This window comes from Castanea sativa, chromosome 8 (assembly GCF_040712315.1).
Source record: "Castanea sativa cultivar Marrone di Chiusa Pesio chromosome 8, ASM4071231v1".
Classification (NCBI taxonomy): Eukaryota; Viridiplantae; Streptophyta; class Magnoliopsida; order Fagales; family Fagaceae; genus Castanea; species Castanea sativa.
This window is the reverse complement of record NC_134020.1, coordinates 13,399,798-13,471,886: the sequence shown is the minus strand read 5'-3', so window position 1 is coordinate 13,471,886 and position 72,089 is coordinate 13,399,798. Positions and strand designations below refer to the sequence as shown.

At 37.0% G+C, this 72,089-nt stretch overlaps 1 protein-coding gene and 1 pseudogene across 1 annotated transcript; both read left to right on the top strand.

The window, feature by feature from the left end:
• Positions 1-9,067: 9,067 nt before the first annotated feature.
• On the top strand, positions 9,068-9,550 carry LOC142605895 (uncharacterized). The gene has a single exon (XM_075777320.1). It carries the CDS (start codon positions 9,068-9,070, stop codon positions 9,548-9,550), a length of 483 nt encoding a protein of 160 aa, XP_075633435.1.
• Positions 9,551-31,162: 21,612 nt separating this feature from the next.
• On the top strand, positions 31,163-42,465 carry LOC142605892 (protein NRT1/ PTR FAMILY 3.1-like; annotated as a pseudogene).
• Positions 42,466-72,089: the final 29,624 nt, after the last annotated feature.

The window sequence follows — 72,089 nt, the reverse complement described above, 5'->3', positions numbered from 1 at the left end:
GAGCTTTTTCGGGAAATGAAGAAGGAAATGAAAAAATTGAGGAACGCCATTAAGGAAAAAATGAATTGAAGCTTGGACAGGATGGTTAGGACGACAGATTCCCCCTTCACGGAAGCGGTTCTTGAATGCCTAGTACCGTCAATGTTTTGCTTGCCTCAGCTTGAGCAGTTTTAACAAGCTTAAGGATCCTTTGGACCATCTCAATACTTTCAAGATGACACTAGGTCTCCAACAGCCCCCCGACGAAATACTGTGCCATTCTTTCCCTACCACTCTCAAAGAAGTTGCGAGGGAATGGTTCACCAAGCTACCCACCTCGTCCATTGATAGCTTCGAATAGTTGAGCAGTTCCTTCCTACTTCACTTCATCAAGGGACAATGCCCGAGGAGGCCAGTAGACCACCTATTCACCATCAAACAAGGAGAGAAGGAAACCTTGAGGTCGTACGTAAAACGCTTCACTTGCGAAACTTTAGAGGTAGACAAAGGTGATGACAAGGTGCAGCTGAAAACCTTTAAAGCTGGATTGAAATCCAGGGAGTTCATGGTCTCACTTGCAAAGAATCCTCTAAAAACAATGGCCGAAGATGCTTTAGCTGCGATAAAAGATGAAGGGAAAACCAGTGAAAAAGGAAGGAAATAGAACGAACGGAGAGGGTGGAAAAGGGAACACTTAGATCGTCAGACTAACGACGGGGGTAAAAGGAAAGACGAAAAAGCCCCTCGAACGGTAAAATTCACTCCTTTAGTTATGCTTGTTGACAAAATTCTGATGCAGATTAGAGATGAGCACTACCTCAAATGGCCTAGGCCATTACATTTGTCACCTGACATACGTGATAGGAAGAAGTACTGCCATTTCCACAAGGATCATGGCCATTACATAGAGGATTGTAGAGACCCAAAGAAGCAGATAGAGGAATACGAAAAGGGAAATTACAAAGGTTTGTGAAAAAGGAAGTGCCCAGTAGGACTAGGGACGATGACAAGGATAATCGCAAAGCCTCACCAAAGGACGAGGATCGCAATCCCCATCGTCCACCAAGTGTGATCGAAGAGATAAAGATGACCACAGACGGGTCATTTAGATCCCTCAAGAAGTCATATCAAAGACAGGTGAATAGCGTCCACAGGATACCCCTTTGAAACAAAGACAAACAGATAGGGATATGTTCTTCTCTAAAGAAGACGCCAAAGGAGTAAAGCAACCTCATGACGACCCATTAGTCATAATGCTCATGATAGAAGGGTTCAACACCAGGGGAATCCTTATGGACAATGGCAGCTCCGCGGACATCATCTACCTCTCCGCTTTTCAACAGTTGAGGCTAGATCCAAAAAGATTGCGCCTTTTTTAGTCCCCCCTCGTCAGTTTCAGCGGAGACAGAGTGTATCCTAAAGGTATAATGATGCTAACAGTCACAGTAGGGTCTTATCCACGACAGTTGACCCGTCAACTGCCCCTCTTTATACAATGTGATTATTGGGAGGCCCACACTCAACCGCTGGAAGGCAGCCACTTCTATGTATTGCCTAAAGGTGAATTTCTTGATGAAAACAGTGTAGGCGAAGTAAAAGGAGATCAAGTATAGGCCAGGGAATGCTACCAGGCCGTGTTAGCTACAAAAGAAAACCATACATGGATGATCGAGGAGAGGGAAGAAGATAAGGTGGAAGCCCTAGAGACAGTGGAGTTGGTCGAAGGAGAAACATCAATGATGGCTAGAATAGGGATGGCTTTGAGTCCCGAGATGAAGACGAGACTCGTCCGGTTCCTTAAAGAAAACATGGATGTCTTCGCATGGAGTCATGAGGACATGCCAAGCATATCCCCAAAGGTCATCCAGTATAGGCTAAATATGGACCTCGAGAAGAAGCAAGCCCAACAAAGACGACGAGTCTTCTCTCTAGAACAAAACCAAGCAATTATAGACAAAGCTAACAAGTTGTTATCAGCAGGCTTTATTGAAGGGGTCTACTACGCAGATTGGCTTGCCAACGTCGTCCTAGTGAAGAAGGCAAATGGAAAATGGAGAATGTGCGTGGACTTCACAGACCTAAACAAAGCTTGTCCAAAAGACAGTTTTCCTCTGCCCAGGGTAGACCAGCTAGTGGATTCTACAGCAGGGCATAGATTACTGACGTTTATGGATGCATTCTTGGGATACAATTAAATAAAGATGGCTGAAGAAGACCAGGAGAAAACTGCTTTCATCACGAGCCAAGGGCTCTATTGCTACAAGGTAATGCCCTTTAGACTGAAAGAGCAATCTACCAGAGGTTAGTGAATAAAATGTTCAGCAAGCAAATTGGGAGAAACATGGAAGTATATGTGGATGACATACTCGTTAAGAGCAAAGAGGAACTTGCTCATCTAGACGATCTCAGAGAAACATTCGACACACTCAAGCAATACCAGATGAAGTTGAACCCCAGTAAGTGTGCCTTTAGAGTAGCCTCGAGGAAGTTCTTGGGATTCATGGTGTCCCAAAGGGGGATAGAAGCAAACCCAGAGAAGGTATGAGCCATACTTGACATGACGTTGCCAAAGACTATTAAAGAAGTCTAGAAGCTTACGGGGAGGATAGTAGTACTCAATAGGTTCGTCTCTAAAGCAATGGACAAGCGCTTACCCTTCTTCAAGACATTAAAGCAAGCTTTTGCTTGGACTAACGAATGCGAGGTAGCTTTCCAAGAACTCAAGCACTACTTAAGCATCCCACCTCTTCTGAGTCCACCCAAGAAGAGGGAAGAACTGTGTTTGTACCTGGCAGTATTAGCCATAGCCGTCAGTGCAGCTCTGATTCGAGAAGAGGGTAGGAAATAGCTCCCAGTCTACTACGTCAGCCAAGCTTTCCCAGGGGCAGAATCCAGGTATCAAAGGATTGAGAAGGTTGCATTCGCGTTAATAGTAGTTTCCCAAAAATTGCGACCTTATTTTCAAGCGAACCCCATCTTAGTAATGACGGACCAACCCATTAAGAAGTCCATGAACAAGACTGAGGCTGGAGGTAGAATGATCCAGTGGGCAATCGAGCTTAGCCAGTTCGACATTGAGTACCACCCCAGGACAGCTATTAAGGCACGAGCATTGGTAGATTTCATCGCTAAATTTACAGTCCCCGACGAGGAGAGTATGGATGAAGTGGTAAGATGGACGATTCAGATTAACGATTCGTCAGTCCAAAAAAGAGGTAGAGTAGGGGTCATCATCATTACCCTCGAAGGAGAGATGCTCAAGTATGGAGTTTAGTTAGCGTTCCTGGCCACTAATAACGAAGCAGAATACAAGGGAGTACTGACGGGTTTAAGGGTCGCAAAGGCTCTAGGGATCAAAAATATACTCCTCTAGAGTGATTCCAAGCTCGTCGTATGTCTAATAAAGGGGGAGTTCAAAGCGAAAGAGGAGAGGACGCAAAAGTACCTGAAGTTGACAAAGCTTCTGGCACAGGAGTTCGATCAAGTGGAATTCACACAGATCCCTAGAAGCTAGAATATGGGGGCAGATGAGCTGGATCAATTAGAAGTCACACAGGGCCAACAGATACAGATTTGAAGATTGAAGTCCAGAAGCACCCCAGCATTGAAGAAGTCTTTACTTTCGCAATCTAGAGTACAAGCAACTAGATGACTCCGATCATATCCTTCCTTCATGATGGACACCTTCCGCAGGACGTTGAGGAGGCCAGAAAGGCCAGGAAAAAAGCAGCCAAATTCACGATCTTGAATGGCATCCTGTACAAGAGAGGCTTTTCTATGCCGTACTTGAAGTGCGTCAATGAAGAAAAGGCCAAATACATCCTGAAGGAGATCCATGAAGGGATTTGCGAAGACTATACAGGCCCTAGATCCTTGGTAAGCAAAGTTATCAGAACAGGTTACTTCTGGCCTACTTTGCAAATGGACACGAGAGAGCTCATCAAGAAATACGACAAATGCCAGAGGTTTAAGAATGTCCAACGCCTTCCAGTAGATAAGTTGACGACGATAGCCTCCCCATGGCTATTTGAACAATGGAGAATTGACATCGTCGGCCCATTGCCCCGAGGTAAGAGGCAGGTAAAATTTCTACTAGTCGCTATTGATTACTTCACAAAATGGGTTGAGGCAGAGACATTATCAACCATCATTGAAGCAAAAATCCAAAGCTTTGTATGGAAGAACAAAATTTGCAGATTCGGGATTCCACGGACGATTATATCAAACAAGGGCGGCAATTCGATAATCAAGGCTTCAAGGATTTCTGCTTAAGCCTAGGGATCAAGAACTGGTACTCATCCCCAAGACACCCACAAGTGAATGGATAGACGGAGGTGACTAATCAAACAATACTCAAGATCATCAAAGCCAGGCTGGACAACGCTAAGGGAGCTTGGTCGGAGGAATTACCCAATGTCTTATGGGCTTTCAAGACTACAGCTAGAACCCCGACAGGAGAAACCCCCTTTAGACTCACTTATGGCACTGAGGCAATAATCTCGGTCGAGGTGGGAATAACCAGCATCAGACGAGAAATGTTGCACGAAGAAGGCAATGACGATAAACTAAAGGTCAACTTGGATTACTTGGACGAGATCAGAGATGAAGCCTCCAACAGAATGACGGAGTATCAGCAGAAGATGGCCGAGTACTACAACAAGAGAGTGAAGCTCAAATGACTTAACATAGAAAACCTTGTCCTGCGCAAAGTCACCCTAGCAACCAAGGACCCAACCCAAGGGAAACTTGACCTAACCTAGGAAGGACCCTACCGGTCGTCCATTACTCTAGATAAGTCAGTTATCACCTAGAGACTTTAGACTGGCGGAGAATGCCACGACCATGGAACATTGAGCACTTGAAGAAGTACCATCAATAGATGTAACAAATAATTATGCCGGGAGCAGCTGGAATGACGGAGACTCCTTTCTCCACCAAGCACACTGCCCTCTTCCCGAGATTGGACAATGGCTCGTTCTTTTTTGACCTCATCTTTGCATACATATCCTTGTTAAACTTAGTTGTCATTCCTGCAAAAAGGAAACACTTGTTAAAGTAAAATAAAAAAGGGCAAGAGACAGAATCAATGACGAGCTAAATAATGTGCTTACTATTCTTCTCATCTCTCTTAATAGTGTGCAGGATGAAAGTGGAAGGCTCTGGACCAAGCCAGTACAAAGCCAAAGTGAGAGAGTCAACCAAGTCGTCAAAATCGTCAAAATCGTCAATTGACTTTGCATACTCAATGGCAGCCTCAACACGTTGCTTATACCTGCTCTTAAGTTTGGGCCGTCTCTTCACTGCACAAGACAATGAACAGAAGAATTAGTGACAACAAAATGTACAAAAAAAAAAGAATGAAGGACAAAAGACTGGTAGAAATAATGACACACCTAGACTCAGGGTTCTCCACTGACGGAGCAACCTAGGGAGATCACCCCACACCTTTCCAGAGGGAGTTTCCCATTCATCCCCGGAAACAAAAAAGAAGCAAGACTTATAGTATCTAAATGACGAGGGCAAGTCCTTAACGATCCTAGTCCTCTCCCAAGGCACCAGTTCATAGTACCCCGTGCTCTTTGGACTCCTTTAGATAATACAAATACACTAGCTCGTCTACCTTAATCATATCCCCTTCAGTAAAAGCCAACCATATCTCTATACAACTGACCACTATCCTCCACGAATTGGGCATAAGTTGCCCAGGAGCAATGCCGAAAGCCCTAACTTCCTGAGGGATGGAGACCGATGTATCTTCCTCCACTGCCACAAGATCATCGCTAGACGACAAACCGATCTCAAAGCTTGCTTGATCTTACCTCAGACATCTCCCCTCGTTCACTCACTAAACCCCTAAACCAGTCAATTAACTAACAAAGCAAGGGGACCATGTCACGCAAAGCAAAGCTTAAACCACTACCCTCAAAGACAAAATTTCCAACCAAAGGGAGAAAAGTACGTGAAACGTCTAAGGCTGCCCCTAATCGCGCAAAAAGGAATGAAATTGAAGGGCAAGCTATCCTAACTTCCATGCTACTAACCATGAAAAACCAAAAAACGGAGGGGGAGAAAAGATATTTCTAAAAGCCCCAAAACTAAAAAGGTATACCAAATCAGAAACCTAGCACAATCTTTCTATGCCATAGAAAAATGAAGAAAGAGAGAAAAGATAGGCATACCTTGAAGGGAACAACCACAAAATGCCAAAGCTCAAACCACAAAATGTGAAAAGCTTGAGGAAGATCACAAGAATAGGTTGGAGAAAAAGATATACAGAGCAATGATTGAGAGGTTGAAAAAGTGAAGGGGAAAGAGGAAAGGGTTAAGATTTAAAATCTAGGCACAAAAAACTAAAATTTAGCAGGAAAACCAAGAGTCACACAATTGGGGAATTAACTGCACTAGTCAGAACACGCCACGTGACCACGATGCATGTGGCACCGCCACTACGCATTAAATGTGGAACAAAACCCCAAGAGCCACGTCTAATAAAAAAACCTTTCATCTTCCAACGGTCGTCCTGACACACCACGACAACCACGGAACTTGGAGGGCAACTGATGGGACTGATGAGACCATTTTTCTTGGACGACCTCATGAAACACCTTCATCCACCTGTAACACGACATGGACGAGGGTAGGCAAGTCATTAATAAGAGGATTCAATGCCTCGGACAGTTACTAGCTAGCTGTCAGATCATTGGAGCCTCATCAAGACCTGCATTAATAAGCCCTAAGGCATTACAAGAAGAGCATTAAAATCACAATCAATGCCCCAACGGCTAGAAACCACAAAGCTATATATACACATACTCATTAGAAGCACAGAAGGTACATAAATCTCACCCAAAAAAATACTTTTACACAGATAACTTTGGTATTTAGAACTTTCTTATTTCTCTCAAGATTTCTATATACTGACTTTGGCATCAGAGGTGTTGTGACAGGCACCACACCGGTGACCACCTTAGGAGAACCTTCATTCCACGATTGTAGGAGTAGTGATGAGGGATCAGCAACATCTAGACGAACTAACTTGACTGACAATTTATACATCATCACCACCTATGATTTGTTGTGAAAATGTTGTAGACGTAGCACCTCTTATAAAAACATATGAAATCCGTGAGGAGGTACATACACGCACTCTACTTATTCTTACTCTCACAACTAAGTGCTCTTTGTTACTCAAGTTTCATTCACTGACTTTTTTCATTGGAAACTCCATGGCCGGCACCACACCAGTGACCACTCAGAGAGGACTCTATTCTTAACCCTACAGGAACGAGGACGAGCTCGTGCTGACTCATTTGGATGAACTTGATCAACTGATGATTTTGGCATCATCAGTGATATTTTCGACTGAGGTAATTAAGGTTTTAATTAATCTACTTTCTCTCAATATTAAATTATCAACCAAAAAAAATTATCCCATTTCTCATTACTGTAAGGCATAAGCTCTGATATTTCAGATTCAAAATACTATTAATTCTTAATAAGTCATTAAAAAAATCTAAAAATTCGTAAAATTAATTTGAAAGAATCAACTGATTTCCATTATTTATAAGACATATTCTCTAGTATTTAATAGCTCATTATTTTCATTTCCTTTTACTTTTGTGGTGAACACAACAGAGATTAAACTAGGAAAATACATAAATTGTAATATAATTAAGTTGCAGATCCAAAACATCAATATCCAAAAGATAAGTAATAAAGCTTGAGGTGAAACTAGCACAATAAAAGAAACATGCATGTTGGTCGCATTCCTCCCCAACCATTGCATCTGCACATCAATTGGCGTTATTATAAAGCATGTTGGAAATTAAATCTATCTAGTTTGAAGGAGGGACCTAAAATCATCCACCATGGGTGTCACTTATCAAACCTCCACAGTTCCACCTCCAATTTGTCGTGATCCATAATGGGGAACCATCAATGTTAGGTTTGTAAAGTTGTAATTTACAACTATTTTGTGTTGGCTTTATTTCCGTGCCAAGTTTGATTGTAATTTTATTCAATCTTTTGTACCCTACATTTTATGTGGGATTTATTTGTAAGGGTTGTGTGAAAGAGAGAAAGTGTGAAGACTCAAGGCATCTATTGAAGACAAAAGGAGTTTTTGCGGGTAGCTCGCGACTAGCCATCCCGCGAAATGATGCATATGCCCAGCACATGACTGGAATGCAAAGAGTCAGGACAGGATGGAGACAGCTGGTGTTCGCGAGTGTCTCGCGGGTAAGGCCTTTTCGTGAGATACCCGCAAAACAATCTGTTTTGCAATTTTGTCCTATCAGCTCCACTAGATCCTCATACACACTATATATACCATCATTATCCACATATTGAGTAAAGAACTCTTTAGAAAGAAAACCCTAGCCAAAAACCCTTGAGAGTGTGAGATTATCATACCCACAATTCTCTACACCATCCATTATGGTTTTCCTCTACTCCTACCTCTCAATTTCCAAATTCTTGAGAGGTTGATAGCCCAAACACTTACCACACCCATACTGAGTGTCCAATGAGTTTTTGGTGCTACTGGGAAGCATTGGAAGAAGCTAACCTTTGGTGGATGTAATTGGGGGCATTACGGGATCCGGAGAGCTAGACAAGACACGGTTTCGAGAAGCCTTGTTGAAGTAGGAGCTTGGAGGGCTTAGGTGCACTGAGTAGACTAGGCTTAGAGGGTCTCTTGCTATTCGTGTATCCCAACTTATTGTCTAGTGGATCGATTTACTGCTTGAAGGGCGGCGGTGAGGTTTTTCGTCGAGTTCTTTGGTTTCCTCTTTGATAACACATCGGCGTGTTATCTTGTGTTTTCATATCTCTTTTATTCTTTTAGTTTTCATTTTACTAGTGTGATTTGTTGAATATGGCTTAGAGTAGTTGTATTGTTTGTTCGCTCACATTTACTCTATTCCGCACTTAGTTTAAGTTAGAGTAAAATCAACCGAGCCTTTTTTATTAATTTGGGGTCTAAACAGCTTTTTTGTTTTTAACACAAATCTGAGCTATCAATTGGTATCAGAGTGGTTGCACTTGCTGTGGTTTCATTACCTAAGTGCGATCCAAAACCCTTTTTGTGATGGATCAGTCACAATCTCTCAATGCTCTACCATACTTTGATGGGAGCAACTATGCTTTTTGGAAGGTTCGTATGAGGGTATTCCTTTGTGCTATAGACGAGTCTGTATGGGATTCCATTGAGAATGGGTATGTTAGACCCACGACAGCCAAGTTCGAATGGGACAAGGCAGCTCTTGATTTGGAAAATGCCAATAGCAAAGCAATTAATGCTATCTTTTGTGGTATTTCTACTGATGAATTTCACAAGATATCGTATGTGAAGACCACCAAAGAAGCTTGGACGATTCTTGAGACTACCTATGAAGGTACCAAGAAAGTTAAGGACACAAAACTCCAAATTCTTGCCACTCAATTTGAAGAGCTCAAGATGAGTGATGATGAGTCATTTAATTCATTCTATGGGAAGCTCAATGAAATTGTGATTGCCAAGCTCAATCTCGGTGAAAAGATTAAGGATGCTAAGGTGGTAAGAAAGATCTAGAGGTCCTTACTGAAGAGCTACCGTGCAAAGGTCACTGCTATAGAAGAAAGCAAAGATTTGGATGAGATCAAAATTCAAGAGCTAATTGGATCTCTCCAAACATATGAGCTTGGACTGCCTTCTCACAAGCCAAGCAAATCACTTGCACTCAAAACCATCAATGAGAGGATGGACGACTCTTTCAAAGAAGATGATGTGGACAAAGAAGTATTATTCCTTGCAAAGAACTTCTGGAAATTTCTGAAGATGAAGAACAGTGGGAAGTCTTTCAGCAAAGGAAATTTCTCATCATCCAAAGGTGGTAGGAAGGAGTTCAAGAAGAAATATGGGAAGGACTCCCAACCCCCCCCCCCCAAGGAGTTGTGTGCTATGAATGCAAACGACCTTGGACACATCAAGAAAGAATGTCCCAACTACTTGAGAGGGAAGGGTAAGGTGTTTGCCACTACTCTTTGCGACTTCGAAAGCTCAAATTCAGACACAGAGGAAAAGTGTGACATTGACGGGAACTATAGGGCCTTCATGGCAATTACCTCCGTTGAATCTAAGGATGATTTAAGCAATTTGGTAAATGAACTTGGTGAGCATTCTGAGGGTGAGAAAGTTGAAGAATTGGAAGATGAAGATGTATGCCAAAATGAAGGTGAGAGCAACCTTCAAGAAGCATATGATTCTTTGCTAGAAGATTGTGGAAAATATGCCAAGGTTGTGAACAATGATGTGATAAAGATGAAGAAGATTGAAGAAGAGCATAGGTGTACTCTTATGCAACTAAAAGAGGAAAAATGTGAAGTAGAAGGACTCAAGGGAGAGCTGGTTGAAGCTTACTCTAAGATCAAGTTTCGTGAGCTTGAAATAATCCAAGCTAATGTCAAGGTTGAGTGTATCTCCACCAAGAAACTTGACAGCGTGTTGTCCTCACAAAAATCCTCACATGACAAGACCGATTTAGGTTATACCGGAGAAGGAAGCTCTAGTAGCGAACCTAAGAAGGAAGTGAAGTTCGTATCAGCCAAGAGTATTGAGAAACTTAAAGAAGTAAAACCTGAGGCTGAGACCCTTGTTGCTGAGAAGAGAACCACTAGTGTAAGACTAAAAGATAAAGGGAAGTCATTACCCAAAAATTAGAGGGGGCCTCATGTGAAGCATATGTGTCATCATTGTGGCGTTCAAGGGCACACAAAACCTAATTGTTTCAAAGCTTCATGCTCTTAAGAAGGCTGACTCCATGTGTGGCCAAGAAAGTTCAAAGGAAAGGCCAAAGGGAACACAACCTAAAGGAGAAAATGAAGGACATCTCATTGGAGACGTCATGGAAATGTGGAAGAACATCTCTCTATGCCTTACTAGCTTCACTCCGAGGTTGGAAAGCTATGTTGGTCATACCCCTCCATCCAAGGCTCTCACCCAAAACACTCGAAAAGTGTGGGTGAATAAGGGTACTCATGCATGATTATTCCCTATGCCCATGCATTAATTCTTTTGATGTTTAGGGTCATAGATTCATGCATTATGTCATGCAAAATCTTCTTGTGTCATTACTTCTAGTTCATAGCATGTTTCTTTTGCTAGCTGCATTTTTTTTGTTGATCTTACTTTTCTTGTTATGTTTTGGAGTGTGTTTAAAAATTCAAAAACTCATAAAAAATTGAAAAATCTCCAAAAAGTTTGATCGATTGTTTTGTGTATATCACATGTTAGTTTGGCCTAGTACCTTCGTACTAATGGCGTAGTGCATTTACGAGCTTAGCTTGTTTTGTATGCACATCTATCTTTGTGGGAAAATTCTTGAAATCTATGTGTGATTGTTGTAAATCGATCTTCAAGCTTATCATGAATGATTAGTTAATAGTCTTGTTGGTCATGATACATGCATAGACTTGTGCCAATATCTTTTCCCACGTTTTTATGTTTTTGCTTAAAGAGCTCAACAAATGTAAATCTCAAAATGAGAAGAGATATTGAGCTGCAAAAGCCGTCGCTCATTCTAGTATTTGACTAAGAAAAAGGGAAAGAAACTTGTATTGAAATGTATGGTGCCTCAAAAAGCCAAAGACTCATTCTCAAAGTTGAAATACCAAAAATTTTAGGCATCGATCTCAAAATGAGATGTATTTTGTTCAAAAATGATCAAATGTTATGATTTGTAAAGAAGTCAAATGAAAAGCTTCAAAGAAATGTAATCACTTTCTTATGGGAGATCTTATATGTTCATTTCTATAATTGAGATAGTCCACTTGACTTAGTACTAGTTGTGTATGACTTGATTGAATTGATCATTGAAGCTTCACTCTAAACTAAGGACCATTCCACATTTGATACTCACACACAACACAGAAGACTCTGTTCAATGAATGCTTATTTCATTTGTGTGATTGTACATGTTCAAATGTGAATTTATACCTTTTTCCTTTAAGTTTTTGTTCAAAATGCATTTTTTGTGTTGTTCTTCAAAATCTTGTTCAGAGGCATTTTCGCAAAAAGCTCACAGCTAAGCACTTCCCGCGAAAAGAGGTAAAGGCAAAAACTAGAAAACACAAATTTCAGATAGAGACTTTTGCGACTGTCTTGCGACTGTTTTGCAACTAAAAGCTTCCCGCGAAAGTTTTTGTGCTTCAGTGGTGTTTTTCACGAGTAATTTCGCGACTGTCTAACCCTTAAAAAACACGTGTTTTCAGTTTTATAAGGCTGATGTGACTGACTTTTAAAACAGACTTGAGTTGCCTCCTTTACCTTACTTGAACCACTCTCAACCCAAAACTAATCTTTTCACTCAAAACCCTCCAATTTCAAGTCCAAATCTCTGCAAAATCTCTTCAAAGGTATGTTTCTTAATATTCTTTTTCAGTTTTTCATTCTAGATTATGCAGAATTTTTTTTCGGGTTCTTGAATTGGGGTATTTTGAAAAAGGGGTTGGGAACTATGATTTTAGGCAAAAAAAATTCAAAATTTTGATTGGGCTTTGTCCCACTTGTTTCGTTTGTATCTATGTTGGCTCCTTGTGGCAATTTGATATTGTATCTAGGCATATTTTCATCTATTCATGCATTGCTCATTTGTGTAGTGTAGTGGTGCATTCCATGTGTTTGATAAAATGCTCAAGTGACATTTTTGAGTTGTTTTGGACTCCAATGAGTTCCAACTTTTGGGTTTACCCTTGATTGAACTTGTTTAACATGTTTTGATCTTTGGGTGTGTGTTTTACACATTTTGACCCACGTGTGCCTCATCTTGCCATGCCATGCATCACCTAGGCACACACCATGTACACATCATGCACACCACATGCACACTAGATGCACACACATGCTCAGTTGCTATTTTGTTAGTGTTTACATGGTTTAGCACTTAAAGCATGTAGTTTTAACACTGTTATGTTCTACTTTAAGTCTTTGTGCTTATTTTTTCTGACTAACTTGACGTTAATCAAGTTTGTGTTCTAGTCTTTGTGTTTTTTCACTTGTTTTCTCTTTGTGCTCTATGTCTGTCTTGTAGATGTCTCCCACCAAGCATGCTACTTCCAAGAAATCCTCCAAATGTCCTCGCACAGACTCTGACAACTTCAAGACCATTGACGCAGACATGGCTTATAACGACTGCTACAAATGAGCCACAATCATTATGGAAAGAGTTGTTAGAATGGAGACTCTTGAGGACACTTGCATTCCTGATGTGTTCAAGGAGAGAACATGGACGAAGCTACTGAATCCAAGTGGTAATGTGTACGCCGAAATCATCTGAGAGTTCTTTTCGAATGCTAGTGTGGATGGAGACCACATTCACTACTGGGTGTCACAAGGAATTTGTGATTACAAAAGACTCAATCCAAGAATTCCTTGAAGTTCGTCCTCCTTCTCAGCCAATTACTGTGCAATATGATGACCGATTGGAATCAATTGAGCAAATAGTACGACTTCTTGGTGGTACACTAAACAAGAGGTCAATGAACACCATCCCATTTGATACAGAGATGAGGACTTTACCATATGTCATGATCCACAACTTGTACCCGGTCACCAACTTGACAACGTTGTCCAAGCCGAGGACCATTTTTATATACGATCTCTTCACACATATAGAGATCGACATATGTGGACACATTTATCATCTTCTGACCAAGAGCATCACCAAAAGGAACTTAAGGACAATAATGCCATTCCCTACTCTCACCATGGGCCTCATTGCAAAGACAAGGCTCAAACTTCCGAGTGGTCTCACCATAATACAAAGAGACTATCCCATTCGTGGTAGCATTGTGACTAGAAGCAAAGCTCACATCACCGGATCCAAGACCGACGTCTCACAAATACCAAGGGCTCATGTTCAAGAAGAGGGTAGAGATACTGAGGATGAGATTGACAAATTTACCTCTGCTCCAGAGAGTTCTGCACAGCCATCTTCCCAAGCACAACCACATGGATCCGATCGTCATGATCGTCTTATAGCAAGAGTAGAATAGATGTATGGCATGCTTGAGTCTCATGTGCAGCACACCGCGGATCAATTTGCTTACATTCAAGGCCAAATAAATGCATTATCATCTCAGATTGAGGATATGGCTATGGCGCAAGGATCTGATTCGGAATCTGAGCAATTCTAACTCCTTTGGCCATTTCAGTCAAAAAGGGGGAGAAACTTTTGAGGGGGAGTTGCACATTTTGAGGGGGAGCATTGATGGAAATATACATGTACACAGCGAAAAAATAACGGATCTACTTCATTCATAAATGTTAACATGTACTATGTAAATTTCAGAATTTAAGAACAAGAGAGTGTACCTTGGAGTGGTGAATTTCAAAGCCGAAGATCAGAAGCACTTGGGAACACTTTCAATCTTCACTCCAATTCCACTAACGCCCAAGATGTGTGGTCTCTCAATTAGTTCCAAAGGGAGAATGTCAAAAAGTGTCTAACACTTTTTGCACCACTTCACAATAGTTCTTACAAAATTCTCTACAGAAAAATGTGTATGTTTTTCCCTTTATTTCTAACTGATTATCTAATTGGGCTAGCCTTTTGGGCCTTTCCAATTGGGCTTAAGTGTGTGGCTTGGAATGGGACCAAAAGAGACCAATAAGACACTAACTTCAATGGGCCTTGGGCTTTTCTGTCAACTCTTGACAAGTCCAAAGTTACCATTAACTATATTTAATACCACTATATAAATATAGTTGCACTCTAGGCCTTATTTATAAATTATATCCCAAGACTTTATTTTACATGCAACCCCTTCATAAAATATTCGTAGTAATACAAAGTCATGAAAGAAGACTGCCACTTTGTAGATTACTACATCTTAATTCCTTGAGCACCCAGTTTAATCCTTTAAAGTTATTCATCATATATTCATGAAATCCAATTCCATAAATATATACTTTAGTAACTCCTTACTAAAGTGGTTAGGCCTAACTCTCTGAATAACAAACCCATTAAACTTATCTCAAGGGAATATTTTGTATCTCTGTTAAGAGACTATGAATTCTATCTTGAGAATATATGTTTCATCAACACTAAATGTGGTTGCGCAACATATTGAGGTTTTGACCATTACTTTAGATCTCACTCCTGATATATCAAAGCGACCTACATCTCATAATCAAGTCCATTATTCTCTCAGGATTAAGAGTCCATGCAAATACAAGTCGTGAGTTTATCATTCAATTGACAGCTGTTAGGAGAATAATAAAACTCACAGCGGTCCAGTTCAATATGTCTTAACTCTTAAAACATATCAACATACCAACTAGAAATCTCCATTTCAATGATCAAGGCAAATCATCTTAGTTGATATGTTATAGTCTTCGCAGATGAAATGCCCAATCTCATCACCAACTACGAACTACATTTTGAGTTTACAAAGAACTTGTGATTTACATATTCTGTGACTAAATCATATAAATAACATGCAATGCATCTCATGGACTATTTGATAATGTCCCAATATTCATGTTACCATTATTTCAGATAATAATAAAACAGATTTATTAAACACAATATTAAGTCATACACAATGTCATACATAATATTATACATAGCATCATACAATAGGATTTAAGGGCACTAATCCTAACAAGCATAGCATAGCAAATGCACTTCATAGACATATTGGTTAATTTTTGGTGGTTTAGTTGTTTAGTTTCTTTTGCCATAGTCTAGAACGCTTTTATTTACATTTCTTTCTTTTAAAGCTTTAAGTACTTTGGTTTAATTCCAGTTTAATATTCAGTACTTTGTGTTTATCTCATTGCTTTTGTAGCATTTTTTTGTACTTGAGTACTACACACTTGTGCTCTTGTTGGATCTTGTATCCTTAATGCAAATACTTTGGTATTTTGCATTGGCTATGTGTTTGGACATACAATTGATTTTTGCTTTGCACTTAATTGCATTGTTTGTCCAGATGAGAATTGTTAAATAATGTGAAGACTGAGAACATGCTATTGCTTGATAAAGTTAAGAACTTGGAATTTGAATTATCTGTTGCTAGAGAAAAAACAAATAGGTCTACTAGTTCCAAACTTGATCACATGTTGAGTGTCCAGAAGTCTCCTTCAGACAAAACTGGTTTAGGTTTTGTGGAAAGCATCTCCGTGCCTAAAACACATTCCACAAACTTTGTTCCTTCTTTTGAGCCCTCCGTGAGTGAGATTGTCAAACCTGTGGAAGTTGCTCCTTCTAGGAAGATTAGGGTTTATCTCAAAGAGTCTAAACCTAAGACTCCTAACCCTCCTAAGGATAAGTTGCATGATAGACCTGCATGTGTTTGTCATTTTTGTGGAAAGTCTAGGCACATTCGTTCAAACTGTTTCAAGTTGCAAGCTGCTAAGTGAGCAAATAAGCCAAAAGTATCTGTGCCTCGAGCACAAGATCCTATGATACTTATTGGTGAATTGGTAAAGGCTTTAAACCTTTATTCCAATCCTGGAGTTACTTATCATTCTAATCAGAATAATAACTCCAATGCTAGAGTTGCATCTAAAAAGTTTTGGATGCAAAATGCTTAATCTAATTGAGTCTTTCTGACATGGTGCTTGTGCTTCAGCTCTCTACTCTTTGTGACCATTCTTCTTTTGTTGTTTTGGTTTGTTTTTGTTTTGAGGATTTCAATTGCATAACATTCATGCATTTCATGCTAGGTTGTTTTTTTTAATAATAAAAAAAAAGGAAAAGGAAAACAAATGTGTTTTGCACTATTTTGATCACATGATCTTGATATTGAAGTCACATGCCTTTGATTGTTGGACTTGAACTTAATGAGAAAGGCATAGATAACCATCTCACCACTGTTTACTAGCTAATCATGAACACCTTAGTGCATATCATATGATTTTGTACTCGAGAAAGTGTAACACATGCACAAAAAGAACATAAGGTGTAGCCTCGAATTAATGCTAAAATTGGTGTGTACATTATTGGGCTATAATAACTTCACAATCAAATAAAATTGGTATGTACATTATCTTGGCTATTTTAATAAGTTTCAAGAAAAATAAAATTGGTGTGTACATTATGAGGAAAATTCAAGAAATTGACATGATTGCAAGCTTTTATTCTAGGAGATGTGGGAGTTATATGATGTAACTCTTTAAGGGATAGTCTCTTTTAAATTTATGTGATGGATTTTGTAGAAATTGTGATTGATTACTATCTACTTATCACCTCACATGTATCTCAAGCTTTTACTAGTTGCACACACTTCACAAGTTACTCTTTGCTAAACTTGATACATGTTATTTTGTGTGATCTTGTTGTGGTCATCCGAGATTGAAAGAACCTTGATTTTGATGCAAAATGTGTTTAAAGTGTTTTTAAGGAAAATTTAATTGAAAATCTTACTTTTGGATAACGAGGGTTAAATTCAAGGGTTTTTGAAAAACTTTTCATCTCATACTCATGCATTTCATTCATAAAATACTATGCTTTGAGGAGTTTCTGCATTAAAATGCTTTGTTTTTTAAAAATTTGATTTTTCCAGATTTTCGATTGATCGAGTGTGTTTTTCGATCGATTGAAATTGCGATTAAATTTTTGGTTTGAATCTGTCTGGCTAATCGATGCTTGATTGATGCTGGATCGATTGAATGTAATTTTCGATCGATTGTACCTGTTTTTTGATCGATTGAAAATCATTCAGAGGGTTTTTAAAACATAAGCTTTTCACGTGTTTGTCACTATTCAAACTTTTTCAAAAAGTTCTTTCTCTCTCTCTTCGATCGGTCAAGGATTCAAAGCAATTTTTTTGTCGTTTTCCCTCAAATGTTTTGCAAGGTTTTTGTCTTCTAAGGCCAGTAAGACTCTTTTGCCCCTCCTTTTTCATTTATTTTCATATTTCATGCATATTTTTCATGCATTTTGAGGAAATTATGAACCTATGAATATTTGGAAATTTTGGTGATTTCAATCTTTTCTTTCTAAATTGATCAATGGGTTTTTGTTGTGGGATGATATAAATTTGATCTTTGTGAATTAATTTGATCAATTTGTTGATTTTGGAAAAATTGAATTTTCTAGGGTTTGAAACTACCCGAATTGGGGATTTTGTTCAATTAAACTTTAATTGATGAAATTGGCTTGTTTGTTTAATTGATTTGATCATTATATTCAGTTAACTATCTTGTGTAATGATCAATTGGTTAATTTGTTGAGTTTTTTGAAAATGGGTTTTCAAGATTTGGGGTTTTTGATATAACTCTATGCTCAAGCCAATTTTGTGATTTTAAAGTGCAATTGAACTTATTCTCACTGCATTAGAGCATGCATCATGTGTTGATATTGTTCATGCATCATATAGATTATTCGTTTCTATATTATTTCTATTCTAACTTGAAGTCTACCCTTGGGTTCTTCTTGTTTTTGTCTTTTGTCTCTTTTCTGTCTTTCCTTTATGATCTTTAGCATCATGTCTAGGAAGACTAGAGCAAATAGGAAATCCTCCATTTCTTCTATCCCCACCTTTGATAGTGAGAGGTTCCTTAGTGAGAAAAACCAGGAAACCTATGAGAAGCTGAACATTCAAAGGAATATCTGGGCTGAGAGGAAGGTAGTGTTAGAGGAGTTAAATGGTGAGATTCGGAGAAATTTTGAGCGTAGGGGTTGGCTTCCTTTGTTGGACATTTCACATCCCCCTCCAGCTACCTTGATTAGAGAGTTTTACTCGAACCTTTCTATCCACTCCTATGATTCCAACAATTTTGTTGGGAAATTTAGACCCCGGTTGATACAATTAACAAGTTTTAAACCCAAGTTGTTAATTAGATTTATTATGCATAAAACTTGTTAAAACAAACAAACATCAATATCATGTTAAAACTAAGTGCAGCAGAAAAATAAATAAGACAAGATATGATGACCCAAGAAATCCAATGAAACCAACTAATTTCACAGTAAAAAACCTGGAGGGAAACCTTCCCAAAAAGCAATTCACTATAGTAAAGAGAAGTTTCAGATCTAGTACAAAGCCTTTGTCCCTAGACTCTCCAATCCCGTAGATGAACTCACATCAGTAACCTTCTACCGCTTCAGAACCTCTGAACTCTTCAATATATGAATGTCACCCTTTGATGCACGGATCCCAGTACGTGACTCACTCCTTTGCACGAATCCTAGTATGTGACTTATTCACCAACTTGAGAAAGAAGAATGTTGGCTGCAAAGTTCTTCCCTTTATCAACAATGAAGATCAAGAAGCACTTGGTTACAACACCCTAAGGCGCAAAGATGCAGTAGCTTCTTTCTAGAGAGAATAAGGCTTCGGTCACCTTTTGCATATGTTCTCCTTGTATTCTCTTATGTGACGGCTTCTAAAATAAGCCTTATATATGTCTAGGGTTGTGAGAAAAGAAACTCTACACAAATACAAAAGCCTGGCCCAAAAATCAGATCTGAAAATTCTGATTTCTGTAACCTCGATAGATACCTCGATAGATAGCATTTGTCAAGCCTCATTAAACCTCGATAGATAGCTATCTGTCGAGTAGCTATCCGCAGATGTCCAGCAGGTGTCCAGGAGGTGTCCAGCTTTAGTAAACACATTTTCTTCACTTGTTTCTTGGTTCAATCTTCATGGCTTTAATACTAGACTTGAACAACATGTTCTTTGAAGTATTAAACACATCTTAGATCTACCCAAATACAAGTAAAGTGAGTTTGTCAAAGGATTAGCCAACTACATAAAATATGTCCTTAACAATCTCCCTCTTTGGCAATCTGTGACAAAACCACAACAAACAAATGAACATATGAGAGAAGTCATAAATCACTCAACTCATACTCACTTGTTGAATACAATAAAATCTACCCTAACACAAACTCTTGAAAAACTTTGCAAGAAGAGAGTTCATGGCATGGAAGACTTTGACAACCTGTATTTCTGAAACACTTAAACAAAACTCATTAAGGTATCTTAGTGTAAAACAAAAATAATAAATTGAATACAAAATAAAGAAACATGTGTATAAAGATAGAAAAGAAACAACACATGTAGAGGTAGGTGAAGAAAACATACATCATCATATATATACCACTTGAGAGGCATCATGTATGTAAGAATGGTCACAAGACCTAGGTACAAGAAGAAGAAGCTAAAAGTAGCTCCTACAACAACAAGGAGGTAAACACTCCCCCTAACAAGATGAAACACATCTCCCCCTTTCAAAGGAATGTATTTCTCCCCCTAACTTGTAGAATCTTAAAGAAAGAAACCACAAATTCTCCAATTTCTCCCAATTTTTGTCACGATTGACAATGGGTACAAGAAGCTAGAAAGCTTCACTCGAGAAACATAAAGATGATCAAAAATGATCAAGGGGGTACAAAGAATCCAAATAAATGCATGAATGTAATGAAAAAAGATGCTATGGATGATAAGATCAAAGAAACATGCAAAACATGAGAAAAAAATGCATGCAGAGGATCTCGATGGATCAAGAGGTGTTGAGAGGCTATCAAGCATACCTGAATGGATCAAGAAGGTGTCAAGGATCTATCGAGCAGACAGAAAATATCTCGATCGATCTACCAGGTGTCGAGAAGATGTCAAGATTGCGATAAGAAAAGGCTAAGAAGTTCGACAGACAACAGGTATCGAGGAGGTGTCGAGCCAGCTTTTACAAACAGTTTTTCGAGAAGGGAAAAACACAGACATGAATGCAATCATGCATGCAACTCAACCAATGATCTAATCAACATATTAGACTCTCAAAATCATCTCTCAACACAATTTTAAGCACATGGATCCTAAAACACACACACACACACACACAAAACAAGTCTAATTGATTTTATATTTTAAAAACAAGTCAAGACAGTTTAGTGAGTATACATCAACACATGTAAACCTTGTGATGACCAAATCACATTGTACCTGCACATATATCAGAAGTAGCAAAGAATATTGCGTGTTGTGTGTGTAAAACATCGCAAGATTGCATGGGTGTCTCAAAGTTATGATGACTTGAGATATGAGAAAATCACTTTAACTCACACACAATCATAACTGTTTGATGGGGACTATCACCTTTGAGGTACATCCTATAACTCTCACATCTTCTAGAAAACACGCTTGCAATCATATTTAAAGCATTTTTGTTCTTTTTGCTTTTATTTTCTTTGCATATTTTTTATTTATTTAGCAAACCATGCATGGATATACAAATGAGAGAAAAGAAATACTCAATTATGTTAAGTTTTTGACATTGCACTTTTGCTATGCTGAAGCATATAGATGTCATTGACATTGCACTTTTGCTATGCTGAAGCATACAGATATCATATCATGATTGGTGGGTAACAGTGGTGAGATGGTTATTTATGCCTTTCTCTTAGGATTTTCTAGTCCCACTTGTCAAAAAGAGTGATACGAGTGTTAAGTACAAGAGATCACTTAACCTTACTCATCACAAACAAAGAGCCATAAAGCTCACTTGCTTAGTTGTGCATAGAGATACTCATCTAAGCTACAAGAGATACAAAGTTTAGAAAACTCTGTTCCAATGGCCATTTTAAGGTTCACAAGAACCAAAGTACACAAACACACACTGTTTTTGTATTTTTCTGATTTTTCAATTTTGTTTTGAAAACAACACAAAATAAAGACTAAACATTCAAACAAAAACAGACATGAAAGAATGAAAGAAAGATGCATATGCATGAAAGCATGATAGAAAGATGCAGATGCATGAAAGCATAAAAGCATGATTTCAAAAGCAGATAAGAAATCAAGCAAAGAGAGTCCTACTTTAGATAGAAAGAATTAAAGCAGAGGATAAACAGAAAAGACAATTAAGTCTTAGGCTCCTTTCTCACCCACACAGCACGAGTCTTTGGCCGTGAAGATGAAAAGGCACGTGTCCTAGTATGACTACTAAAGGACATAGAAGAATTAAGATTCTCTTGAAATTGAGTTAAAAAGCTTAAAGCTTTTAATAACTCTCCAAACAAAGGTGTAGGTCCTTGAGAGGAAACTTGTGACCGTTTGGATACTTGCTTTTGAGGATACAACTTAAAGCAATTAGGACGAATGTGTCTAGAAACACCACAATGGTGACAAACATGAGGTCTAACAAAGGATTTAGAATTAGCCAAAATAGTTTTGGATTTCATACCTTTATTACCTTTTTCGGATTGAGGCACAATGATAGTCCTTGATCCAGAAGCCATGGAAGAGGAGGGGCCAGAGGAGACAGTATATCCTAAGCCAGTCTTATCAGAACTAGGCTTTTGAGCACTCAAAACCTCATCAAGTTTTGCACTAGACATTATCTCCATTTGAGTTCTAGCTTGACTAAGCTCAACCTCAAGATTCTTGACCTTCTCTTCTAATGAGGTGTTCTCCACAATGAGAGTCTCAACTAACTTTGTAGTCTCATCCAGCTTGACTAACAGATCAGCCTTTTCAGTTTTTACCTCATTAAGCTCTTTTCTACAAAGATGAGAAGTCTTTTAAGATTTTATGAATTTAGTGCATAGCTTATCATAGGCTTCTTAAAGGGTCATCTTCTTGGATGCTTCATCATTAGAAGAATCCTCACTGTCACTAGCACTCTCCATAATCACCTTATCAGTTGAGGCAGTAAAGACCATAACATGACTACATTTATCCACATACTCATCAGAAGAGTCATTATCGGTGTCACTCCAAGTAGCAACCAACCCTTTATCTTCTAACTTATTAGCCTTTTCCTTCATAAGGTAGTTTGGGCACTCTATCCTCATATGACCAAAACCCTTGCACTCATGGCATTGGATGAGGGGCTTCTCATTCTTACCCTTCCTAGAGGATTTAGATTTTCTAGGAGGTTTGCCCTTATCCTTTTTCCTAAACTGAAGAAGCTTGATAGTCTCATTAGTTATGAAGGATAGATCCTCATCCTCATCTTCATCTTCAAAGTCCTCAATATATTCCTCTATACCCTTAAGAGCCAAGTTTTTATTCTTTCCACCTTTTCCTATTGAGCCTAATCCCATCTCATAGGTTTGAAGGTTCCTTACAAGCTCAGTCAAAGGAATTTGATCAATGTCCTTTGCTTCTTTAACGGTAGTGATCTTGGCATGGAATCTTTCAGGTAAGGACCTAAGGATCTACTATAGACTCTCCAAGGTTGAAAGCATAATTCACAATATCCTTGAGTTTAGCATAAAACTCATCAAAGGTCTCATCCTCTTCCATCCTTATTTCTTCAAAATTGCTAGTGAGTCTTTGAAACTTCACAGTCTTCACAGCCAAGGTACCTTCATAGGTGGTCTCAAGAATGGTCCATGCTTCCTTGGCAACTTCTGTGGATGATATTTTCTTAAATTCCTCATTGGTCACCCCACAAAATAAAGCATTTAAGGCCCTACTATTGAAATTTGCCACTATGATTGTTGCATCATCCCAATCCACAGGCAATTCCTTTGGCTTAATCTAGCCAACTTCAATAGCTTGTCATACCTGTTCACTTAGAGCTTGCAAGAAAACTTTCATACGAACTTTCCAGTACGCATAATTAGTTCCATCAAATAAAAGAGGAATCAAAAGAGATTGTCCATGATCCATGACAGCGGGGGCAAGGATCACACTCAGGAAATTAATCCAATCAGAGTGTACCCGCTCTGGTACCACTTGTTGAGAAATTTAGACCCCGGTTGATACAATTAACAAGTTTTAAACCCAAGTTGTTAATTAGATTTATTATGCATAAAACTTGTTTAAACATACAAACATCAATATCATGTGAAAACTAAGTGCAGCGAAAAAATAAATAAGACAAGATATGATAACCCAAGAAAACCAATGAAACCAATCAGTTTCACGGTAAAAAATCTGGGGGGAAACCTTCCCGAAAAGCAATTCATTATAGTAAAGAGAGGTTTTAGATCTAGTACAAAACATTTGTCCCTAGACTCTATAATCCCCGTAAATGAACTCACAGCAGAAACCTTCTACCGCTTTAGAACCACTGAACTCTTCAATATATGAATGCCACCCTTTGAAGCACGGTTCCTAGTACGTGACTTACTCCTTTGTGCGAATCCTAGTACGTGACTCACTCACCAACTTGAGAAAGAAGAATGTTAGCTGCAAATTTCTTCACTTCATCAACAATGAAGATCAAGAAGCACTTGGTTATAAAACCTTAAGACGCAAAGACGCAGTAGCTTCTTTCTAAAGAGAATAAGGCTTTAGTCACCTTTTGCATATGTTCTCCTTGTATTCTCTTATGTGACGACCTCTAAAATAAGCCTTATATATGTCTAGGGTTGTGAGAAAAGAAACTCTACACAAATACAAAAGCTTGACCCGAAAATCAGATTTGAAAATTCTGATTTTCGTAACCTCGATAGATACCTCGATAGATAGCATCTGTCGAGCCTCATTAAACCTCGATAGATAGCTAGCTATCAAGCAGCTGTCCGTAGGTGTCCAGCAGGTGTTCAAGAGGTGTCCAGTATGTGTCCAGCTTTAGTAAACACCTTTTCTTCACTTGTTTCTTGGTCCAATCTTCATGGTTTTAATACTAGACTTGAACAACATGTTCTTTGAAGTATTAAATATATCCTAGATCTACTCAAATACAATTAAAGTGCGTTTTGTCAAAGGATTAGCCAACTACATAAAATATGTCCTTAACAACTCTGGTGAGGAGTTGGATACGGGGTGAAGAGTACACCATTACTCCTTCGGTAGTGGCTGATACTCTCGAGGTGCTTTTGGTCCAACATCCTGTTTATCCTTACGACAAGTCTCCACCCCTTGATGACATTATGTCATATCTCACTGGGACTTCTATCTAGTGGGGTTCTAATCCTTAGATCACTTCTCACGAGTTAACCGAGATTCATTATCTCTTTTTCCAGATTTCTTGCCATTCCATCTGGCCTATCTCTCACCTACACACTATTCCTTTGGAGAGATGTGCATTTTTGTATGTGCTTGTCACAGACGCTTCTATGAGTTTTTCTCATCTTTTCATTCGTTCTTTGATTAAGGTTCATAGGAGTAGTTCCACTACTCATGGTCTGTTCTTTCCCATTTTTATTCATCAAATTTTATTGCATCTAGGATTAGATGAGTTTCTAGCGTCTGAGCCAATTCATATTATAGCTCCTATAGGTGCCACATTTCTTAAGCAGAGGGCTACTCAGATGTGAGCTAGCTTTAAACGTCCTAGAGTAGATTTTTCCTCTAGTGCACCTCCTCCTCCTCCTTCTTCAGGTGATCTGGCTGCTGATGATTATGTCAATCCAACTACTGTTGTTGCTCCTCCACCTTCTACTTCGGATGTTTCTATCATTCATCGTGATTTGGACATTGTCATGACTGTTCAGGCGGCTCATGGTCAGTTTTTGGTGGACGTGCTTATCGAGCTTTAGGCTTTGAGAGCGGATTTGGTGAGTTTCAGGCAGTCACCTCCACCACCTCCTTTTGATGATGAGTGAGTGCCCTTTGGCAATTCGTCACAAAAAGGGGGAGTACATATGAAGAGGAGATTTTGTTGATAGGGGGAGATTTAGATTGTATCTAGGTGCTTCATCATGTATTTATATTTTTTGGCTCATGATGTGTTTTGTTTTATTTGAGTTGTCTATGATAGGGGGAGATACTATGATGTGTTTATTTATGTTTCTTGTTTAACATTGTGCTACATTGGTTATTAATTTATACTTATGAGATTATTCATGATATATGTCTTGTAGTTTATGATTATGTGAAATCATGAATTTATTTTGGTTACTTGTATTTTCCACACATGCATTTATGTTTTTGTTTAGTGTTACGGGAATATACGGGTTGATTCAATCATGCTGCTGTCTATATTTGCAACTGATAGATAGTAGTTAGGTTGAATTTGTTTTTGTTGGGCAATGTTTTGTAATGGGCTGTTTTTGTAACTTTGAACACTTTGTTTAGTTTGTGTTTTGTCACGGATTGCCAAAGGGGGAGTTTGTTAGGTTCTAAGACTTTAGGTTCAAAAAGTTTAATCTTTTTTTAGACTTGCTCAAAGTATGTTTATGTGTAAAGTTGGAATCAAGTGCACTGCAAGATTTACTGTGTAAATCTGCCTGGCTCGATTGATCAAAAATTAGACTCAATCGATCGAAGCTCATGCAGATTGTTTTTCTGCAGAATTTTCCAACTCAACCCAAGCCCGTTTGACGTGTAGGGTTTTATGTTTTGCCCTGAGTATAAAAGGAAAAACCTTAGCCACGTTTTTATGGTTGTTGCAGTTGTTGTTTATGCTGTGTATGTGAATCTCTTGTGAGATCTAGAGGTGTTTGCCTTCACATATACTTAGGGTTATCAAGAATCAAGATTATGTCAAGAGCTTGATGATCATTCAGTTGCTGCATTAAGAGCTTAAAGATACACAAGTGAGAGTGCTTGTACTTGCTGTGAATCCAAGAAAGAAGAAGTCCGTGGACTCGGAGCTGTCATGTGGTCGTGGTAGTAAGTTTCCTACTCGAGGTAGCAATAGGATGTTAGTGGTCTAAGTCGCTATTGTGTAAACTTCAATTTTTTCATAATGGATCTGTTTTACCTTGAGGATAGCTAGGTTAAATCCTCCCTAGGTTTTTTACCAGTTTGGTTTTCCTGGGTTATCATATCGTTGTGTTATTTATTTTTTCCCATTATTTCAATGATATGATTTATTTGTGTTAACGTAGATCTGCATAATTTACCTAAGTTAATCACTTGGCTAAATAACTAGGTTAATCTGGTTGTGTTTAAGGAGTCTAAAAACATACAGTATTAAGTTGGCAAACCATGATCAAAACATTGAGTCTAGTTTTAGGCTTGCTCAAAGTATGTTTATTTGTAAAATTGGAATAGAGTGATTGCAGAATTTATTGGACTAAATCTGCAAGGCGTAATCGATCGAACCACGTGCAGATTATTTTTTCCGTAGAAATTTCAATTCAACCCAAGCCCATATGACGTGTAGGGTTTTATGTTTTACTCCAAGTATGAAAAGAAAAACTCTAACTACGTTTTAGAGGTCTTTGATGTGTTGTGTGTTGAATCTCTTGTGAGATCTAGAGGCGCTTACCTTCATACACACTTAGGGTTATCAAGATCAAGATTCATGTCAAGAGCTTGGTGATCGCTTCAGTAGCTGCATAAAGAACTTTAAGAAGATTTGAAACCTTTGAGTAGAGTCTCAAAGTCACAAGTAGGAGAACTTATGGTTGCCATAGATCAAGAAAAGAAGTAGTCCGTTGACTTGGAGCTGTTATGTGGTCGTGATAGTAAGTTTGCTACTCGAGGTAGCAATAGGATGTTAGTGGTCTACGTTCTATTGTCCAAATTTCAATTCTTTCATAGTGGATCTTTTTTACCTTAAGGATAGCTAGGTTAAATCCTCCCTAAATTTTTTATCGATTTGGTTTTCCTAGGTTATTATATCGTTGTGTTCTTTATATTTCCGCATTATTCACATGATATGATTTATATGTGTTAACCTAGAAATGAATAATTTATCTAAGTAATCACTTTGCAAAATAACTAGGTTAAACATATTATGTTAAGGGGTCTAAAAACGTACAAAGTCTTTTATCACTCTAAACACAGATAGGAGTTCTTTTGGTAATCCAAGTAGAGCAGGTGGAGGAGGAGCCTTTCATGATTTTAATGGGTTTTGGTTAAAAGGTTTCTCTATTCATTTATGAACAACTACCAATAATGTAGCAGAATTAGAAGCTATTCGTTTTGGTTATGCAATGGCTAACACATGATAGTGCTTATATGCCACAACTTTATATTTTAATTAATGAATGTAGGCTCCTTATCACTTGCGAGTGAATTGTCCTTCCGATTCATATATACCAGGAGGCTAATGGAATGACTAATGGACTAGCTAAAAGGGGAAACTTGCAAATGGATAGAAATTTTGTATATGAATCTTACCCAAGTTTTGTGTATGAAAAGTATCTGAAGAATGTTTGTCAAATGGGCACTCTTAGAAAGTGTTTTGTAACAAATTATTTACTCTCCTAAACTGTCTGTTTGAATAAATAAAACTTTTTTCTTTGTACCCAAAAAAAAAAAAAAAAAAAGTGAAAGAGGCTTAACATGGATCTAAACGTTTTTAAGAATAAAAAAATGAAAGAAAGGTGAAGATAGGCACAACAAATTTAGAGCAGTTGCAAAGAAAGCATAAAAAATCACTTCTTTGTAGTGCTTTGAATGGAGAAAATGGAAATATTCCCAGCAACGAGTACAAATAATTTGAGGTTTGAGATTCTCTTTTGAATCTTTTGATTTTAGTTTTCAGTTTTGGTTTACTGAGAAAGAAAGATAGAGAGAGATTAAAAACTCACACCGAGAATGAATAGTCAAGAGATTATGTGTTCCATCACCAAAAAAAGAAAAAAAAAAAGATTGAGTTCTATAGCATAGTACACAAAGAGTTTTTTTTTTTTTTTTTTTTTTTTTTTTTTTTTTTTTTTTAAGGGTTTGGCTTAGCTTTTTTACTTTTTAAAAGAGAATATTTTTTTGTTTTTTGTTGTTGTTGTTGTTATTTTTTTTTTCAAAAAAAAAATTATATACAAGATAGAATTCTACTTTAGCCCAATTTAAGTGTATATGTGTGTGAAACTCCCTTCTAGAAACTTGAACCTCAACCCTTACCCCCCACACCCCACACCATACAAGTACTTATACTTATGAAGTGACTATTGCATCAATAATGTGCGGTGGTAATCTCCTTTTGTTTTAATAAAAGACTACCACATCACTCACTAATTAAATAAAATATGGAGATTAAAACCCACTACCAATTGTCATTGTATTTAAAAAAAAAAAATTTCTAGTTAAAAAAAGACTAGAGGTAAGTTAAACTCTTTTTTTTAAAATATTTTATTCTTTGTAAAAGTACATATATATGGACTAATATTTAGGGTTTAATTAATGCTCTAAGTATATACATATATATGGAGATCTTAGGTGACCATCTAACCGGCCTAATAGAAGGCCAACACTATTGAAACGGAAGGAAATGAAAGGAGAGGAGAACAATCTATAAAACTTTTGACATGCAAATGTAGGGGAAGATACATTCATGTATCCTTCATAGTTCCAGATATGTAATCTGATTGGAATCTACTTATTTTACTGAAATTGAATTTTTTTTATTTATTAAAAGTATTCTAGATAAAGGTAAAGTTAGTTGAAATAGTACAGTGAGACTCATAAATAGTAGTAAAAATAAACTGAATAGTAAAATAAGCTGGCAAAATTAAGCCATGCCAAACGCACATATAGTGCTTAGAACCAGTACCTTCTTCTTCTTCTTCTTCTTCTTCTTCTTCTTCTCCTTTGTCGTCGTCTTCTTCTTCTTCTCCTTCTTCTTCCTCTTCTTATTTTATTTTATATTATATTTAATTTAGACTCTACACCAGGTATCTTTCTTCTACTTCTTCTTATTTTATTTTAATTTATATTTAGTTTAGACTCTGCACCAGGTATCTTTCTTAGTTTACTCACTAAGAGCATTCCCATTGGGGCTGCTAAATGGGATATGTAGGGATGATTTAGCATTAAAGCCCAAAAATCACCCAACATTTAGACTTGTAAACCCAAAAAAATTTACAATCATGCTACAATACCATCACAAATTTGTGATGGTATTGTATCACAATTGTAAAAGTAAAAAATACTTTTTTATTCCTTATCTTCCCTCGCTCTCTCTCTTTTGATAAATCAGTCCTCAGAGTTCGCCCACTCTCTCACATCTCTCTCTCTCTCTCTCTCTCTCTCTCGTGTTCAAAGCTTAACACTAGATTATCAACAAAAAAAAAAAGAGCTTGACACCAGAGCTGGGTTGGGTCGTGGCGTGGATTGAGTGGGTCAAGATTGGTGTGGGTTTTGATCGATGGGTCGAGATCGGTGTGGGTTTTGATGAGTGGATCATGCAACGGTGGAGATCAGCGTGGTGGAGATCGGTTGGTCGAGATCTGCGTGGGTTTTGACGAGTGGGTCATACAACGGTGGAGATCGGTGGGTGGTGAGTTTGGCGTGGCGGAGATTGGCGTGGTGGAGATCGGTGAGTGGCGAGATTGGTGGATCGGGTTTTGATTTTGCTATGAATTTTGAGTTTTGATTTTGCTATTGATTTTGGCTGGGTGACAAGACTAGGTTTTGATTTTGCTCATAGAGAGTGACATTGGGTTTTTTTTTAGTTATTTTTTAATGGGTTTGTGGTTGGCTTGTGGGTTAGTATTTGCTGGGATTGTGTTGGGTTTGCGGTCACGGTGGTGGATGTCTGGAGGTGGTGTGGTTGAGAGGATGGTTGCTATGTGGTGCTGTGGTTGAGAGAGTGACATAAATTAGAAAGGAGAGAGATATAATTTGTTTATTATCTTATTGTATAATTTATATTATTTTAATGTGTGGTATTGTAAAATCAAAGTTGGGATGCTGGGAGTATTGTAAAATAGTATGATATAATTTGATAAAGTAACTTTTTGAGATGATAAAATAAGATAAGATATAATTCGGATGGGGATGCTTTAAGGTAGCTATACCAAATTTGCATTTTGAATTGTGATAGTTTTTTTTTTTTTTTTTTCGTTTGATTTTTAGCCAATAATAATAATGAAAAAAAGTTCAGTCAGTCCATATGTCCCCATCTCCGAATCACATATCATCGGTGATCTGATACACGAGTTGAGAAAAAAAAAAGAAGAAAAAGAAGTTAAAGATGACAATAACTTCTCTGTCCAACCCTGTCATGCACCATCATTTATTGTTTTAATTTTCATACAAAGTTTACTCTTACTAGTCACATGCAATCCTAAACATCTTATAATTAGTGGCCATACATGTGTAATAACAAATTTAATAACATAAGTCTTAAAAACTAATATATTACCAACTATAAAATAAATAAATAAATTATATTCTTACAACATTAGCGTTAACTTGAAATGATTTTTGAGTGAAGTTGTAGCGTGTTAAAACTTATTTCTCTCGTGCTCTATGAAAAAAAAAAAACCTCTGATATATTTTCACAATCGTGCAAATCGTACACGGACAAGTTACATCAACTAATTAATGCGTTCAAACTTTCAGTCCACAGTCCTTATAAATAATAGGCTTTAGGGTGCCATTGAAGTACTGGCAAGCTAAGAAGATGAAGGAGAAAGGGAACCATGGAAGAAGAAATGGAGGGTTGGTCACAATGCCCTTCATCTTTTGTACGCTTTCGCAATGCTCGTACAACAAACTTATTTTTCTTTTTTGCTTCTTTTGGTTTTTGAGGATACTAGTTTTGATAATGATCTCCTTTTCATTTGTGTGTAGCAAACGAGATAGCTGAGAAGTTGGCTGTGGTAGGATTTAATACTAATATGATTAACTACTTAACAACACAGCTGCATATGCCAGTAACCAAAGCAGCTAACACCCTCACCAACTTTGGAGGGACTGCAAGCTTGACACCGTTGCTTGGGGCCTTCATCTCTGATGCATATATTGGTCGGTTCTGGACCATAACAGTTGCTTCCATCATATACCAAATAGTTAAGACTCTCTCTCTCTCTCTCTCTCTCTCTAAACAAATGAGGTGTGTACATGACATACTTCAAACAGATTCCTAAAAAAATATTGAGGTTCTGCCAAGAATATCCATGTGACAATATGGAGTGATTTTTTCAATTATTATATATTATCAAGTACTATAGAAAAAAAAAAAAAAAAAAAAAAAAAAAAAAAAAAAAAAAAACAGAATCCCCCGCTTAATTGAAGAAATTTTAAGTGGCTTGCCTTAAGGATTATCCAAACAACAAATAAATTTTATGGTAATATATATGAGTGAGTTCCATAATAGTCTAGATTCTTTTTTGTTTTTTTTGATAATCTGCAATTCATTAAAAAGAAGGCGTAAAAAGAGAGGGAAATCTTCCTTACAGACTGCAAGCAAGGCAAATGGAAGATTTCTAGAACTAAAAAAAAAACGCTGATTTCCAGATTCTCTAGTGATGATGCTGAAGAAATCACTAGTAAGCTACGAGTACTCTCCAGATCGAAGCAACACTTGCGAAGAGAAAATAGAAGATCGAACAGAGAGCACCGGTGTGGTGCCGGCCAAAAACCCTCCGACGATCAAATTAGAGTTTTTTAAACAACCCTAAAGTGCCAGAGTTGAGATAACTGTGTGTACCTTGGCTTATAAGAGTTTTGGAGTATATATAATGGCATGGATCCAAAATAAGTATCTTGGTGAGGAAGTATGTTCCTTCTAGAAGAATAATTTGTGGGTTTCACATATCATCTAGAGCCCTTTTCCTTATAGGAATCTTCCTGACTAAGGCCGAGTGTGTAGCGCAAGAACTTTCCTTATATGCACGTATGTCGAGGGCAAAGCAAGTCAAGAAAGAAGGTTGGGTTATTCCTTCAGCTTTTACCTACTAAGGTCGTCAAACTACGTACGTCTCCTATACAGTCGTCAGCCAACGTATGTCTCCAGCAAGGTCGTCAGCTCACGTATGTCTCCAGCAAGGTCGTCAGCTTAGGAACTTTAGCCTTGACTCCGTCAGCTAATACTTTAGCCTAACGCCGTCACGTATGGTGCATGACTTCGAGCGTCAAAAGGAGATGTCCTAATGACTATAGCTGACAGGTTCTATATTCCTGTCATCCTTCTTGACGTATTAACCATCTGTAAAAAACATCACTATCAATTGCCCCCCACTCCATTATCCCGTCAGCTATAGGTGACGGGTTATGGAGTTGTCATTATTGGGGAAATAGTTCATGCATGGTAATTCTCACCATCTTCATTAAATGGTGGGACACATGGCTTGGACTGATTGGCTCCGTGTCTGGATGAGCGTGTCGCTTCGTCTTTTGCGCCCCCTATCTCCTATATATATTTCATTTTTTCACCTTTTTTTCACTTTTCACATCCTGTTCATTCCGAGAGAAAGAGAGCGTCACTGTTGATCTCATTGCGCCGTCAACCAGATTTCAGTCAGATTCTTAAGGTCGTCCTTTTACTCGTAAGTTCCCTTCACTTTGCCTTTTTATTTTTCTAGTAATGCTCTCTGTTTGATCTTCTATTTTCTCTTCGCAGGTGTTGCTTCGATCTGAAGAGTGCTCGCAACTTACTGGTGATTTCTTCGGCATCATCATCTAGTATGCATTAAATTTACGCAACATAGTTCATATTTAGTACTTGTAACATGTAAGTAACAAACACCTTGAGCTGAGCATTTTTATAAAAGAAAAAACATTAGGTTAACCCAAAAAACATTTTACTATTCATACCAGAATACGTATGTCAAAATTAAGTTCAATTACTTTTTGTAAAATCTTGATTTTAGTTTCATAAAAAAAATGTCTGAATTTTTCTATGCTTCAAATTAAAAAAAAAAATTATATATATAAGAAAAGACTTATTTTTGTTCCTTATATTTTGGCTCTATTTCAATTTAATTTTCAACTTTTCATAACTTTTACTTTACTCCTTTTAAATTTGCTATCATAATGATCCCTACAGTTATTTCAATTACAGAAAATGATTACATGATTGAAAATAGCTAAATTTTTAATATTGAGCATTTTTAGTAAGTGAAAGTAGGGGTGTGCATAGGTCGGGTTGAGGGAATTTTCTGACCCAATCCACCATGGTGGGTCAAAAAAAAATTCAACCCAACCCAACCCACATGGATCGAGTTGGGTTGGGTTGAACCCATGGGTTGGACAAATTACTATTATTAATTTGAGTAAAAAAAATATAAATATAAATATATTAAAAAACTCAAAGATTAGTATCAATGTAATTCCTTAAAGGCAAACAACACTAATGACTAAACAACAATAGCAATTTACTAGGGTTTGTGTGAATTAATTAGCTTTTATATATGATAGGAAGAGTAGGTTATTTTAAAAAATTTATTAATTATATAATATATTTTAAATATGTACATATGTGTATATATATATATATATATATATATATATATATATATATATATATATATATATATATATATATATATATATATATATATATATGGGTGGGTCAGATTGGGTTTGGCAAGTTTGAAATTTTATGACCCAAACCCAACCCGACTTGCTATCAAAATTTTTTTTGTAACCCAACCCAACCCACCAAGGCTTAAAACCCGACCCAACCTGGCGAGTTGGGTTGGGTTAGGTTGAGTCGATTTTGGCGAGTTGGTGGGTTGGCTACACACCCTTAAGTGAAAGAATGGTAAGGACCAAAATGACAACAAATTTTAAAATATAAAAACCAAAATGAAAGCTATAAAAATTTGAAAATTTAACCAAAATATAGGAAAAAAAAAAGTGTTTTCTTCCCCCCCCCAAACAAAAAAAAAAAATTCTTTTTTTTTCCTTCCATTTTTGTATCATCTTTATCTAAACAAGAAATTTTGTTCTTCCTAATTTGGAAAATATACGTACAGGGCATGATTAGCTTAACACTCTCAGCAGTACTGCCACAACTAAGGCCACCCCCATGTAAAGGTAATCAAGTGTGCCAAGAAGCCAATGCAGGACAGGAGGCAATACTATACATATCTCTCCTACTACAAGCCATGGGATCGGGTGGGATCCAACCCTGTGTGGTGACATTCGGTGCAGACCAATTTGATGAGTCAGATCCAAACCAAAGCACCAAGACATGGACTTACTTCAACTGGTACTATTTTGTCATGGGGGCATCCGTACTATTGGCTGTGACACTGCTTGTTTATATTCAAGATAACGTTGGATGGGGTTGGGGCCTTGGCATTCCCACCATTGCAATGTTAATTTCAATTGTTACTTTTATTATTGGGAAACCGCTTTACCGGAACTTGGATTCGGTTGGGAGTCCATTTACCCGGTTGGTTCAAGTGCTTGTAGCAGCGTACAAGAAGAGGAAGCAGCCTATGGTTTCTTATCCTAAATTATTATACCTACTATGATGGATGAATAATAAAAACAATGTTAATAATGAACTAAAATGTTAAGAATATATTTTATGTAGTTGGCTAATCCTTTGACAAAATACACTTTACTTGTATTTGGGTAGATCTAGGATGTGTTTAATACTTCAAAGAACATGTTGTTCAAGTCTAGTACTAAAGCCATGAAGATTGGACCAAGAAACAAGTGAAGAAAAGGTGTTCATTAAAGCTAGACAAATAGCTGGACACCTGCTAGACACCTGTGGACACCTGCTCGACACCTGCTATCTATCGAGGTATCTATCGAGGTTACGGAAATCAGAATTTTCAGATCTGATTTTTGGGCAAGGCTTTTGTATTTGTGTATGGTTTCTTTTCTCACAACCCTAGACGTATATAAGGCTTATTTTAGAGGCCGTCACATAAGAGAATACAAGGAGAAAATACGCAAAAGGTGATCGAAGCCTTATTCTTTCTGAAAGAAGTTACTGCGTCTTTTGCGCCTTAGAGTTTTGTAACAAAGTGCTTCTTAATCTTCATTATTGATGAAGTGAAGAACTTTGCAACCAACATTCTTCTTTCTCAAGTTGGTGAGTGAGTCACGTACTAGGATTTGTGCAAAGGAGTGAGTCACATACTGAGATTCGTGAATCAAAGGGTGGCGTTCATATATTGAAGAGTTCAGAGGTTCTAAAGCGGTAGAAGGTTTCTGCTGTGAGTTCATCTACGAAGATTGTAGAGTCTAGGGACAAAGGTTTTGTACTAGATCTGAAACTTCTCTTTACTACAGTGAATTGCTTTTCGGGAAGGTTTCCTCCTAGGTTTTTTACTGTAAAACTGGTTGGTTTCATTGGTTTTCCTGGGTCATCATATCTTGTCTTATTTATTTTTCCGCTGCACTTAATTTTGACATGATATTGATAATAAATCTAATTAACAACTTGGGTTTAAAACTTGTTAATTCTATCAACCGGGGTCTAAATTTCCCAACAAATGGTATCAGAGCAGGCACACTCTGATTAGGGTTTAATCTTTGCTGTGTGATCCATTGACCCTTGTTGTCATGGAAACTCTTGATTGTTTTGATTTGCATGATCTTGTGTTGAATGATAATGATGATATTCAAGATGCCTATTGCAAGGTTTATAATTTTTGTATGAAATCTCTTGAATGTTCTACAAAATTAAAAGCTAAATTTAAAAAGGTCAAGCTTGAAATAGATGATTTAATTGCAAAAGTGGATGAAGCCAATAATTTGAATGAGAATTTTAAAAATCAAATTTCATCTCAGGTGGACAAAATTAAGAGTTTGGGAGAGCAACTAGTTGAATTTAAAGCCGAAGTTGAAAATTTAACTAGTACCAAACTTGTTGTTGAGCCTAACTCAAAAGAAAAGATTTTTATATTCCCCCATTCAAAAGGAATAATGAAGAGTTGGAGGCTAATATTGTTAGGATAGACAAAGGTAAACAATCTGATGTTAACACTAAAATTTCTAAACCTATGTCTAAAACTCCTCCTAGGTTGAATAAAAATTCTGAATTTGTCCTCACTTGTCATCATTGTCATATTATTGGTCATATTAGGCCAAATTGTCCTAAGTTGAGGTCTCTGTCAACCTCTAAGGTTAGACCTCCTTCTAGGATGTCGAGTAGTTCTAAAACTACTCATGTTTGTCACCATTGTGGTGTATTCGGTCACACTTGGCCTAATTGTTTCAAGTTGTTTTCCCATAAACGTGTGTCCAATAGGTCTCATCCTTTGTCTAAAGGCTTTGTACCTATTCTTGGTGAGTTATTAAAAGTCTTGAGCTTTTTAACTCAATTTCAGAAGAATTCTAATTCTTCTATGTTCTTTAGTAGTCATACTAGGACATGTGCATTTTTTTCTTCACGGCCAAAAACTCGTGCTGTATGGGTGATAAAGGATCCTAAGACTTAATTGTCTTTTTTGTTTGTCCTCTGCTTTAATTCTTTCTATCTAAAGTAGGACTCTCTTTGCTTGATTTCTTATCTGCTTTTAAAATTATGCTTTCATGCAACTGCATTTTTCTATCATACTTTCACGCATATGCATCTTTCTTTCATGCTTTCATGTTGTTTGTCTGTTTTTGTTTGGTTGTTTAGTTTTTATTTTGTTTTACAAAAACAGTGTGTGTTTGTGTACATTGGTTCTTGTGAACCTTAAAATGGTCTTTGAAACAAAGTTTTCTAAACTTTGTATCTCTTGTAGCTTAGATGAGCATTCCTATGCACAACTAAGTAAGTGAGCTTTGTGGCTCTTTGTTTGTGATGAGTAAGGTTAAGTGATCTCTTGTACTTAACACTCGTATCACTTTTTTTGACGGGAAGGACTAGAAAATCCTAAGAGAAAGGCATAAATAACCATCTCACCACTATTACCCGCCAATCATGATATGACATCTGTATGCTTCGGCATAGCAAAAGTGCAATGTCAAAAGCTTAACATAATTGGGTATTTCTTTTCTCTCCTTTATATACTCATGCATGATTTGCTTAATAAAAAGAAAATATGCAAAGAAAATAAAATCAAAATGAACAAAATGCTTTAAATATGATTGCAAGCGTGTTTTCTAGGAGATGTGGGAGTTATAGGATGTACTCCAAAGGTGAGAGTCCCCATCAAACAGTTATAATTGTGTGTGAGTTAAAGTAATTTTCTCATATCACAAATCGTCATAACATAGAGACACTTATGCATTCTTGCGATGTTTTCACACACAAGACGCAATATTCTTTGCTACTTTTGATACATGTGCAGGTACAATGTGATTTGGCCATCACAAGGTTTACATGTGTTGATGTATACTCACTAAACTGTCTTGACTTATTTTCGAAATATAAAATCGGTTAAACTTGTTTAGTGTGCGTGTGTGTGTGTGTGTGTTTTGGGAGCTATATGCTTAACTCTTTGTTATTTGAGAGATGATTTTGAGAGTCGAATATGTTGATTGGATCATTGGTTGAGTTGCATGCGTGATTGCATTCATGTCTGTGTTTTTCCCTTCTCGAAAAACTGTTTTTAAAAGCTGGCTCGACACCTCCTCGATACCTAGCTGTTTGTCGAGCTTCTTAGCTTTTTCTTATCGCAATCTCGACATCTTCTCGACACTTGGTGGATCGATCGAGAAAAATTTTGTCCTCTCAATAGCTTCTCGACACTTAGTGGATTGATCGAGCTTTTGTTCTCGTGTCTTTGCTTTGTTCCTCGACACCTTCTCGATAGCTCTATCTATTGACGTTGCTTTTCTCGACACATTCCTTGACAGATGCCTCGACACCTTTCGATCCATTGAGATCCTCTGCATGCATTGTTTTAGAATTTGTGGTTTCCGTTTAAGATTCTACAAGTTAGGGGGAGAAATACATGCCCTTGTAAGGGGGAGATGTGTTTTATCTTGTTAGGGGGAGTGTTTACCTCCTTGTTGTTGTAGGAGCTTCTTTTAGCTTCTTGTTCTTGTACCTTAGGTCTTGTGACCATGTTTACATACATTGTGCTTATCTTTGATATATATGTGATGATGTATGTTTTATTCACCTACCTCTACATGTGTTGTTTCTTTTCTATCTTTATACACATGCTTCTTTATTTTGTATGCAATCTTTTATTTCTGTTTCACACTAAGATGCCTTAATGAGTTTTGTTTAAAGTGTTTCAGAAATACAGGTTGTCAAAGTCTTCTATGTCATGAATTCTCTTCTTGCAAAGTTTTTCAAGAGTTTATGTTAGGGTAGATTTTATTGTATTCAACAAGTGAATATGAGTTGAGTGATTTATGACTACTTTCATATGTTAATTTGTTTGTTGTGGTTTCGTCACGGATTGCCAAAGGGGGAGATTGTTAAGGACATATTTTATGTAGTTGGCTAATCCTTTGAAAAAATGCACTTTACTTGTATTTGGGTACATCTAGGATGCGTTTAATACTTCAAAGAACATGTTGTTCAAGTCTAATATTAAAGCCATGAAGATTGGACCAAGAAACAAGTGAAGAAAAGGTGTTTACTAAAGCTGGACAGATAGCTAGACATCTGCTAGACACCTGCAGACACCTGCTCGACACCTGCTCTACAGATAGCTATCTATCGAGGTTTAATGAGGCTCAACACCTGCTATCTATCGAGGTATCTATCGAGGTTACGAAAATCAGAATTTTCAGATATGATTTTTGGGCCAGACTTTTGTATTTGTGTAGGGTTTCTTTTCTCACAACCTTAGACATATATAAGACTTATTTTAGAGGCCGTCACATAAGAGAATACAAGGAGAACATATGCAAAAGGTGACCGAAGCCTTATTCTCTTTGAAAGAAGCTACTGTGTCTTTTACGCCTAAAGGTTTTGTAACCAAGTTCTTCTTGATCTTCATTATTGATGAAGTGAAGAACTTTGCAGCCAACATTCTTCTTTCTCAAGTTGGTGAGTGAGTCACGTACTGGGATTCGTGCAAAGGAGTGAGTCACGTACTGGGATCCATGCATCAAAGGGTGGCATTAATATATTGAAGAGTTCAGAGGTTCTGAAGCGGTAGAAGGTTTCTGCTGTGAGTTCATCTACGGGGATTGTAGTGTCTAGGGACAGAGGTTTTGTACTAGATCTAAAACTTCTCTTTACTATAGTGAATTGTTTTTCGGGAAGGTTTCCCCCCAGATTTTTTACTATGAAACTGGTTGGTTTCATTGGTTTTCCTAGGTCATCATATCTTGTCTTATTTATTTTTCCCCTACACTTAGTTTTGACATGATATTAATGTTTGTTTGTTTTAACAAGTTTGATTTATAATAAATCTAATTAATAACTTGGGTTTAAAACTTGTTAATTCTATCAACCGGGGTCTAAATTTTCTGAGATCAAATAAAAGTGATATTACTCTAATCACCATAAATTATCAATAATTGTTAATAATTTGTCACTAATGACATATTACTCTTATAAATTATAACATATATGATCTCGCCTGAGAGGGAGTTCCCAAATTAATAAGTTACATCAAACTAGTGTCAGCCCATGAGTGACTAAGTACTGTCACACAACAATTTTGTTGAGGTCATGAACTTTCTTGTTAAGTTTTTAACTTATTTTGAATCTTTGATTATTGACCAACTTTTTATAATAATTTTATTTCTTACTTTTTCAAAGTACAATTATACATTAGCTACTTTTCAAAAAAAAGCAATCACTAAACCAAATAAGTTGAGTCAATCGAATACTAATATCTAGCATGCATTTGGTTATGAATTCAGGTTTCTTGATAAGGCAGCCATTGTGATTGAAGAAGACAACCTAATGATCAAATCTGGGAAAAACCGAACTTTTGGAAGCTGAACACCGTTCATAGAGTGGAAGAATTAAAATCAGTGATCCAAATGGGTCCTATATGGGCTGCAGGCATCCTTCTAATCATAGCCTATGCACAACAAAGCACATTCTCACTCCTACAAGCCAAAACCATGAATAGGCACCTCACATATTCCCTCCAAATCTATCCTGGCTCCATGACTGTCTTCACCGTTGTCTCCATGCTCACCACAATTGCATTTTATGACCAAATTTTCATTCCCTTAGCCCGCAAATTTACCGGGCTTGACCGTGGCATCACCTTCTTGCACCGAATGGGAATCGGGTTTGTTATTTCCATATTCGCCACTCTAGTTGCCAGGGTTTGTGGAAGTGAAGCGTAAAAATGCGGCTTTAGCATATGGTCTCATTGATCAGCCTCATCCTACTATCCCTATATCAGTATTTTGGCTTGTACCACAGTATTGCCTTCATAGGATTGCTGAAGCTTTCATGTCCATAGGACAGTGGCGGAGCCACACACAAGAGTGGGGGGCCAAGGCCCCCCCAAAATTTTTAAAAATTATTTTATAGTATATATATTATTTACATTTTTAAAAATGTAGCATGTAAAAATTGAAGTTGGCCCCCCCAAATTTTGAGTCATTTCGATGGTGCTCTTAAAAGAAAGAGAAATTATATTAAAATCATTTAATTTAAGAGGTTTAACAAATTAAACTATGTAGAAACTGATAAATTTTTGTACATGTCTAATAGAAGAAATACATGACTTTTATATACTCATTAAAATTTAGAAGATGATAAATTCTCTTAGTAAATTAATTTATATGTATGTGTATATGTAGAAGTTTTTCTTAACTAATATATTATCATTACCAACTTGGCCCCCCCAAACCAAAATTTTTGGCTCTCCCCTTGCCATAGGACATCTTGAGTTTTTCTATGACTAGGCACCAGAAAGCATGAGGAGCACTGCTATGGCACTGTTCTGGTTGGCTATTTCATTTGGTAATTATCTGAGCACGCTTTTGGTTTCCTTAGTGAACAAGTATAGTGCAGGGCTAAATGGAACAAACTGGCTTCGAAATGACAGTTTGAGTAAAGGAAAGTTGGAATACTTTTACTGGCTGCTCACATTGTTGCAATTTATAAATCTTATTTACTATTTGTATTGCGCTAAAATTTATACATTTAAGCCTATTCAGATCTATGGGAAAGAAGAAGGTGGTAGCTTTGAAGAAGATGGAGTAGAGCCTGCAAATCGGGTTTAATTGCAGTTTTAGGCACAGTTGGGGTTCAATTCCCCTATTTTGTAGCTTCACTCCCTTCTAAATGACCATGCTTGTAGAGAAAATTAAACGAGGAAAACATGTACTTTAAATGATATCAATGTAAAATGAAGATTGAATTACCATACCAATTAATGCATTTTGCTAGAAACACAAAATGAATAGTATTGTATTTCAAAAAATAATAGAATATACATGAGTGCCTTTATATAGGAGGCAGATGTGTGTAGTATAAGTAAGAGTGCTATACAAGTAAACAAGGTAGGCCTAAAGCCCACAACCCAATACAGGTTAACAGCCCCTCTCAAACTCAAGGTGGGTGTGAGACCAACTTGAGGTTGTCAACCAGAGCACGATGGCCTCCCTTAGGATGTGACATGCTGAAGATATTTGCAAGTTGATCTTTAATGGAGACCGAGAATAGCTTGAGAGCACTATGGAAAAGATGATAACGGATAAAATGACAATCGATCTTAATGTGTTTAGTCCATTCATAGAAGACATCATTGTGAGTAATATGAATGACACTCTAGTTATCACAATAAAGAGGAGTAGCAAAGGATGTGGACACACCCAAGTCCTTAAGAAGCCATCGTAGCTAAATGAGCTCAGATGTGGTATTTGCAAGGGCATGATATTTTGCTTCAGTACCGGAGTGGGCCATAAGGGTTTATTTCTTGTTTCGCCAAGAAATCAAAGAACCAAGAAGAAAGCAATAACTAGTGGTGGACTTGCAATCAGTGGGATCTCTCGCCTAATCGGCATCAGAGAACGCACGGAGAACAAGAGGAGACTGAGCTAAGTAGAAAAGGCCATGAAAGAGAGTGTCTTTCAAGTATCGAAGAATGCACAGAACAACACCATAGTAAGTCAATCGTGGAGCAGACAGATACTAGCTCACCTGGTGAATAGCATAGGAAATGTCTGGACAACTGACAGTGAGATAAACTAGGTTGCCAACCAATCGTCTGTAAAGAGAGGGATTAGACAATGGCTTCCCCCCCCCAAGGGAGTCAGATGCGCATTAAGTTCAACCGGAGTGTTAATAGTCTTGCTATCAGTGAGTCCAGCTCGAGACAAAAGTTCAGAAGCATACTTGTATTGAGTAATATAAAGACCATCTGTGGAATGAGTGGTTTCAAGACCCAAGAAATAGCTGAGATGTCCAAGACCTTTCATCCCAAACTACTGACTAAGAAAATCCTTGAGTTCTTGAGTGCCACTGAGGTCATCACAAGTTATGATCATATCATCCATATATAAGAGAAGCAAAATGGTGTCGTTGTTAGTGTGATGAAGAAATAAGGCAGAATCATAAGGACTGGCAGTGTAACCCAAGCAAAAGATGGTGGAGCTGAACTTGGAAAACCAAGCTCTTGGAGCTTGTTTATGGCCATAAAGTGCATGTCAAAGGTGACAAACCTTATTTGATTCAACAAAAAGACCAGGAGAAGGTTGCATATAAACTTCTTCACTTAAATCCCCATTAAGGAATGCATTTTGACATCCATCTAAAAACTGTCCCATTTACTAGTAGCGGCAACAGCTAAGAGGGCACGAACAAATGAAATATGAGCAACTGGAGCAAATGTCTCTTCATAATCAATCCTATACTCCTGTGTAAAACCTTTTACAACAAGACGAGCATTATAGCGCCCAATGGACCCATCACAATGAGTCTTGATCTTGTAGATCCACTTACAACCAACCACAGATTTTCCAAAGGGGAGAGTCACCAAATCCCAAGTATGGTTTTTTGATAATGCATCAAGTTCCTCTTTCATTACAATCAGCCATAAAGGGTCAATGGATGCCTCACGATAGGTGTGAGGCTCGTGCAGTGTAGCAAGGGTAGTATAACAATGATACTTTAGTAAATGTGCAGGAATGGAACTTACTTGTGTTGAGTGACGAGGTGGAATGTCTTATGCAAGGTCTTTAGGTGGAGCAAGAGCAAGGGGCCCAAGCTCAAGGTTGGGTGGCTCATCTTCCACCTATTCATTAGAGGGTGATCCAAGAGAGGCATCAAAAATATTTGGTGGTTGCAAAGAGAAGTCTATAGGAGGATTAGGAGTAACTATAGAAGGAATATGTGGCTCATCTAGGAAAATTTTCAAGACAGAGGAGGTAGATAGAGAGGCACGAAAGTGAGAGAGCTTGACAAATGAGCGATGTTTCCAAAAGACAACATTGTGGGAGATGGGAAGATGATGAAAGACAAGATCATAATACCGATACCCTTTTGAGTTTTGGCATAGCTAAGAAAACAACAAAGTCTAGATTGAGGCTTAAGTTTGTTATGCTCATGTGGCTGAAGAAGAATGAAACAAGCAAAACCGAAGGAGCAAGATGGTGATAGTCTAGAGGTGACCCAAAAAGGCGCTCATATGGAGTTTGATTTTAGATAATAGGACTTGGAATGCGATTAATAACATGTATAGCATGAAGAGCAGCTTCGTCCCAAAAAGGAGCAGGAACTTTGACAAAGAGAAGGAGAGTATGACGAAGTTTTCGTTCGGCTCTACCATTTTGCTGAGAGGTATCTGGACAAGTTAGTTGATGAACAGTGCCATAGGAATGTAAAACAGCTTGGAAAGAATATTGAGTGTACTCAAGAGCATTATCAGATCGAAAATTTTTGATACGTTTGGAAAATTGAGTTTCAACCATTTTTGCAAAATTAGAATATACTTGCAATAATCCAAAAAAATATTTCATATGAAAAATCCAGCTATAACGAGAATAATCATCAACAATATATCGAGATCTACTAATACTAAAGATAGAGGAAGGCCCCCAGACATCAGAATAAATTAGGTCAAAGATATTAGTGAACATTGATTCACTAGTGTTGAAAGGCAAAGCTGATTGTTTTCCTAACTGACATGAAACACAATCAAAATTTTCTGTGGACACTAAACCCAACAAACCTCTAGAACCCAAGTGTTGTACCTGAGAGGAAGATGTGTGACCAAGTTAGGCATGCCAAAGCGCAAGGGAAGGGGTAGAAGAAATTGTAGCAGCTACAACAGCATCAAAAATAGAAGCAACAGGTAGAAGACGAAGGTTGTCCATGGGAAACATACGCCCAACTCTGGGACTAGTCCCGAGCTCCTGTCTCGTCCTCAGATCCTGCACAATACACCTAGAATAATCAAAGGTAATGCAATAACCCAACTCAGCTAGTTGTCCCACAGAAAATAAATTGTAAGAAATGTTAGGAACATTAAAGACCCTAGAAACTTAGAGGTTGGAGGTCGAGATAGAGCTTATATAATGACCAAACATTGTGGAACCATTAGCTGTGCGAATATTAAGAGGGTGTGGTGCAAGTTCAAGTTGACAAAATATGGATGAGTGCAGTGTCATGTGATTGCAACAAGCAGAATCTATAAGCCAAGAGGAAGGAGACATACTAGATTAAATTGAGAGAGAAGAGGAATAAGATGCTTTACCAACCATACAAATGGTATTAGCGATGATGTTCTAAAGATCAACTATGGAAATGGTGATAGTGGATCCAAAAGACTTGGACTTTGTGGAGACGGGAGCCATTGGTTGGATACTCTCAGTGTTAGCAACAGTAGCAGTAGAAATGGAAACAGCTGATTTGTTGCATTGATAGCAAGTCTCAATATTATGGCTGAGACGTTTGCGAAAATTGCAAAAACATTTGTTGGATTGTCAACGACAATTGTTGCAATAAAAAGAAAACTGTCCTTATTCTTCATTTAGAAGCAAAATATGCAAAAATGGACTTCAAAAATGAAATCTACGCGAAAGGGTGGGTAAGGAGTGCTGGACTGCAAAATGTCAACTCTGACAAAAAGTTAACAGTCAAAAGTCAACATGGATGACATCAGTGGGATGACATAATCACTGACTGAGTGCTGACAAAAGCAAGCTGACATGGCATTGACTCGGTGCTGACGCAAGCAAGATGACGTGGCACTGATTGGATGACGTGGCTTGATGACGTCACTAGGGCTGACGTGGTGTAGATGACGTAACTAATGACATCAGCGGATGGAGCTCTGGCTCGTGGAAGTGCATGACGACGCATGGTGGTGAGTGAAGAATAAAGGCAGTACGTTGAGGGGCGTGGAGCACGTAAGCTTTGGTGCAGAACCTTTGAGTAGCACGTGGGGGTGTGTGCGGTCTCCGATGGTTACGAGGCTTCCACGAGTGTGTAGATCGACGCAAGATGATCTCAGTGGTACCTGCAGAAAATTAATCGGAGCAATATTCGTGGGAGTGATGAAAAGAGCTGTGGTCTTTGCACTATGGGACTCCTCAAAGTGGTTGTAGGTCCGGAACCCAAGGATGACGGCTGGGAGATGTTGGAGGTTCAAAAGTGATAGACTACAACGGCTGCTATGATGGTGGAAGCAATGTTAAGAATGGAGTAACATCAATAGAGACAAGAGTGTTAAGAAAAGATCAGAGCAGTGGCTCTGATATCATGTTAAAAACACAGAATGAATAGTATTTTATTTCACAAAATAATAGAATATACATGAGTGCTTTTATATAAGAGGCAGATGTGTGTAGTACAAGTAACATTATTATCAATTTATTCTTCAATATTGGGTAAAACTGAAGCCAGCTCTCACTTTTCTTGCTTTTTTTGTTGTGGGGGGGGGGGGGGGGGGCGCAATATATTGAACTTTTTGTTTTTAGGTATGACTTAATATGTATCGTGGTTTCATCAAAATTCTTAAGCGATTGTAGCAAACAAGGCGATCCTATAGCTTAAGCCTTCATTAAGTAGAACCTCCACTAGATCATAAAAGGATCGACATTTTTTCCAGCGTAAAAACTGGAAGCCCAAATCAGACCACCAAACTGATCGTGCCTCATCACACAACCAAAGGCAGTTCAAGATAGTCTCGGGATGATCATCACAGCAATCACATGAAACATCCATCGGTACATGCCTTGCTTTCAAGTTTTGTTTCCTGGGAAGGGTGTCTTTTATGGCTTGCCAAAGAAAATGACGTATTCTATTAGGAGCCTAAATCTTCCAAATTTTCTTCCAAAACTTCTTAGAGTCACCCAAAGATCAAGAACTCGGCATGCCTTGACCTTCTTCCGCAACTAACATACGGTAAGCACTATGCACACTATACTTACCATTCATAGTATAAGGCCAAATCAGAATATCTTCACTCCAAGTCTCGATCACCTATATCCTATGGACCATCTCGGCCTCCCAAGGCAAGAAACAACTCTCTAGTTTACTAGAGTTCCATACCCTTATATTAGTGAGGAACAAATCACAAACCCAAACCACCAACTAGTCAGCTTTAGGGGAGCTAATCCTGTTGTATGTGGGATCAAGCAACCACCGGTGCTTCCACACATCAATTTTCTGACCATCTCCAACCCTCCAAGTAGCTCCTTTCTCAATAGCGTCCCTAGCTTGCAGTATATTCCTCCACACGTAAGAACATTTTGGATGAACTTGAGCTTCAAGAATACTACCATTCAGAATTATTTAACGCTAATGAAGAATCTTTTCACGGCAACAATGATGTTAACATAACAAAATCAACGGTTTTTCTAACAACTTTTTTTTGCGTAAAAATATTTTTCACTTCAAAATATAAGGTAAATCGTAAATTACACCCCTAAAATTTAGGAGTGTTTCGATTTTATACCATGAAATTTCAGAATTTGGAATTTACCTCTTGAAGTTTGGGGGTGTTTAAATTTTACACCCTGACATTTTGGAATTTGGGTTTAACCCCCTAAAGTTTGGAAATGTTTGGATTTTACACCCCTAAATTTTGAAACTTTAGAGTGTAAAATCCAACACTCCCAAACTTTAGGAGTGTAATTTGCAATTTACCCTATATATTATTTGTACCTACACAACAAACTAATAAATTTAAACATTATTTTATTAGTGTTTAAATTAATATAATAAATATTATAATAACAGTAATTTTTTCTAGTACCATATACCAGAAATGTTCAATTGTTATTTTGAATACTTTAGCAAGAGTGAGATTGAGATTAAGTCTATCCAAAATTAAAGATTATCACATTGTTATCACATGCATCCAATTGAAATCATGCCATGGTGAGTGTCATTACCCAAAATTACAAATCAACCCACGAAGCCCACTCAAACCTTCCTAAATGGCTAAATTCATTTTAATGGTGAAACTACATTATTGGTCCTTGAAATTTATATTGTGAGAACAATCAGTTCCTTAAGTTTCAAATAAGTACTATTAGTCCATCAAGTTTAAAAAATTGGTGTTGTTACTCCTTTTGTTAACTGCCATTCGTATTATTATCTAAGTGTCTAATGGAAAAATGATGTGGCATCTTTTAATTGATGTGGCATTTACAAATTGATGTGGAAACTTAAGTGTCAAATGCCTCATCAACTATTTAATTACAAAGTTTTCATATAATTTTTAATTGATCACTATTTATTATAATGAGAAAAAATTGCTTCTATTCTAATAATTTTTAATTGATTATTAGCAGCCGCTAGAGATCCTTGGAGATTGGTAACAGACAAAGAGGTGTTTGTGTTGGTTGATGTAGTGATGATGACAGTTGTTTGGATTAGAGGTAAGTGTGGCTAATGGTGGCGACAATGACAATGTCAGATACAACGACACTCGTTGGGAGACGAGGATGAGCATGTTTTGGGTGGGTTACAACTCACATGAAATAAACAAAGGGCTTAGAAAAGTTTTGAACAAAATAATAAAAAATAAATGACTCATATGCTAAGTTGCTAACCTGAAAAATTCTCCAAACGTGACTATTACCATCTATACGCGTCACTTTGGTAAAAAAAAAAAAAATCTAGGTCACTTTGCCATTAGCCGCCATATAGGCAATAGCACTAATGATAGTTAACATAAAGATTAATAGTGCTCATTTTTTAAACTTAAGAGACCAATATGGCTCACTTGAATCTTGAAGGACTAATCACACTAACAAGGTAAACTTCAAGTGCCAACAATATAGTTTCACCTAGTTTAATTAAGTCAAATCTAATAATTCCAGAGCAAAATGTGAAATTGACCAAGGTTTGACCATGTTTTACCATTTTGACCACAATATTCTCAAAAATCGTTCAATTTCAACATAATTTCCTTAACATAAACATTTCACCATAATATTTCAATTCAATAGTAGGTTTTTGAATCAGAGACCACCCAAGTGTCACTTGTAATGGACACATTCCTCCCTCAAACAACTTTGACCGTCTTGATAGTAAGATTTGAAGTCGGATTTTCACGATTTTTCACCCACATGGAAATTTTCTAACACCCTTCAAATTCAACTGTTGGTTTCTACATCAAAAGAAAAACAATCAAGATATTATCATACCAACCTAAAACTAAGGTTTGATCAAAACCCGACTAAAGGACCCCAAATCACATGAGCTACCTATATTTGGAAAGTATTTTTGGCTCAATATACTAAGGAAGTGAGGCAATCACCTAAGGCCCCTGTGAATATAACAGGGAGTCACCACCTAGTTTTTGCAATGGTCTAGAAACCATATATATAGCTTCCTCTCAAGGAAGGACCTCTTGATCTTACTACTAGAGATATGAGTTCGGAGATAAGGTATGGCCTTGGAAAGGTGTTAGGCACCCAAAACCGCCCAACCCTAAGGTTGGCTTCCTCTCATTGTGTCTTATATTTTAACCCTATTAAAGGAACACTCAATATTGTATCTATACTAACACACACACACACACACACACACACTAGTCATGCTTCTAACAATCAACATGGCATCAATCATGCCTAACCATACATCTACCATGGAAATCAACCAAAGCCTAACATTCTTCTAGCATATCCTAACATTCATCTAATCACACACATCATCACATCACAAACCCTAGCATACATCTAGCGTACATGTCAAACCAACCTAGCATTCATCTAGCATGGTGTAACATAAATCCCTAACATACATCTAGTATCATGTCATCACATCCAAGGCAGAAGCATAAGATCATTACAATCAAGGTATGAATAAAACAGACAAATCATGTCATCAGCATTAAGAACACAAATGTATCATCAAACCTAAGCAAGACCATGGATGTACATCATGAATGCATTACCTATCTTTACTTACCTTACAGCAACTCAGTACCCATGGCATCATGTATGAACATATGAATGAATGACATAGCATCAAAGCAAGAAACTTTAGGAGAAAACCCTAATCTAGCATACAAAAACATGCGAACAGAGAAATAGAAAACTCAAAAGCATACAAGAAGGATAAAACAGAGGCATATGATGTAAAATAAAGAAGGAAAAAAAGTAGAAAACTTGAATTAGGGTTTCTAGGCACAAGTGTAGGCCTGCGTACGCATACTTCAAGCCTACATCCGCATGCAAAAAGCACGCACACATAGACATGCCTTAAACCCTAACCCAGAAAAAGAAAAGCAGAAAATGAATTAAAAGCTTAAATCTAACATCCCATCATGCTCAAAATAAAGGGAAAGCAAAACCCTAATCTAAAAAAACATGTTATAACATAAATAAAGGAAAAAACAAGATCAAAAGTAGAATTAAAAGCGGAAATGAAAGAGAAAGCTTAAAAGAATACCTCCAAGCAAAAAAGATCCTGGGCTTGATTTTTTACCATTTTCCCTCAGTCTAATCTACTCACAAATCAATAAAAATGCGATTAGTAATATTAAAATTCAAAGATCAAGGCCAGAAAAGGCCCTAATAAAATAAAATTGACTTGAGGATGTTTTGTTAAAAAATCCCTCTTTGATCTACCATTTCTAGTGAATCTTAGTGTTTTCCTATGAGATTTCTGAGTGTTTTGAAAAGGTTCCATGTATGGCTATATTATGAAAATGATGGTTTGGAACAGCTCTTAGACGATGTGGGATTCAATCTAAACCTCAGTCTTTTATGCAGAAAGTTTGTCTTTCATAGGTTTCTGAAATCCTACCTGCATGTGCAGGCTCGTGCCTGCATACACAGGCTTTAAGGCTATGTACTCAGGTTCATGCCCACGTACATAGGCCAAGGGTTTCCTTTGGCCATTATTTTCCAAAAATAGATTTTTTGCTCATTAAAAAGTATATTTTCCATTTTAACATCTTTCAAGTCAATTTGTAATCTGATTGGGCCCTAAACCAACTTTGGGTCTTAATATTTCGGCATCATTGGGGAATGGGGGCCAAGTTGTAAGGGGTACAAAATGTGATGTCTACAGCCCCTAAGTGAAAAAAAATGACTAAATTTTAACCATTCAAAAATTTTAAACTCCCAATTTTTTTTATAAAATATTTAACAAATTGTGAATGGTAGATGATAAAATAATGTCAATGGTGTCCCAAATAAGTACTAATAAAAATCTGCTAACTACTAAGCTAGTTGGTAGTCTTAGAAGGAACTTTTCTTGTAATAAGTTGAATCTCCATCCTGTTATTGCTAATGTAGGTAGGGATGATTGTACTTCTTTTGTTCCTTAATTTTTCGTTCTTATTAAAAGTTCAGGTTATCAAATAAATACATAAAACCCCGCTAACTCAATTATTGTAAAAAAATTAATTTATTGTAACATTACTTCTAACCAATAGGATATCATTTTCCTAAGAATATTAGTTAGGCCCCAAATTTTAACCCATAGATAAGCCCAAATTTTAAGCAACAGGAGTTTTCATCATGTGTAAGCTTTCATCATCTCTATAGGAGTTTTCCTGTGTGGAACTCCCGCACAAAGAAGCTAGAAAAACACACACTCACTGTCTCAACTAAACAACCACTACAAAATACCAGGACTATAGCAGCGTTTGAAAAACATCACTTTATATCCTGCAAACGCCGCTATAGGTCCATATGGGCTATAGCGACATTTTCTATCAGTAGTACAAAACATTGTTATAGAACCGTTATTATAAGTCTATTTAAGTCTATAGCGATGTTTTGGAAAGCGCCGCTATAGACCCAAACCTATAGCGACATTTCTAAAATGCTACTATAGGCAATTTTTTTAATTAGCTATAGCAGTGTTTTAAAATGCCACTATATGGTATGGACCTATAGCGACGTTTTTAAAACACCGCTATAGGTCCATTTAATTTTTTTAAATAGTCTATAGCGGTCTTTTTTTATAGGTCCACAAAAACACCGCTATATATATATATATATATATATATATATATATATTTTTTTTTTTTTTTTTTTTTTTGTCCTAGACAGATTTCGTTCCTTGGCATTCTACATACATATCACCCTTTAACAACTCCATAAAATTCTAAATTAACTATAGTGCTTGTGCTTTCGAAACTAGCAAATGTCAATACAATAACAAGCTATGATATATAGATTGAAATGCAAAATTAAAGAAGACAATCCAAATTCCATAGACATTACATATAAACAGCTAAGCATCCTACTTTATACTTTGAATATAAGTAAATAACCATGATGTATACTTGGAGCAATAGGAGAATATTCATCAACCCATATCATCATCATCATCATTATCGACCTTAATATAATAGAGGCAACATTGTAACAAAATTTACCAACAATGTTACTAATGACTAATACATGAAATAACATTAATGCATTAAATACTTTACCTGAGTTTGCATTGAATTATGCACTTAATGGCTTAATTCATCCATCATTTTTTTCATTATAAATTGGGTGTCCTGTTCCATCCTTTCATTTCTCTCTTCAGCTAGTAATTGGGCTAGTGTTTCTACCCAAGTCTCCAATTCCTTAACCCTCTATTCACTGGAATGGGATGCTGGTGGAGTCACGGTGTACTGTTAAACATCCATCGTCTTTTTACTAGATGGGGTCATTCCGAAACTGACCCCACGTACACGTCCATTGAGCTCTAGGCCCATCACCTAAGCAAATGCATCATTTGGTGCCTAGAGGATTCCTCCACCAATGCTTTCTCTAGTTAATTGGGTTTCAAGAACAGTAAGCAGTTCTTGCATCCTCGCCTTTTTTTCACAATTATACCAAATAACATATTAGATTCTACGTATAATACAAAGAGTTTTATATATTTATAATCAACAATTACCTAGTCATTTGCGAATATATGTAAGGCAAGAAGGATGAACATAACTATAGGTAATACTTCCATCTTTAGTTACAGGACTTCCATCTTTATGTGTGTATACTTTATAATAGGACACATTACGCTCTACCAGCACCCCCTGTTTCTTTTTCCTACAACATGTTCATCATATCCATTACAATACAAAAGTATAAATACAAAAAAGTTTATGAAAATCAAAACTAACATCTATTGAGAATTATGCATAATCATATCCCAGTAAATTTGTCATATGAAATGATATTATATAATATATACCACTGCAAATGTCATAGTTTGTGCAATGTTTTTCAATGAGCGTATTGTCTGTTTTTAATTTTCAAATATTTGCAGCAGCACCAGCTGTTAAATCTCCATTTTCATATGACTACTAGCAGGTTTAGTGCTATATTTAAAAAAAATTTGGGGGATGGGGAAGGGGGGCAATGGTCCCCCTCTGCCCCTAACGTGGGTCCATCATTGACAATAATAATAGGTTGAAGACGTGTTTAAGTCTATATACTATAGTCTTTGTAGAGTAGCTACCCACGTTCATTCAGTATATTATATAAGTTTTCATGTGGAGTATAAATATATGCTAGAATGTAAGTACAAGCTATATATGGCAATGCAATTAGAGCACAAATTTAAATGTATTGTCTATTTAATAGATTCGTGTTTTTTTTTTAACAAGATCACTGTAATAAGTAGAGTTCTTACCAGTGGAGTCAATCTCGTACCCTATTGGCCGGTATGGCCGGAATATTTCGTACCAGCGACTGAGACGGTACAAAAATGTGTTTGTTTCGTACTGGTTTAAATACCGGCTATACCGGGTCGTTCCGGTTATACCGGGAAACAAATCGGATTTCGGTCAAAAACTTCATACCGGACCGAAATAACAAACAAAAAAATTTTAGATCTAATAATCTCTCTCCTTTCTCAATAACTTACTGAGTTGCTCTTGCTCTTGGGTCACTGCCGTCGCTAACACGTTGCCGTTGTTGCGACCATGTTGCCTGTAGCATCTCATTTGGCGATGTTCTCTTCAGCTCTTGCTACTGCGGCGTCTTCTTCTTTGTTTGCTTAGAGTTCTCAGTACATACGTTTCTTCTTCTTTCTGCCGTTTATGATTCTTTTTTATTTTATCTTTAAGTTTTTGCTATTTTGTGTGCTTGACAAGTGACAAGTCACTGGTAACACACGTGAACATCAATCAAAAATTCAAACTCTACCTTTTTTTTTTTTTTTTTTAATATAACATTTTAACCATTTATGTGTGCTCTGCCCCACACATTAGAACACTGCCACTACAAGTACAATGACTAGACTACTTATTAGAGGCCTATTTTAGTATTTTAATATATTAATATCAATCTTTTCTATTTATTTATAAGTATCAATATCAATTCTATTATAAATATTATATATTATTTCTTTTTTGCCAAGAATACTATATATTATATATTACTAGTATAATGAATTAACATTTTAGCTAGAGTTTAAATTATTAAATAAGATATGAGTTGATAATTTTAAATATTATAAACAAATTATATGAGCCTTGACTAATGGATATACAATTAATATATCTATATATATATATATTTAATACTTAGCGATAAATCCGAAACGGTACATCGGTATTGACCGGTATTCAAAATATATCGTACCGCTGGCCAAACCGGTACAGTCTCCAATACGGTATTGACTTCCTTGGTTCATACCATGATAGCAATGTGATGTGCGTAACTTTTGGGTCCAGTCATAGGTATTTCATGTTGGAGACCATGGTTGGCTTTGTTCTTCCCTTCCAATGTCTACGAATGCATTCTCGCAAATGATTACCAAACAACATCAATAATATAATATACTAAGTAAAGTCCAACAAATCAAATAGTTACTACCATGAATCATAGCGAGGAAGAAATTATTAGTATGTGTATATCCTCGTCAAACCAGTAATCTACCAACTTGCTCCACTGTTCTCTATTAACAGTCTCTGGTGGACTTCACAACACATCCTTTTTCGACATCCCCTCCAAATAGTGGACAGCCCTCAACTTGTTCCTGTGACCCCTCCTCAATTTCCCAAGTTGTTGCATTGCTCACTCCTCTTGATTGTCTGGTTTAACTTTGTCCTCAAGGATGACCCACCATTTTTGAAACCAAACGCTTAGTCAACAACATGACAAAGTTGATCCTAGTACAAGTAGTACAACTACGCATAATGACAATTAGTCCAACTACTCATATATAGAACAACTACTTATAATTTCAATTATTACTGCAACATGCCAAAGTTATTGTTGCTATTACCTCAATCTCCGCCCAACACTCTCGTCTATACTGTTTTGGCACATCTGTCCAATAAGGAGGCACAAGTGGGCACATATAGTACATATTCGGGATTGTGCCCAATCACCTTACCCATTTCACTCCGCTCTCCCCAATCAATTGGCCTTCATTTCTCACCTCCAAGAACATCTTTTTTCTTGGCGAAAGATTCCATATATCAAGATAATGTGTACACCCACAAGTTTTAGGCCTACTACTAGAAGGCGTTGCTAGGGCATCATCTATATCTAGAGAACCACCATTACAAACTACTTTACAATGTTCACAACAAAATTAGTAAATACACGGAAGAATGAATTAGAAAACATGTTACTACCTGAATGTTGTGTCATATCATCGTAACATGCAGTTGTGGATTGTCTTCCTCCATTGCATGGGATTCTAGTGTTTCTTGGTATTGACTCCCTCCTAGTTGAGAAAAGCCCTGTCCAATTTCCACTACATGTAGATGACATCTCCTAAGCATTCTTGCATGCAGTACCTTAATAACACAAACATATACAAAGGAAGTAAGAAGGCTACTATGAAACAAGTTGTTAGGGACATATTTATGTAGTTGACTAATCCTTTGACAAAACACACTTTACTTGTAATTGGGTAAATCTAGGATGGGTTTAGTACTTTAAGAAACAAGTGTTCAAGTTAAGTATTGAAGTCATGCAAGTCTGACCAAGAAACAAGTGAAGAAGTGATGTTCATTAAAGCTTGACAAAAGTCTCGACTAAATCTTTTCTATCGAGATTTAATGTTGAAGCTCGACAAAAACTTGACACAAGCTGTATCTGTCGAGAATTACGAAATCAGGTTTTCCATATCTGATTGCACACATATGTTTATGTATTTGTGTAGGGTTTCTTCTCTCACAACCCTAGACATGTATAAGGATTATTTTAAAGGCTGTCACAAGGTGATGCAAATAGAATACATGCATATTGTGACCTAGTTCATCATTCTCTTTGTAAAAGTTACCGAGTCTTTACACCAAGGGTTTTGTTACCAAGGAGCTTCCTGTTCTTCATTGTTGATGAACTGAAGAACTTTACAGCCAACAATCTTCTTCAAGTTGGTGAGTTAATCACGTACTGGGATCCGTGCATCATTGGTTAGCCACTTACTAGGATTCATGCATTGAACGAAGAGATTGCCACTACAATACAAGTCCAATTGGGTACTGGGGTAAGGGTTCAACTATAGGTTGGTATTTCGGGATAGGCCATAGGGTTTGGTAAGAATCCTTATACTTGTAACCGCTTGTGATTGATAATAGTGGATTCTCAGGAGTGGTGACCTTAAATTCACTTGGTGGGGTTTTGCCTCGGTGGTTTTCCCCATTCGTAAACAAATCATCTGTTTCAAATTTATTTTTCACTGCATTTAGTTATTTGGTGATTTGTTTGTGCTACTATGCTATTGCATGTAATTTGAATAATTAATTAATTTGCAAGGGGTCAATTCATTTTAACCCAACAATTGGTATCAGAGCAGACACACTCTGATTAGGTTTTAATCTTTGATGTGTGATCAATTGGGTACTGGGGTAAGGGTTCAACTATAGGTTGGTATTTCGGGATAGGCCATAGGGTTTGGTAAGAATCCTTATACTTGTAACCGCTTGTGATTGATAATAGTGGATTCTCAGGAGTGGTGACCTTAAATTCACTTGGTGGGGTTTTGCCTCGGTGGTTTTCCCCATTCGTAAACAAATCATCTGTTTCAAATTTATTTTTCACTGCATTTAGTTATTTGGTGATTTGTTTGTGCTACTATGCTATTGCATGTAATTTGAATAATTAATTAATTTGCAAGGGGTCAATTCATTTTAACCCAACAATTGGTATCAGAGCAGACACACTCTAATTAGGTTTTAATCTTTGATGTGTGATCTATTGACCCCTGTTTGTCATTGATAGAGGACAGTTTCTTATAATACCTCCTTTATTTGATGACACTAACTATACATACTGGAAAGTAAGCATGAGAGCTATCTTGCAGTCTTTACATGAGAAAGTGTGGCAAGCTGTGGAGATTGGCTGGACTAAGCCAAAAGAAGCACCTGCTGATTGGGATGATGCAAAGATCAAAGCAACAAACTTCAACAGCAAAGCATTGAACGCCATATTCAATGCGGTCACGAATGAGGAGTTTAAGGAAATATCCTCGACTGAAACTGTAAAGGAGGCATGGACCATTCTCTAAACGACCTATGAAGGAACTAAGGCCATTAAAGATTCCAAGCTTCAAAGGCTTACTACAAGCTTTGAGGAGATCAAGATGGAGGAGGATGAGTCATTTGATGAATTATATGCCAAACTCAAGGACATAGTCAACTCAGTCTTTAATCTTGGGGAAACTATTCCCGAACTCAAGGTTGTGAGAAAGGTGCTCAGGTCTCTCCTTGAGAGATTTCATGCCAAGATAACAGCGATTGAAGAATCGAAGGACATTGACTCCATTCCTTTGACAGAGCTGATTGGCAACTTACAAACCTATGAATTAGGTTTGACTAGACTTGGGAAAGGAGCCAAAAGTAAAAGTATGGCACTGAAGGTGAAAAGCAATGAAACTGATGAGTCTTCAAATGATGAAGATTATAAGATGAAGTCCTACATCATTAGGTAGTTCAAGAAGTTCATGGAGAATGTCAATGTGAAAGGTTTTGACAAGGATCTTAAGCAATCCAGTTCTTCTCAATTTAAAAGTTAAGACAAAGGGAAGAAGGATGCTAAGGATGGCGGTTAATATAATATTCCCTCCGGACGAAAGTGCTTCGGATGTCAAGGCTTTGGACACATGAAACAAGAATGTCCAACATATCTCAAGTCAATTGGAAAAAGCAAGGCTCTTGCTACTACCTTGAGTGATACAACCTGATACTGAGTTAGATGACAGTGATGACGAGGGAATCTTGAGTGCTTTCACTGCCACTTGGTTCTTACTAATGGGATCATAGAAAAAGTGGATGAAGAAGAGGACTTGGTGGAATCCAAGTTCGAAAAGATGGATGATTAGGATGACATTCATACAGCCAACGCAAAGTTATATAAGGTGTCTGAAAAGCATGAGAAGCTGTATAAGCTATCCACTAAGAAGCTTAATGAAGTGGAGTTGGAACGAGATGAGCTCTCTACCAAGGTTGATGAAGCCAACCAATTCATTGGAGCATTGAGATTTGAGAATAACTTCTTGTCTAAAAGAACCAAGAAGCTTGAAGCAGAAATGTTCCAAGTTCGAGCTCAATTGGGAAAGACTTCCAGTGCAAAGCTGGATGAAATGCTGAACCTCCAAAAATCAGCATCTGATAGAATTGGCTTAGGGTATGAACTCTGTAACTCTTCTCATATTGCCTCTTTTAATAGAACTGTTTTTGTCTCACTTGCTAATAATGATTATCTTGAAAATAATGAAGCTAAAACTAAAATAGGTAGTGAGAACATAGACAAGGGCAAATTTATTCTAGGTGCACCCCCCCTAGGGTTAAGAAAGACAATAAGGCTAAAAATAAGAAGTCTCAACCTAAGTAGCCACATTTCTGTTATCACTATGGAACTTCAAGACACACTCGTCCAAATTGCTATAAGTGGTTAGCCACTCAACAGAGCAATAGTGTGTTATCATTTAGTGGTCAAGGTCAGTTTCCACCATCTATGGGTCCTCTTGGAGATCTTCTCAAGGCCCTCATATTCCTTTGAACTTGAATGGTTTAAATTCTTCCCCCCCTCCTCAAGATCCAAGGTTCGTACAAAGGAAAGGTCCTTCCAAGGTGTGGAAGGAAAAAGGCTTAAAGTGATTCTCTCTCTCTCTCTCTCTCTCTCTCTCTTTATGCTTATGCATTACTTGTTTGTTTTGCTTTCTAGCTTTTAAGTAAGTCTAGTTTTATGCTTTGTGTGTTTCTTTATGTTTTTGCTTGGTTGTTTTTCAGTTTTTGCGTTATTTGTTTTTCATAAAAAAAAAATTGAAAAAAAAAACAAAAACAATAGGTGTTTGTGTATATTGGTACTTGTGTACCTTGGATGGCCATTGAAACAAAGTTTTTTAAACTTTGTATCTCTTGTAGCTTATATGAGCACTTTAATGCACAACTAAGCAAGTGAGCTTTGGGGCTTGTGTTTGTGATGAGTACGATTTAGTTTGTCTCTTTTACACTTAATACTCATATCACTCTTTTTGACGGGAAGGACTAGAAAATCCTAAGAGAAAGGCATAAATAACTATCTTACCACTAAAGCCAACCAATCATGTATAACATCTATGTGCTTTGGCATAGCAAAATTGTGATGTTTTGGCTTACATAATTGGGTATTTCTTCCCTCTCTATATGTGCCCATGCATGATATGTTCATAAAGAAAATATTCAAAGAATATAAAAGCAAAAAGAATCAAAATGCTTTTAAATATAGTTGCAAGCGTGTTTCTAGGAGATGTGAGAGTTATATGATATACCTCGCAGGTGATAGTCCCCATTAAATAGTTATGATTGTGTGTGAGTGTTTTTTATTCTCTCTAGAACACAGGGATGGAAAATAGCAAATGGTAAGAACTTACCTTGGGTGAATGGCGTTTGCTCCTTTTATAGAGAGTTAGTCGTGGGTCTACTTGTTTGGATCCGCCACCATCATGGGTGATGTGGGTGGTTAATGAAGAAAATGGGATATGTGCAGCGAAGTATGAGGAATTCCTTCCATGTATTAAGAGCAACGTGTCGTGGTTCCTTTATGTGGAACCTGTGGAAGATTTTCCATAGAATTTACAAAGTATAATCTAGTCGTCCATAGATCTAGTCATCCATGGAGGACTTCCCTCAAACTGGATCTCCTTGTTATTAATGGAAGGCATTGTTTATGCATTTGGCCTTTCTTAGATTGCTTTCTTTGGATGAGATCAAGTCATGGACAACAACCAAGGATGGGTTAACCTTAATTGATCTGCATTAGTTGCCCCCTCGTCCTTGTGTTGACTTTTGATGATGATTTTATTTTTACCTGGACCCTACCCTTAATGCTAACACGTGGTGCAATCTCAAGGTTCGCTTGTTGTGTCATTTCGTTCTTCGAGGGAGGTGCCACATGGCTCCTTTTGGTTGGTTGCGTTGTTCCAATGAGTAGGTTTGTCGCCTATAAATACTGGAATTCCTCTCCTATCCCTCACATTTCCTATATTTTTTTCTTTGACCTTTGTCATTCAGTGCCTCATCTAGGAGTCTTTTTCCATCCTTAGTCATCCTCGTTTAAAGCCAGGTATCCTCTCTTTCTAATCTTTAAGTTTTTCTTTAGTTTTTCAAAAAGTTTGAAATCATAGTGTCTTCGTTTAGCAACAGTAATTATAGGGAGATAGACGAGTATCATGATAGCTCTAGTGGTAGTAGTTCTAGCAATAGTGGTAGTAGCAGTAGTAGTGGAGGAAATACCACAGACGAGCGAAACATGTCCAGGGTTCTTGAAGTTCCTTTGGAGGCCTTCCAAGAGGAGTTAAGGATGAGGATGGCTTCTGGATCACATGCTGGTACATCTACCAGTGCCCCCTTGTTTGCCTTTTTAAGTGAAGAGGAGACTGTTTATAGCTGTGCAGTAGGCATCCATTCTAAGACTGACAAGAAAAAACTTACTTCCCTTAGAAGTTGGTACCAAATCCCTAACGACCTTAATCCTCCATTGGCCGTTAGTGGTGAATGGTGTAGTCATCCTCATTTTGGGGTACGTATATATGAGGCTTATCTTATAAGAGGACTTAGGTTGCCTCTTAATTATTTTGCTAGAGAAATACAATATAGTTTAGGTGTAGGAATTAACCAACTTAATCCCAATGCATGGAGGCTCATCGTCTTTATGCAAGTTTTGTGGAGGAAAGTACTTGATGGGAACCGTCCTCTCATTGTGGACGAGTTCCTGTACTATTACAAACCTTCTGAAATTAGTCAATCTTTAGGTTTCTATCAACTCTCAGCTAGGGGGTTCAAATTGTAGATTAGTCAAGTCTTTCCCCACGTCTGATGAAAACCCTGTTAGGGTAGGCTAGGATCCATTTCCTCCCTATATTGGTGAGATGGGGAATTTTTGTCCAGAGGGTATGTCCCTTTTCACTTCTTATTTTATGTCTTTTGTTGCACTCGTCTAACCCCTTTTTTTTAATATTTTTTTATAGTTGTAAGACGACCTTCTTTATGTAGATTCTACCTTGAGTGCGTCCAACAAGCTTGTTTGTTTACTAATATAGATTTCCATTCTTTGGTTACCTTAAGTCATCTTGCCACTTGGAATCTAGGGCTTACACCAACTAATGAAGTGCTAGCTCACGAACTTACTATGCGTAGACGTGAGTTTCTTACTTTGCATTTATATTATTTACTTCGTTTAAACTCTAACATTTTTCTTCTTTGTAGGAATGGCAACCATGAAAGAAAACAAGGGGAATGGTTTGGTAGACAAGGAAACCATGCAAGAAGAGACTCATTCTTAGCCTCGTCCAGCTAAGGGGGATAAAAGGAAGACTCTGTCTAAGACGATAGATGTGGGGAGTCTTCCAAGTCATCGATCCCACAAAAAGGCAAAGCATGTGTCATCCAAATCCGGGGTTGTCAAACCTGGCTTTGTCGTCCCCCTTACTCCTACTAAGCAGCCGTCTATACAGATCTTTGACTTAGACTCGTCCAATCCTCCTAAAACCACCCCATCCAAACCTCCCAAAAGTGCTCCTATGAATCTTCTTGAGAACAAAGGTCTTGCCTGGGAAAGGTTCCAACAAGCTGTGATTGATGATGACGTTGCTGTTTGCTATGACATGTCTGCAAAAGAATTTGAACGTTCCACAGTTCATGATCTCTTCAACCTATTTTCTTCATCTTGAATCATCCATAAATTGATATACTCATCCACTTATCTTACATCCAATTCTTTTTATACAGGTTATGTCAAAGTTAATGGCAGCGTCCAGACAAGCTTACAAGCTGGACCATGAAAGGGTTAGATTGGAGGCAAGGATTCATGAAATGGAGAAAGAGTCTAGTCGTCAGGCTGAGGTGAAGGCTAAGCTTGAGGACGAGGAGAAAGAGTTGAAGAAACTTGTCAAAAGCTTAAGGCAGACGCCGTCGAGAAGGACATTCATCTTGATCATCTGAAAAAGAGAAGCAACGAGCTCTGCACCTTTCTAGGAGAGGCCAAAGGAGCAGCTATTAAGGAGTTCAAGGCGTCCAGCGAGTTCACTGACCTCTTGGACAGGAACTATGCTTCGAGGTTTGAAGACTTTCGTATCGACGTGATTGAGCATTTCCTTGAGGTGGATTTCAGCCCTATCAAGCTTAACATTGCTGCTGGGAGCTCTCTTATCTAGACGAGCTCTGAAGACATTAATGTTGAAGACGACCCAAAGTCTGGGGATAATGCCCCTAGTGGTTTATAAAAAAGAAATTGTAATCACCTTTATATGTTTTCCTTGTTTTTGTTTCACTCTCTTTTTTGTTTATTATTATTTTTTTTTTAAAAGGGTCTGTTGTTTTGGACCATTTAGAATTATACAAGTACATTTGGCTAGTCCAAGTTCACGGACAAATGTTGATACAATTACCTTTCTTTAAGTTTAATTTCTCTTAAGGGTTTTTGGAAGATGGTTGTCTACCCTTTTTTATTTATGAACATGCTTTCATCCATATTAAAAGTCTTATCTTTATTGCCAATTTTAATTCCAAGTGTTCTTCATCCATTGTTAGGACTTTATTTTTAAGTATGTGAACACTTTTCTTGTCCTTATACTTGTTTTTGAAATTTTGTTTGGCTATTCTTTTTACCCATAACTTGGATTATTCTGTAGGTTGGACGTGTTGTCCTCAAAGAGTGTTGCATACATGCTTTTCTTTGTCCTTAATTTTTTTTTTTTTTTATGAATGTACTGGAAGTGTTTATTCTTTCCCTTTGTACTTGATGTTATTACCTTAGGTTTTATGGTAATTTTTCTTTTCCTCATTTGAGGATTGCTTATGACGATACATCTTTGCATCCAGAGATTTTAAATGTCTTTAATTTCATATGAATATTAATTCCACAAAATCATAAACACTTAAATTAGGAAATTCAAGCTACTTTATATACAATAACTACACATAACATCGTCCATAGACATCAAAGAACTTAGTACATAGCATTGTCCAAATACATTGTCCTTGCTAGTATTTAGTTCTTCTTTTAGGGAATTTAAAAATTACTTTATATACAAAGGGACTTTGTTCATGACATCATCCATAGCACGCGCTAGTAGCTAGTGCTATTTAGGGAATTCAAATACTTAGAAACATAAAATACTGTTATAAAACATAAATATTAAAAGATGACATACACAAACTACTAGTGATCACTAGTAATCTTTAATCTCATCCATGCTAACCTTCCCAACAAGTCCTCCTCACTGGTAGTACTTCCTCAAATGCTCCACATTCCATGGGTGCTCCAGCTTTCGTTCATCGAAGGCCTCCAAGTAGTATGAACCGCGCCTTTTGGAATTAATTACTTTGTATGGTCCTTTCTAGTTAGGTCTCAACTTTCCGTGAGCGGGATCCTTAGTAGCTAGGGACACCTTTTTTAGAACGAGATCTCCAATGTTGAACTGTCTTGGCTTTTCTAGTGCATCATGGTGCTTAGCTAACAAGTTTTTGTAATGAGCCACCCTCTGTTCTACATCCATCCTCACCTTGCCCATAAGGTCAAGGCTTAGACAAATCTGTTTTTCATTCTCCTTATTGTTGTAATGAGCCACCCTGTAGCTAGTTAGATTGACCTTGGCAGGTATGACCGCATCACTTCCATATGCCAATTTAAAAGGAGTCCCTCTAGTTGGAATCCTTACTGTCACCTAGTCGCAAAACTCTCTAAAGGGGGTATTGTCAAATTGACGTCTGTTGTCTGAGACTAGCGCCCTAGGAATTCTGAAGCGGCAAATTATGTTCTTCTAGATGAAAATTCTGACATTTCGCTCTGTGATTCTTGCCATGGGCTCTACTTCCACCCATTTACTAAAATAATCAATTCCTACTACCAAGGACTTCATTTGTCTCATCCCCATGGGAAATGGACCAAGGATGTCAAGTCCCCACTGGGCAAAGGGCCAAAGGGTCACCATTGGAGTAAGATACTTTAATGGTTGCCTAGGTATGTTGTTGTACCTTTGACACTTATCACATGCTTTAACATAAGATTTAGCGTTTGCTTGCATAAACGGCCAGTAATATCATGTGCGAACCATCTTATAGACGATGGAAGTGGCCCCTGAATGGCTTTCACAGGCCCCTTCATGGACGTCTCTTAGGATATAAATAGACTTTTTTGAATTTAAACAACTCAAATAGGGCTGAGTGAAACTCCTTTTATACGAAACCTTGTCCATAAGGACAAACTTTGCTGCCCTTACCCTTAGCGTTTTTGCTTCTTCATTGTCTTCAGGAAGAACTCCGTCCTTAAGATAAGACATAATTGGCATGGTCCAGTTGGTAACTCCATCTACTTGATTCACTTCTAGTTTGTCTATACTTGGAATATATCGAACTTTAACTTGATCACCCATTATCTCGTCCGCGAATGCCGTTTTGGCTAAAATGTTGACTTCTGTGTTTTCTTACCGTAGTATTTGTTGGAACTGGGCTATTGCGAAGCTTTTAACGCATTGCTTAACTTTATTCAAGTACTTCTTCATACGTTCTTCCTTTACTTCTCATGTTCCATTCACTTGGCCAATCACCAACTAAGAGTCTCCCAAGACAAGGACTAAATCTACTCCAAGTGGTTTGGCTAATTCCAAGCCCTGAAGCAGGGCTTCATATTTAGCTTCATTATTAGTTGTTTGGAATTGTAGATGGACTACATAATCCAGATGATCTTCTTCTAGTGAGCGCAGACCTATTCCAATTCCTTTTTAATGCTATGTGGACGACACATCTATACAAACGATCCACTGCTTTTCCCCCTAGTCTCCATTTTGCTGCCCACTAGCTGGAGGGAATTCAATGATAAAGTCTACAAGGATTGAGCTTTTAATGCTTCTCTTGGTTTGTACAGTACATCAAACTCGCTAAGTTCCACTACCCATTAGATTAGTCATCTAGTGGCCTCCAGCTTGTTCATAGCCTTCTTTAGCGGGTGATCTGTTAGGACATTGATTACATGAGCTTGAAAATAAGGCCTAAGCTTTCTTACTGCTATCACAAATGAAAATGCAAGCTCTTCCATAGGCGGAAACCTTCTTTCAGCTCCCCTTAAAGCTTTGCTGGTGTAGTATATGGGCTTCTGTACTTTTCCTTCTTCCTTGGTTGAACTTACTACATGAGGAGACACCACTAGATAGAGATACAACTCTTTTCCTGACTTGGACGGGCTTAGCAATGGAGTTGAAGCGAGATAAGCCTTCAAATCTTCAAATGCTTATTGGCATTCATCCATCCATTCAAATGCCTTCCTTAATACTATTTAAAACAGTAAACACTTGTTAGTAGTTTTGAAATGAACCTGTTAAGGGTAGCTGCTCGTCCAGTGAGGCTCTGGACGTCTTTCATACTCTTTGGGGTCTCCATGTTCAATATTGCTTGAATTTTATCAAGGTTTGCTTTAATCCTTCTCTGTGAAAGCATAAAACTGAGAAATTTACCTGATGTAACTCCAAAGGCACAATTACTTGGGTTCAGTTTCATCTTATATCACCTAAGCGTATCAAAAGTTTCTTGGAGGTAGTCCAAATGCTTTGTCTTCCTAGCACTCTTGACCAACATTTCGTCTGTGTACACTTTAACATTTCGCCCAATTTGTGGATGAAACATATGGTTGACTAGTCTCTGGTAGGTAGCTCCTGCATTTTTCAAACCAAATGGCATTACCTTATAACAAAAAAAAACCTTGGCTTGTGATGATGGATGTTTTCTTTTGGTCTGCCTTGTCCATCTTGATCTGGCTGTACCCTGAGAATGCATCCATAAAACTTAATAGCTGGTGTCCAACTATTGAGTCTACCAACTAATTGGTGTGTGGAATAAGATAGCTATCCTTTAGGCATGCCTTGTTTAAATCTATGAAATTCACACACATCCTTCATTTGCCATTTGCCTTTTTAACCATCACTACATTGGCTAGTCAGTCAGGGTAGTAAACTTCACGAATGAATTCCACAATGACTAACTTATCAACTTCTTCTTTGATGGCATTATCTCATTTTGGGGCAAACACTCTCTTCTTCTAACGAACATGCTTGTAGGAAGGGGATACATTTAGACGATGAGTAATCACATTTGGGCCAATCCCAGTCATGTCTTCATGGCTCTAAGCAAAAACATTTATGCTTCTTTTAAGGAATCTAACAAGGTCTTGCTTTGTCTTCTCCTCCATACTCGTCCCAATCCTGGTAAACTTCTCCGAGTTAGACTCATCCAGTGTTACATCTTCTAATACTTCAATTGGTTTAGCCAACATTCTTATTTCTTCAATGTTCCTTGTCTGCATCTGCTCGTCCATGGCCAGCATTGCTAAGTAACATTCTCTTGTAGCTAACTGATCTCCCTGTACTTCTCCAATGCCATATTCTGTTGGAAACTTGACTGATAAGTGGTAGGTGTACGTTATAGCCCTCCAACTATTCAAAGTTGATCGTCTGATGATGGCATTATATGAGGACGAATAGTCTACAGTAAGGAAATTCGCATCCTCATTAATTTGTTGTGGGTAAGAGACAACCACAACTGGTAAGGAGATGATACCTATTGGTAGAACCTTCATTCCTCTAAACTTGATCAATGGTACACTTACTGGACGAAGGAACTTCTTGTTAATTCTTATTTGCGAGAAGGCTAGATAGTAGAAGATATCTGTTGAACTCCCATTGTCTATTAATACCCTTCTAGTTGTATAATTTACAATTGTCAAAGTAATGACAATCGCATCATCATAAGGATGGTGCAGTCGTCTTGAATCTTCATCTATGAAAATAATGGTTGGCTCATCATCTTTGATCATTCTTGATGGTCGCCCAAATATCTAAACATTCTGAACTTCTTATAGGTAAGTCTTCTTGGCTTTGGATGAGTTTTCTGTTGACGTGCCCCCTACAACGATCTTTATTTCTCCAAACGGTGGACGTACTGGTTCCTATGCCTTGCCCTTCATTGGCTGTCTCTCGTCCTTGTGGTCTCGCCCAAGGAAATTTGTTAACTTTCCTTGTTTGATAAGAACTTCAATCTGCTACTTCAAGTCATAATATTCGTTTGTATCATGTCCATGATCACGATGAAAGTGATAGTACTTGCTTTTATTCCGCTTGCTAGGATCTCCTTTCATCCTCTCAGGCCACTTCAAGGATGGATCATCTTTAATCTGCATTAACACTTGGTCAAGTGGAGTGTTCAAGGGAGTGTAATTGGAGTATTGTCCTGAGGACAATCCTTCTGTTTTGCCATCACGATCTCTTTTCTCCCCTACTTTGGCTTTCTTTGGACGAAAGTCCTGCTCTAGATGGTGTATATATCAATTTTCTAGCCGTTCATCTTTCTTCTTTTTCTTGGTAATGATTACGTCTTCTGCGTTCATGAAACTCTGGGCTGAATGTATTAATTCAGCCATCGTATGCGGCTCCTGATCATACAACTTATGGATGAACAAGTCTGAACTGACTCCATTGTAAAAGGCTGCTAAGAGGATCTTGTCATCCATCTCGTCCACTAATAGGGCTTCTCTATTAAAACGGTTGATAAAAGAACATAGACTCTTGTTCTCTCCTTGCTCTATGCTTAACAAACTAGACAAGGAACGTTTTTGTTGGGAAAAACATAGGTTGTATCGCATACAAAACATACGCAGCGGAAATTTAATAGATCTACTTTATTCGCAATTGATAACATGTACTATGTAAATTTCAAAATTGAAGAACAAGAGAGTGTACCTTGGTGTAGTGAAACTCAAAACCAAAGATTAGAAGTACTTGGGAACACTTTTAATCTTCACTCTAATTCCACTTCCGCCCAAGAAGTGTGGTCTCTCAATCAGTTTACACGTATGTGTTCAAGGGAGAATAAGAGAGTGGATTACACTCACATACATACCATTTCATTCCTCTATCTAATTTTGTATGTTTCTCTCCTTATAATTAACTGATTATCTAATTGGGCTTTAGTATGTGGCTTGGAGTGGAACCAAAAGGGAACAAATAAGACTTTGGCTCCAATAGACCTTGGGCTTACCTGTTAACTCTTGACAAGTCCAAAGTTACCAGTAATTATATTTAATACTACTATATAAATATAATTGCACTCTAGGCCTTATTAATAAATTATATCCCAACACTTTATTATACACGCAACCCCTTCATTAAAATATTTGTAGTAATACAAAGTCATGAATGTTGACTGCCACTTTGAAGATTACTACATCTTAATTCTTGAGTATCTGGTTTAATCCTATAAGTTATTCAACATATATTTATGAAATCCAATTTCATAAATATATACTTTAGTAACTTCTTATTAAAGTAGTTAGGTCTAACACTCTGAATAACCAAACCTATTAAACTTACCTCAAGGGAATATTTTATATCTCCATTAAGAGATTATGAATTTCATCTTGAGAATATATGTTCCATCAACACTAAATGTGGCTGTCCACTGAGGTTTTGATCATGACATTAGATCTCACTCCTAATATATCAAAGCAACCTACACTTCATGATCAAGTTCATTATTCTTTCAGGATTAAGAGTTGATGTAAATAATAAATTGTTAAGAGAATAATAAATCTCATAGCAGTCCAGTTCAATATGTCTTAAAGCTAAACATTCCTAAGTCTTATAGCTAAACACGTCCTGACAAAAACTTTGGTAAGCGTTTGTGTTCGTAGCAATATTCTAAGGAAATATAAACCAAACTTCAAGCTAAAGCAAAACAAAAAACCAATAAAAATAAAAATAAAAACACAAAATATATATATATATATATATATATAGAGAGAGAGAGAGAGAGAGAGAGAGAGAGAGAGAGAGAGTTACCGGGTTTGAGATTTTGGGTTTGAGTTTGTGGGTATTAAGAGTGAGAGGTGGAGGGAAAGGAGAAAGGGAAGGGAAGGGAAGGGAAGGGGACCGGTGGTGGCTAGTGGAGTGGAAATGGGGAAGGGGAAGGGGAATGGGTCAAGGAACCACTGAAGCGGCATCATCGATTTGGCCACAACCTAGGCTTCGTGGATTAGAAGTGAGGCATCAGGAAGGGTCGGTGCTAAAATGACGATGAGGGTGGATCAGCGGTAAGAGTGAGAGAATGGAGAGAGTGCTTGAGATTTGGGTAGAGAAAGAGAGAAAGCCTGCTATATGTTTTAATTAAAGGTAGGGACTATAGCGGCGTTTTTTAACCGCCGCTATAGGCTCATCATTTTTTTTTTTTTTTGGGTTTGGGCTATGGCGATGTTTGTCAAGCGCCGCTATCTATGGGCCCTTGTAAGGTCAGGACCTATTGCAGCAGCTGTGGACACTGCAAAAATGAGGGAGAAAGGCTTGTTTAGGGCTTTTTTCCTTTTTTTTTTTTTGGTTTATTGCACATTGGGTCCTTGGCGACGTGACTTTTTGTGTGCATGTGTTTCGAGGGTGAGGTGTGTGTGTGAGAGTGTGAGTCCCTTTTTCTTATTTTTATTTTAAAAATCGCCACCAACCATTGATTTCGTATTAGGTGTTATTGGTTACCTATTTGTCTAATTCTTTTTAAGTTACCTAATTAACTAAAACAATTTTAAGGGGTTTATTAATTAAGGTAAACCAAAAGTCTTGAACCAAAGATCTTGGACTCAAAAGTTCGGTTACGCGTGGAGAAGGTGTTAGGCACCCCACACCGCCTATCTAAAGGATATTATCCCATTTCAATTTAATTCTAAAGTTATCTTTTTAGTGAAGAAACTAGATACTTTGCATTTTTTGTGAATAATAATTTCAAGGATTTATTTACAAACAAAGCATGTGAAGTATATATACATATATAGCATGTGATAAGCATTTTACCATGTTACAAAAAATAATATACAATTGCATGTGAATATTTATTTATTACATATTTAGCATTGAAGTATTTATATACTATACATATTTAACATGATTATTTACAACAAAAAAGTAAAAGAGAGTATGAAGAATAGCACAATGTTGTCATCCACCATATTTTTCTCATTTTATCATGCACAAAAAAAAAAAAAAAAAAAAAAAAAAAAAAAAACACACACACACACACAATATAAAGAAACATTAGTACCAAGAGTGGAGAGAATCATGTAAGCTTGATTGGTGCTATTGGTTCAATGAAATTAAACCATAGGCACAAATCTCTAAAGTTGCAATTCTAAGAAAAAGTTGTAAACAACAATGCTAAAAAGAAGATGTATGAATTATTTTAAAAAGATTGTTAAATATGTTTGAAGAAGAAACAAGTTTGCACATTTTTTGTAAAAAGGGTTTCTATTTTTCTTGAAAATGTTAACTTTTAGAAAAAAGGAAGTTTTGGAAAAACATTTTTGGTGAGGAAAAAAAAAATGTATTACTATTATTTTGGCTAAAAGAGAGGAAGTATAAAAACTATTTTCAATTTGAGAAAACAGTTTCTTTTGAATAGGCACAGTTTGAAATAGGTAGTTTCTTTATGAAAACAAATTTTATTTTTGAAAAAACGTTTTTTGAAAAAAAATTTATTTAGAGAAAATGAATGCCAACAAACTTTAAATTTCATGACAATTTAAAGTTTGTTTTGTAAACCATTTTGCAAAAATAACAATTTTGAGAAAAGAAAGAAAAGGTGATTTTTGAAAAAAAAAAAAGTTAATTAAAAACTTTCATGGGTTTTCTTTTGAAAAAAGAGGGTTTAACTTCAAAAAAAAAAATCCAATAATTTTTACTTTGATGATAAAGTTTTAAGAAAAGAGGCTTTGTTTTGAAAATTTTTTTTTTTTTGGGAAAAAAAAAGGGTAATTCCATAAAATGTGTTGGACAAAAGTTTCATGGGTTTTCCTTAAAGAAAAAGGGGTTTGGATTTAAAAGTCCCATGATTTTTATGGTGGAATAAATCTTTTATTGAAAACATTTTTATAAGGAAAACACTTTTGAACAAAAAGAAGTTAAGTAAAGAAACATTTCAAAAAGTTTCCATGGGTTTTAATTTATAGAGTAGAAATAGTTTGGATCCCAAAAAATTCCATTATTTTTTAAAGTTTTTGAGGAAAAAGAAAATGTTGAAAAATCACTTCCTCTTAAAAACTTTCCTTATTCTAAAGAGTTCTGTTGTAAAAAAAAAAGGTCTTTTTAACGTAGTAAAAGAAAATCATTATTGGAAAGAAAGAAAAGAGATATTTTTTAAAGAAAAAACTCTTTTTAGGGTGTTTTAAGAAAGGTTTCATGGGTTTTTCTAAAAGGAAAAGAGGTTTGGATTTAAAAGTCCAGTGACTTTTATTGTGGAAGAAATCTTGTATTGAAAACATTTTTATAAGGAAAACACTTTTGAACAAAAAGAAGTTAACTAAAGAAACATTTTCAAAAAGTTTTCTTGGGTTTTTATGTTCAGAGAAAAAAAAAGTTTGGATCCCAAAAATCCCATGATTTTTATAGTTTTGAGGAAAAAAAAATGTTGAAAAATCACCTCCTCTAAAAACTTCCTATTCAAAAGAGTTTCGTTGTAAAAAAAAAAGATTTTTTAACGTAGTAAATAAAAATCATTTTTGGAAAGAAAGAAAAGAGATTTTTTTTAGAAAAACTTTTTTAGGGTTTTGTTTTTTAAGAAAAAGAGGACTTATATTCGGAAAATTTTTTTTTTAAAGGACTAGTTTTTTTTTTTTTTTTGAAATCATTTTCTTTTAGAAACACACACTTTAGAGATTTCTTTACCCAAACTATTATTTTATGGCAACAATGTATATGAGAAAAAAACATAGAGCAATAAGAATAAATAAGTGCTAGAAATTAAAAAGCAAGAAAGTAAAGTGCATAAAAGTAAAGGAATGTAATTAGAAAAAATAAAAATAAATTGCTTAAAATTTAAATAACAAGAAAAGTAAATGACTTGGAATTTAAATGACAAGAAAAATAATTAACTTGAAATTTAAATGACAAAAAAAGTAAATAGCTT

Bases quoted from the DNA above. Each gene is read 5' to 3' on its own strand.
- LOC142605895 (XM_075777320.1), top strand. From the start codon at position 9,068: ATGGATCAGTCACAATCTCTCAATGCTCTACCATACTTTGATGGGAGC.